We start from the raw sequence: 72,089 nt of genomic DNA on the forward strand, positions 1-72,089 counted from the left end.
GATCCTAGTGCGAGCTTTTCGGAGATCTTGAAGGGACCTTCCCATTTGGGCCCAAGTGCCCTTAAGTTTGGGTTTTAAACACTCTAGATGACCTTTCAAAGAACCAAGTCACCCACTTCAAAGTCTCTGTTTTTGACTTTGGTGTTGAAGTATCGTTTGGCTCGCTGTTGATATGAGGCAAGCCTTAATTGAGACTTGGCCCGATGTTCTTTAATTAAATCTAGCCTCAGGCGGAGAAGGTCTTCATTTACTTCCTCGTTGAAGACTTCCCTTCAGAATAAGCTGATTCCCACCTCAACCGAGGCCATTGCTTCACACCCGTATGATGGAGAGAACGAGGTTTCACTTGTCAAACTCCTGGCTGTTGTCCTGTAGGACCACAAGGGTTCGGGCAATTCTTCAACCCATCTTCCCTTCAGGGCATCGAGCTTCTTTTTAATAGTATGTTTGATGACCTTGTTCACAGCCTCTACTTGACCATTGGCTTAAGGCCTGTAAACAACAACAAAGCTTTTCTTGATGTCGAGCTATTCATAGAAAGATCTGAAGTCTTCACTGTCAAATTATTTTTCGTTGTCGGTTATTATAGTGCGGGGGATTCCAAACCGATAAATAATGTTTTTGTAGACAAAATCCTTCAGTTTGTTCGATGTGACGGTAGCTAAGGGTTCAGCCTCTACCCACTTGATGAAGTAGTCAACGGCGACCACTGCAAACTTAATGCCCCTTTTTTCTTGAGGCAAGGGACAGATTAGGTCGATGGCCAAAATCGCAAATGGCCAGGGGCTTGTCAGAGTAGTCAATTCTTGAGGTGGGGCTCGCAAAGTATCTACAAACCTCCGACACCTATAGATTCTACGAACATAGTTTGTTGTATCGTCAAAAACTGTTGGCCAATAATACCTCTAGTAAAACACTTTGTAGGCTAGAGATCTACTTCCTGCATGGTTTCCACAAATTCCCTTATGGATCTCCCTTAGAACACAATCTACATCCTCATGGTCGATGCATCGGAGTAGCGGTACATTGAATTTGCATTTGTACAATCTATCATTAATAAGGGTGTATCGAGCTGCTTTTGTGCGGAGTGTTCTAGCTTCAGTTTTCTCCTCTGGTAGTGTACCATCCCTTAGGTAGATAGTGATTGCATCCATCCAACTGTATCTTTGACTCGTTGCTAAATTTGGTTCTTATGGAGCGGAGATGCTTGGCCTTGGGAGGAACTTAAATGGGATAGAATCAACTTTCTCTTGATTCATTGCAGAGGCTAAGCGGGCTAATGCATCCGCTTGCAAGTTCTTCTCCCTTGGGATTTGGAAAATTGTGAAGGATCTGAACCACTTAAGCTTAGTTTCCACTAGTTGGAGGTAGGACGCAATCCTATCTTCCTTCGCCTAGTACTCCCCAGTAATTTGGTGGACTACGAGCTACGAATCATTGTAGATCTTAACAAACTCTGCCTTCATTTCCTTGGTAAGGCGGATCCCTATGAGCAACACCTAGTACTCAGCCTCATTATTGGAGGGGGCGAACCCGAATCTTACTACGGCTTTGATCGGGTTTTCCTTCGGACTTTTGAGCAAAAGCCCCACTCCTGCCCCTTTCTCGTTTGAGGAGCCATCTACATACAGAGTCCACTACATAGGTCGTCAAGCTTTGATTTCTGTTGCTCGACTTCTCCCGAGTTATCTGCCCTTAGCAAGCCTGGTTCATCCTCTAGCTGATAGGAGAATTTTGATGTAAAATTTGCCAAGGCTTGACCTTTGATTGCTGTTCTCAGAATATACTTGATATCGTGCTGGCTTATTTCCACTATCCACTGGATCAATCTACCTGATGTCTCGGGCCTTTGCATTATTTTCTTCAAGGGAAATTTGGTTAGCACATGAATGGTATTTTCCGGGAAATAGGGCTGCAACTGCCTGGCAGTGATGACAAAGGCAAAGGCGAACTTCTCCATCTAAGGGTATCTTGTTTCCGCGTCAAGCAACCTCTTGCTCACATAATATACCAGCCATTGCACTCCCTCTTCTTTGTGTACCAATGATGTGTTGACAGCAGGCTTTGATATTGATAAGTATAATAGTAATGGTTCACCCTGGACGGGCTTTGACAACAAAGGAGGCCGCCCTAAATGTTTCTTCAGCTCCTGAAAGGCTTTTTCACACTCCTCTATCCACTTGAAACCTTTCTTCCCCTTCAAGGTCTCAAAGAATAATAAGCATCTATCTATGGCTTGGGAAACAAACTTGTTGAGTACGGCCACGCATCCCATTAAACTCTATACTTGCCTTATGTTGGTTAGGCTTTTCATATCGAGCAGAGCCTAAACCTTCTATGGGTTGGCTTCTACATGCCGTTGGTTTACAAGGAAGCCTAAAAATTTTCCCGAGCTCACTCTGAAAGTACATTTTAAAGGATTGAGCTTCATTTGATATCTTCTGAGGATGTCAAACAACTCCCCTAGATGCTCAATGTGGCTTTTGACAACCTTTGACTTGACGAGCGTGTCGTCGATGTATACTTCCATGGTCTTGCCAATTTGATTGGTGAACATCTTGTTCACCAAGCACTGGTGGGTCACCCTAGCATTCTTAAGGCCAAATGGCATAACCCTGTAATAATAAATCTCACGTTTAGTAATAAAAGAAGTATGTTCTTCATCAGGCTAGTACATCGGGATTTGGTTATATCTCGATTACGCGTCCATGAAGCTGAGTAGTGCGTTTCCAACTGTCGCATCTACTAGCTCATCGATCTGCGGTAGCGAAAAGTTGTCTTTTGGACAAGCTTTATTCATATCTATGAAGTTGACGTAAGTTTGCCACTTGTCATTCGGCTTCTTGACTAGGACAAGGTCGGTAAGCCAATCTAGGTACTTCAGTTCCTTGATAAAGTTGTTGTTCAAGAACTTGTCAACTTCATCCTTGAGTGCTCTAAAGTGCTCTGCATCCATCAACCTTCTTTTCTGTCTTATCAACCGAGCTTTCAGGTTGATATTTGTGACACATTACCTCGGGGCTAATCCCCACCATATCCGTATGGACTGGTAGCGTGTTGAATGCTCCAAATTAATAACCTTACTAACCTAACTACTAAATTGCATATAGGGTGAGCAAGGGTAAATCCAAAAAAGAAAAATTCAATTAAATCCTATATTCTAACCAATAACCACAACGAAAACAACAGAAAAATAAAATAAAATAAAATCCTAAACAGTAAACATGACAACAAAATAATGAAAGGGGTTGTAGACAATGCAATCTAAAGTGAAACGAATAAATCTTCAATGGTAGAAAATATCAGATTAAAAAAACCTAGTTCTCAGTTCAAGATCTACTTAAACATGCATTGGACATGAACTAACCATAACATTATTCTATCTCGTTATTATGGAATTATTGACCTTAGGAAACAACAAGCTCTGTTACCCGAATTTTCCCTTAATTGTCACTACTAAAATAAGCTCTTCAATTAGATCCTAACCCTTGAACAACCTAGAATAAGCTCTCTAAGTTTAATTCAATGGCAGCCTTAAGAATTAGGAAAATAGATTAATCCAAGCAACAATCACTCAAGATCAGATTATTTAACTTAGGTTATGTTATTCAAGGTGACAGATTGAGAACTTGTCCGTAATCATCTATCATCATGTGTTACTCATTGAATAGAAAGAGGACAATTACGTATCACAATTCCTACTTCTAACAGATAAAATTCCGATTAAACAATTTAGTTGGCCATTACTAAATCACCCAAACAAAAATCATAAACAATTAAAACATAATAACATAAACAATTCCAATAAGAATGAGATTAAGAACAATGTTACTGAAGTTAAGTTACACCAATGACATGAATTCAGGCTTCAAAATCCCCTTGAACTGAAGAAGAAAGATCAACCGTACATATTGACGTAGAAAGTAAAAAACTCAAAAAAAAGCTATCCACTGTTGTTCTCTCCCCCAACCCCCCAACCCCCCCCCCCCCCCCCCCCCCCCCCCCCCCCCCCCCCCCCCCGTTTACCTAACAACTCATAAATAAATAACGTATTTTTCCTCAATTCTGCCCCGGAAAAACGGATTACTTTCCTAGACCTTTCCAAATGATAGACTTCCAAAACTGCATTCCTTATCGATATGGAAAACAAGTTCGTATCCAGTTTGCACTAGGATTCTCACAATGTAAAAGAACTTTCTTGGGCTTGGTCACTTCATAAAAGTTGTAGTCTTGATGTGTAGATGAATTTGGGCTTTTGAATCATCTGCTTTCGATATCTGAAGCTCCCGGGGTCTAGGCTAGTCGAAACAATCAATACTCAGCCAAGAAATCCTTCCATGAATAGGATTCTAGGTCCGGTTTTGCAACAATTAATGAGGGCCTAAGCAAACTCAAATTCTCGCCCATAATACCTTCCTGGAAGGCTTGATTCGTCCACTTTACTTTTTCTAAAGAACACTTTTGCAATCGAGAAATCTGACTCCATGAAAAACCTGAACAACGCAGCACTTGTCAGAATAACAAAAAATCTGGAATTTCCTAATCTTTTCTCAATTATTTCATAAAGTCTATCCAAATATGCCAAACTTACAAAATAAACTCTACTCAACTCAACTAGGCATAAAACATAACAAAAAAAAATAATATGGAAGGAATAAAAAAATATATAAATTACACTCTTATCAAATTCCCCCACACTTAGCTTTTGCACATCCTCGGGCAAACTAATTCAAACACAAAAAAAACTACACTCAAGTCATATCAAGAACACCATCATGATGCATAAGCAACAATATTTAATCCATGCATATTCATACCTAACTTAAGAAGCAACAAAATAAAATAAAGTAGAGTTAAGGACATTCATCTCTCTTCATCATTTTCCACAATTACTCTCAATCAGTCAATGCAAACAAGGAAACTAATCACAACCAATTCATATACAACTCACCTCTCAACTTTTTCCTCAACTGTTTCTCTTTACTACTACAAACTTGGTAGCAAACTAGGGATACTTTTTTATATTTTTCTATTTTGAAAAAAAATGAGTGCATTTTATGCTATATCTCATTTCATGGTTGTGTTTATGAGTGAGTGCGTTTTACGCTCCATTTCGACCCATCACATAATTTTTTTTTTTTTTTAAACATAACATACACCTAAAGCCTAACTTCTCCCCCACACTTAAAACTTACATTGTCCCCAATGTAAGACCCAAATGTAGAGACAGGCAAATAAAACAAATAAAAAAAAAGAGAAAGAAAACTAAATTCAAAGGAAAAGAAAATCAAATCTGAATTCTTGGGTTGCCTCCTAAGCAGCGCCTTTGGTTAAAGTCGTTAGGCCGACTCTCTGCATGGTCATCACTACTCATGTATCGACTCCTCCAATCCTACCTCCTCAATATTGCAAACTTGGAACCCTTCATAGTAAGGCTTAAGCCTATGTCCATTGACCTAAAACACCTTGTTTGTTTTCAAACTTTGGATTTCTACTACACCATGACGAAAAACATTAGTCATAATAACAAGAACATAACTTACCCGAAAATAACTTCAGCCTTGAATGAACAAGAAGGACTCTCTGTCCAACAGAAAAATTCTTCCTGGAGATCATCTTGTCATGAAAGGCTTTAGTCTTTGCTTTGTAGATGTGTGAACTCTCGTAGGCATCATTCCTCAACTCCTCAAGTTCTTGCAATTGCAACTTCCTGTTAAGGCCAGCTTCCTTCATTTCCATAGTGCAGTGCTTGATTGCCCAATAGGCCTTGTACTCTAATTCTACTGGAAGATGACATGGCTTACCAAACACTAATCTATATGGGGATATGCCAATAAGTGTCTTATATGTTGTTCTGTATGCCCATAATGCATCATCTAATCTCAAAGACCAATCCTTCCTATTTGGGTTCACTGTCTTTTCTAAAATTGACTTGATCTCTCTATTTGACACCTCACCCTGGCCATTGGTTTGTGGGTGGTACGATGTGGAAACCTTGTGTGTGACATGGTACTTCTTAAGCAATGCCTCCATTGTCCTATTGCCAAAATGAGTGCCCTTATCACTGATTATGGCCCTTGGTATCCCAAACCTGACAAAAATGTTAGTATTAACAAAATCTGCAACAACCTTTGAAGTGTCAGTTCTGGTGGCTTTCGCCTCCACCATTTGAAAATATAATCAACAGCTAAAATAATATAAACATTACCAAAGGAAACAGGAAATGGACCTATAAAATCAATGCCCCAGACATTAAAAATTTCAATAATTAATATAGGAGATTGTGGCATTTGATCTCTACGAGAAATGTTTCCTATTCTTTGGCAATTATCACATGACTTACAGAACATGTAGGCATCCTTGAACAATGATGGCCAATAAAAACCGCATTCCAACACCTTACGAGCTATCCTCTGTGGTCCAAAATGTCCTCCACATGCATAGGTATGACAAAAGGGTTAAAATAGGAATACATTCATGTTCAGGTACGCACCTTCTTATCACTTGGTCAGCACAATGCTTCCATAGATATGGATCGTCCCAGGCATAATACTTAGCATCACTCTTGATCTTGTCCTTTTAAGCTCTAGCAAATCCTTTGGCAACACGTTAGTAACTAAAAAATTTACAATATCTGCATACCATGGTGATGCCATTTCAATGGAAAACAATTGCTCATCCGGAAATGTTTCTCGCAAAGGAAGCTCATCTTTGTCGCGAACCAAATGGCTAAGGTAGTCTGCTACAACATTCTCTACTCCCTTTTTATCTTTAATCTCCAAATCAAATTCCTGGAGTAGAAGAATCCATCTAATTAGCCTTGGTTTTGCCTCTTTCTTTGTGAGCAAGTACCTAAGAGTTGCATGATCAGAAAAAAGAATGACTTTAGCACATAACAAATATGACCGAATTTTTTCTAAAGAAAAAACAACAGATAAAAGTTCTTTTTCAGTCGTAGAATAATTGAGCTAGCCGCCATTCAAGGTCTTAGATGCATAATAAATGGCGTGACAAGCTCTGCCAACTCTTTGGCCCAAGACATCACCTAATGCTTAGTTGCTCGCATCACACATAATTTCTAAAGGTAGATCCCAATTAGGTGGTTGTATCACCGGTGCTGTCGTCAACAATGTTTTCAACTTGTCAAATGCCTCCTTGCACTGCTCATCAAACTGAAAAGCCACATCTTTTTGTAACAATCTGCATAGGGGCAATGCGATTTTTGAAAAGTCCTTGATAAATCTCCGATAGAAACCTACATGGCCAAGAAAAGATCGAACTTCCTGCACACTGGCGGGGTAAGGTAAAGCTGTAACCAAATCTATCTTAGACTTATCAACCTCTATTCCCTTGGATGAAACAATATGCCCCAAAACTATACCTTGCTCTACCATAAAATGACATTTTTCCTAGTTAAGTACAAGGTTAGTTTCCATGCATCTGTCTAGAATTAGTGTAAGGTTATGTAAGCACTAATCAAATGAATCACCATGGACACTAAAATCATCCATAAAAACCTCTATAATTGACTCGACATATTTTGAGAATATACCTACCATGCATCGCTGAAATGTAGCTGGAGCATTGCAGAGACCAAATGGCATTCGACAATAGGTGAAAGTACTAAATGGACATGTGAATGTCATCTTCTCTTGATCCTTCGGTGCTATGACAATCTGCTTATACCCTGAAAATCCATCAAGAAAATAGTAATAAATATGACCAGCTAACCTCTCAAGCATTTGATCAATAAAGGGAGGTGGAAAATGATCTTTTTGAGTTGTTGAGTTCAACTTCCTATAATCAATGCACACACGCCAGCCCGTTTGAACACGTGCAGGGACCAACACATTGTCTTATTTTTCACAACTGTAACACCAAATTTCTTGGGGACCACTTGCACTAGACTTACCCACTTATTGTCTGAAATCGGATAAATTACCCTAGCATCTAAAAGCTTTAGGTTTTCTTTTTTCACCACATCCATCATTGGGGTATTTAATCTGCGTTGCGCTTCCCGTGTCGGTTTGGCACCTTTTTCAAGCAAAATCCGATGCATGCATATGGAAGGACTAATCCCCTTAATGTTAGCTATGGTCCAGCCAATCGCTTCTTTATGTTCCCGCAGCATTCAAAACAGTTTCTCTTCTTGATTGGGTGTTAACTTCTTTGACATTATTACTAGCAATGTCTCATTTTCTCCCAAGTACACATACTTCAAATGGTCGGTAATGGCTTCAACTCCAGTGTAGGGGCCTGCAAAACAAAAGGCAATAATTTATGGTGAGAATCAAGCAGCTTTATAAAAGAAACTCCATACCTTTTTGGAATCAGTTTTAAAGAACGTAAAACTGCCACTGTCTCCTTCAATTCTTCATTGAACTCTATCTCTTCTTTCTCTTCTTATTCCACATGTTTGGTAAGGGCAACCTCTAACTCATCTGCATTATTTAGCTCAAAGATCTCTTGTGCAATGGAATCAACATAATCAACAATAGCAAAAATAGACTGAACATCAGTTGGGTATTTCATGGCATCAAAAATATTAAAACGAATTACTTCACCATCAAATTCCATCGTGAGGGTACCATCATGAACATCTATTTTTGTCCGAGCTGTATTTAGGAATGGTTTTCCCATTAAGATAGGTGCAGGGTCAGGAGAAGAAGAATCATCCATATCCAGAATGTAGAAATCAGTAGGAAACACTAACTCATTGACCTGCACAAGAACATCTTCAACTACCTTTTCAGGGTATGCATTAGTGCGATCAGCCAATTGGATAATAACACCAGTATCTTTCACAGGACCTAGATTTAATGAAGCATAAATAGATCGTGGCATAACATTAATTAAAGCTCCTAAATCTAACATAGCTCTCTTAATTCGGGTGTTACCTATCTTACAAGGAATTGTAAACATACTTGGATCCTTGCACTTGGGAGGAAGTTTTCTTTGGAAAACTGCTGACACATTTTCTCTCATTATTATCTTCTCATCACCGTTCAACTTCCGCTTATTGGTGCATAGCTCCTTAAGAAATTTTGCATACCTTGGCACTTGCTTAATTGCATCCAACAGAGGTATATTCACTTCCACCTTGCAAAACATCTCCAAAATTTCTTTATCCTTCTCTTCTTCCTTTGACTTCGCGAATCTACTAGGAAAAGGGAAAGTATTAGACTGAAGTCGAATTAAAGGGTTAGGAATTACCTTTGATTCAGTTGTAGCCTCTTCTTTCTTAATTTCATCTTTAATTTCTGATTCCTTTGCTACACTCGGAATGTTCATCTTTGGTTCTTCCACTTTCTTGCTACTTCTTAGCATCACTGCATTCACATTTTCCTTTGGATTCACCACTGTTTGAGAAGGCAACTTCCCTTCAACTTGAGCCTCTAAATGACTTATAGTAGTTGCCATTTGACCCATATGATTCTCCAGACTTAGAATACTAGATCTTGTATCTTGTTGAAACTATTTGGTATTCAAAGCAAGGGACTTAACTATATCTTCCAAGGATGAATTTGAACTCTGTGAGGCAAGTTGCTTCGGTTGAAAACCCTGTTGTTGTCTATTCTGGAAGAAATTCTATCCAACTCCTACTTGTCTATTTCCTCCATAACTGAAATTCAGATAATCCTTCCAACCTGGATTGTATGTGTTGGAGTAAGGATCATACTGCCTCGGTGGTCCAGGAAAGTTTCCTGCTATATTAACCTGCTCAGCCCCTTCCTTTTGAATTGTTGGGCACATGTCTGTTTGGTGTCCCATTGTCGAACATATCTTACAAGCTTTTACCTGTTGTGTATTCCCTACAGCCAATTGTCTAACAAGAGAGGTAAGATCAGATGGTTGTTGTTCAATGGAAGATGTACTTACCTTATTCACCCTTTTGGGTGGTGCATCATGTCTTGTACCAAACTGTTGGGAATTGGCAGCCATGTTTGAGATTAAATGTTTGGCAGCTTCAGGAGTTTTATCCACCAACGCACCTCCACTTGTTGCATCTATCATGTTTCTTTCCATAGGCAGTAATCCTTTATAGAGATACTGAATTAACAATTGATCACTTATCTGGTGGTGAGGACAGCTTGCACATAGCTTCTTGAATCGCTCCCAATATTCATACAATGTCTCTCCATTATATTGCTTTATACCACATATCTCTTTCCTGATGGTGGCAGCTCTGGATGCTAGGAAATATCTTTATAAAAACAGCCTTTTCATCTCGTTCCATGTTGTGACTGTCCCCAATGGTAGATAATAGAGCCAATCCTTTGCATCATCCCCCAATGAAAAAGGGAAACTCTCAACTTAATCTGCTTCTCTATCACCCCTATCAGTTTCATGCTTGAACAGACTACATGGAACTCTTTTAGATGTTTATTTGGATCTTCACCTACACGACCACGAAATGTAGGCAACAAGTGAATTAGACTAGACTTAAGTTCAAAAGCAACATCTAAAGTAGGATACTGAATACACAAAAGCTGCTGATTAAAATCAGGGGCAGCCAATTCCTTTAATGTTCTGCCAGCGGTTATCTCTTCTTCTATTTCTAAATCTAGATCACTGGATGAACTGTGGGATGCTGAATCAAGGGCTATATTGAGACTTGGAGATGAAGAACTTGCTTGACGTGCCTCTTTTCGCAACTTTTGTAAACTGCGTTTGATTTCTAGATCAAATTCCAACTCTCCTGTAGGATTGGATCGAGTCATAAACCAACTAAAATCACCAAATTAAGCCTAAATAAATAAAAACTAAAAAAAGGAAAAAAAATTATAAATTTTTTTTTTTTTTTTTACAAACACTAAAATTGGTCAAAAACACTATTAAATGATCGAATTTGACGATGAGAGGGTGGGACTATTTCCAGTCTTGCTCAGAATTTCGCTTCCTTCGAAACAAGTACTCTCAGCACTCTAATTCAACCAAAATCTCTCCCAGGAATAGTACTACTGTTCAAATTTTTTTTTTTTTTCAAGAATCTAAAAATCACAATTGAACAAAATGAAAAACACAACTAAACGCTGATTAAATGAAATAACAAAAGAACATAGAACATAAAAAATCGACAAAGAACATTCCCCAGCAACGGCGCCAAAATTTGGTAGCGTGCCGAATGCTCTAAATTAATAACCTTACTAACCTAACTACTAAATTGCACATAGGGTGAGCAAGGGTCGATCCCACAGGGAATGATTTGATTAAATCCTATATTCTAACCAATAATCACAACGAAAATAATAGAAAAATGAAATAAAATAAAATCCTAAATAATAAACATGACAAAAAAATAATGAAAGGGGTTGTAGACAATGCAATCTAAAGTGAAACGAATAAATCTCTAATGGTAGAAAATATCAGAAAAAAAACAACCAGTTCTCGGTTCAAGATCCACCTAAACATGCATTGGACATGAACTAACCGTAACATTACTCTATCTCGTAATTATTGAATTATTGACCCTAGGAAACAACAAGCTTTGTTACCCAAATTTTCCCTTAATTGCCACTACTGAAATAAGCTCTTCAATTAGATCATAACCCTTGAACAACCTAGAATAAGCTCTCTAAGTTTAATTCAATGGCAGCCTTAAGAATTAGGAAAATAGATCAATCCAAGCAACAATCACGCAAGATCAGATTATTTAACTTAGGTTATGTTATTCAAGGTGACAGATTGAGAACTTGTCCATAATCATCTATCATCATGTGTTACTCATTGAATAGAAAGAGAACAATTACGTATCACAATTCCTACTTCTAACAGATAAAATTCCGATTAAACAATTTAGTAGGCCATTACTAAATCACCCAAACAAAAATCATAAACAATTAAAACATAATAACATAAACAATTCCAATAAGAATGAGATTAAGAACAATGTTACTGAAGTTAAGTTACACCAATGACATGAATTCAGGCTTCAAAATCCCCTTGAACTGAAGAAGAAAGATCAACCGCACATATTGACGTAGAAAGTAAAAAACTAAACAAAAACATCCACTGCCGTTCTCCCCCCCCTGTTTAACCTAACAACTCATAAATAAATAACGTGTTTTTCCTCAATTCTGCCCCAAGAAAAATGAAAATTACTTTCCTAGACCTTTCCTAAACGATAGACTTCCAAAACTGTCAATTCCTTATCAGATATGGAAAACAGAATTCGTAATCCAGCTTGCACCAGGATTCTCACAATGTAAAAGAACTTTCCTGGGCTTGGTCACTTCATAAAAGTTGTAGTCTTGGATGTGTAGATGAATTTGGGCTTTTGAATCATCTGCTTTTGATATCTGAAGCTCTAGTTAGGTCCATTCGAAGACTCAATACTCAGTTAGGAAATCCTTCCGCGAATAAGATTCCAGGTCCGGTTTTACAACAACTAATGAGGGCCCAAGCAAACTCGGATTCTCACCCATAATACCTTCCTGGAAGGCGTGATTCATCTACTTTACTTTTTCTAAAGAACACTTTTGCAATCGAGAAATCTGACTCCATGAAAAACTTGAAAAAAGCAGCACTTGTTAGAATAACAAAAAATCTGGAATTTCCTAATCTTTTCTCAATTATTTCATAAAGTCTGTCCAAATATGCCAAACTTACAAAATAAACTCTACTCAACTCAACTAGGCATAAAACATAACAAAAAACATAATATGGAAGGAATAAAAAAATATATAAACTACACTCTTATCATGCACCAATGCGAAAACATCGATGTTTTTCTTCAAAAACCCCACCAGATTGTCAGCCATGTCTTTGCTCAGGCTACTACCGACCTTTAGCACATGAGTTGGATCTTCCTCGCTGACACATATCTCTCGCAGCTCTTCCGTTGGCCCTACTGTGGGCTCCTCCCTATGGATGCGAGGATCAATGGTATTCTCAAGAGGTCTGAGGTTTGGCTCAGATTCTGTGATAACCATTGTTCTCGGGAGCGACCATCTCTGTACAGCATTTATAGCCTAGTTGTAGCATTCCTAAGATTCCTTTCTACAGCTTTTGATCATCGCGACTCCCCCGTGAGTGCTTCAAGTCATCCAAGATCGGCCTTCTGAGGATGACATTGTATGTGGTTAGGCAGTCTACCACTATAAATTTGGCCATCACCCTGATCATGGGTTCCATCCCCAAAGTCATGGGGAGGTCGATTGTCCCTTTGGCAACCAGGTTGTCCTTGGTAAATTCGTAGAGCGGTGAAAGGCACACTCTTAGGTCTTTCTCTATGAACCTCATTCCTTAGAAAGCTCCTAAGAAAATGATGTTCGCTGCTCTCCCATTATCGATCATTACCCTATATACTGAGGCATTGTCGATTCTAGCCCTAATTACGATTGCGTCATGATTGTGGCGAGGGGATTCTTTGCATTCCTTGATTGTGAACCCTACTACCTCGCTCTTTTGTCTGAGCTTCTTGGGCGGCTTCTGTTCACAGCTCATTATCTAGGGGACCGAGTCTATTCTTGCCTCCCGAGCATACTGCTCATAAGCATGCCTTGAGCTCCTTGTTATGTCAAGCCCCCCACAGATCATGCCCACCTAGACTTCGCTGTTGGCGTTTGGCGGAGCTTGCTGGGCCTAGTTTTGGTCCTGGTTATTTTGTTTGCTAGGATTTTCATGAGCTGGTACCATCTTAAAGAATTTCTTTAGGTGGCCCCGTTTTATTAGGTCTTTGATGGCATCCTTCAAGGCCCGACATTCATTGGTGTTGTGCCTAATGTCCCAGTGGTATCGGCAATATTTTTGTCTATCTCTTCTGCTTAAAGCCCCCTTCATCCTTTCTGGGGCGGGCAATCTCTTTGCCTCATGGGAGACTTCATAGATGTGAGTTATATCTCGCGTGAGAGGGGTATATTCTGCATATTGTGAAAAGGGTTGCCTATGCCTGTGGTTATTTGTTCTCTGCCTTTTTTGGAACCTATTGCGATCCCTGTCATTATGGTCTTGACCCCCACGCTTGTTTGATGGGCGATCCTATCGCCTGTTTGGTGCCCTTCGTGTCAAGCTTCTGGCCAATGTTGCTAGCGAGCTTTCCACTCACTGGTGTTTTGTAGCCATTTGGTAAAACTTGGCCAGGCTCATGTGATCTTCACTCTGGAGCTCTTTCCACAATTTCATGTTCAGCCTAATACCTATAATCAGCAAAGTTCATATGGACTCCTCGGGTGCATCCGCAACCTTTGCTTGTTCATTCTATGACCTCGTTAAATACAAAGTCAGTGTTTCGTCCCTCTCCTAGAAAATGTTGCTCAAGTAGTTAAGGGGCATTGCGAACTATCTCCTTGCTTGAAATTACTGTAGGTGTAGCAAGGAGAATTGTAGCCAGGAACTAATGGAGTTCGCTTTGAGTCTCTTGTACCACCTCTTGGCATCCCCTACTAATGTGATTGCGAAGCAGCGACATTTCGCCAAGTCACAGACCTGGTGCAGCTCCATCAGGTCATTGAAATTGTTGAGGTGGTCTCTAGGGTCCCCTCTCACATCGAATTTACTCTCTGGCACCCTAAATCCCTATGGAAGTGGGGTCTGGCAAACTTCCTCCATGAATGGGGACTTACTATTTCTTTCACTGCAGCGTTCTAGCAAGCCCTTAGATTGTCAAGCATTTTCTGCACGCAATCTAAATCTTCATTATGGTTGCCCTGACTGGCTCAGTTCAGACTTACTTCGAGCAAGTGAATTTGCAAGTCTGTGGCTTACGAAGCCCCTCCATTGTGCACGTTGATGCACAAAGTCAAGTCAAGATGGCTAGGCTGATAGGTGCTATCATCCTCGTCGGTGCATTGCTCACGACGTCAGTTATAACTGGAACGTTAGTCATTGCTGGACTGGCGCACATGACTCATCTCGTGAGCTTGCGAGGATTGAGCATGTCTTGGGTGTGGGTTAAGACTGGCACGCTGACACTGGTGATATCGTCGGGCATCTCAGGGGTGACTGTTGCCTTTGCTTTCACCCAGTGGTTGCTTCTCTAGCCATCTACCAAGGTTTGTTTGCCCACGGGACTCAAGCTCGGCAGCGGAATGGAGTTTATGATGGCAGGGGTATCGGTTGCCTCTTGGCGTCGATGAGTCAGACTAGCCACCTATTGAATTCACATCTGTTGGGGAGACATTGATGAAGCATGGCTGGTCAAGGTTCTGGGTAGGTGACTGTTGGTTTCTTAGCTCAGCCACGTTTTATTGCATCACCTGTGCAACCATTGTTCTGATCATCTCCATCAGCTGGCCGTTTTCAGGGTTTGATGTCCCTGCCCCTGGTTATTTGTGACATGCAGAGTTGGTGGTATAGGTGGTTGATGTCCAGTGGTGTCCTATTGCACCTCTTGATGGGTGGTTTCCACAATTTTGTGGTTTTCGGTGGTAGTCTCCGATTGGGTACGCACTATCGCGAGCCTGAATTAAGTAGGTTGCTACAGCTGTTCACTAGAATTTCCAAGATGTTGGTGATGTGTGTTTCCTACAACATGCAATATGTAGCAAATATACTAATCGCACAAGTAATATAATGATGAGTGAGTATCGTTCCCACGAGGATTGTTAGCTAAGCACTAAGTTTCCTACTATTCTCAAGTTGGAGCAATCGACTTCTTTGGATTAATGGGAGCTATTTCTAATTCAAACTGAACAATAAATTTTAAACTAAAATTAACGATGAAATGCGAGATGAAAAACACAGATAGAAATTTGTTCAAGTAAAACGGGTAGGGTTTTGACTTCATTCAGATTTTATGGGTAAAACCTATAAATTAAACTAAATTCATACTCATATGCATTGATTGTAAATCGAACTCTCCTAAGTGTTAAACATACCTTCTCAGGCTATGTTTCCCTACTCTTCCTTATCAACTTTCCGCACCCAACAAATTAAAAGTTAACAAATCCAAGCTCATTAAGCATAAGAATCCTACAATGATTTCATTGATTTTTGAATCTATCTCTAGCATCCAATACTACAATAGTGATTACCCAAGAAGCCTAACATGATTCATTTCTCAATCTCACCATGTTCATCACATATGAGCATTAAAAATTCAGAGTAAACACACAATCCAAGCATAATCAAATGAAAATAAAACAATAAATCACTTAACCCATTAAAATCTGAATTACAATCAAAACCCTAACCCAAAATGGGTTAGTTCATGGCTAAATCAACAACACAAATGAAAGAAACGAAAATATTAAAGTTCAACATAATGAAAATAACAGAAAAGATAAGAAATCTCCCCAAATGATGAATCCTCTGGTTTGAAATCGAATCCTCACCCTTGTTCAACCTCACAATCTCTCAAAATGAACTCTAAGAAAAAGTAAAATGCTGCTCTAACCCTATTCGACTTTTTTCTAGAAAAAGGCTAAGTGTTTCCTTTTATACCTTGCCCAAATTTCCCAGAAAAACACGCACAAAGTAAAACTGTGCGTTTTTACAAAACTGGAATTTACGACCGTCGCCACGGTGAAGAGAGAAGCAGACATGTTCGTGTCTGGCGTACTTCGCCGCGGCGAAGAAGCTTCTTGAAAAGTTCTGAAATTACAGAACTGCCACTCTGCTTGCATCTTCGCTTGATTCTTCAATCTTCGGTGCTCTCCCTTGGAAGCGAGCTTCATAATGCTTTATTTTGCTTTAGAACTCTCCCAACTTCTGAGATCCGCTTACTTCTGAGTTTAGAATTTCCAATTTTGTCCTTATTTGCTCAAAATGTCTGTTTTAACCTGAAACACGAAATGTAAAGATTTAAGCAACAATTCAGGGTAAAATGAACTAGAAAGTACCTAAAATCCGACTAAAAAGTCTAATGAAAACAGTATGATCCACGGATTATCAAATACCCCCAAACTAAACATATGCTCGTCCCCGAGCATACGGTACAAAACTAAAGGGAACAAAACAACAACTACGAACAAAAACACAAAACACACATACATCAAAACTGAAAAATGAAGAAAAACCAACAAGACTCACATTCAACAAACGAATTGCCTAGAATTTACACAAGTCTCAAAAGTTGTTGAAAAATTATTATTAGGAAATGTTCAACACTCCAAGAAGATATAAGCTATATCGACTATCTTCCTCAATCCGTCCACCAAGTAGGTGATCCCCACTTCAATCCACATTCCAACTTCCCGGATTATTTTATGCAGAAATGTGAAGTTTATCAAATGGTGGCAGACTCTATAAGCCTAAATATCGAACTACTCTCCACTAATAAGGACTAGACAAAGATGAGAATCATAAGGTCTTTAAAAGCTTGTAACGTTAGGCTCGGGTCGTGGGTTCCAAGAAAAAGGATAGGAATAATAAAGTAAGAAAACTCGGTTTTCCTAATGCATAAACTGACATCAAATCGACTCCACTTCTTCTTAACCACCAATTGAAATGTCCACTAATTCGCAACCCTCAAACTTGTATTTTTCTTATTCCGGAAACCATAAATGCGGGGGAATTTCGTTTAAGGTGTACGTGGCGTTGTTATACCAGAGGTTGCCAAATACTGCCAGGCAGTTTTTAAGGCGGGTTCTGGTTTCCAGCCGGTATACCCTTAAACTAGGCAGAATTCGTTTTTTTTTTTTTTTTTTGAAAAGAAAATACAACAATTCAATTGAATTGAGGTGACTACCTCTTTTATTATTATTTCTCTTCTCCCAACCCCCAAACTATTCGTTTGGCTCATTCGTACAACTCTTTCTTTTGCATTAGGACCGAATTCTCCTAAGAGTACGATAAAGTGTTTAGAGTATAAGGATTGGACAATTTTGTTGTTTTCCAAGAAAAATAAAGCAATAAAATTTAAACAGCTCAAATGGGTGACTAGGGACAATTTCATTTATGGGTCGGCTAGAAAGGCTCAAACGTTTCCAAAAAAATGCCTAAATCATCTTCTCAACCTTGTCTAATCCTAGAATTTCGCCTCAAGCACTTCTCTACTAGGTTCTAGAGTCCACCAACATTATCAAATTTCACCTAACCACATAAAATGAATCTAAGTATGCCGAAATAAATGAAAATTGTGGCTGAACCACTCAACAAACCTCAATCGAAATCCAGTTAATAACAAAAACTTGAAGCAATGCCTAACATTTCTTAATAATAAAATTTCAACAAGCCTATTCTCATCATTGATTTATACAATTCATCATCGGCAAAGACAATCAAACTCAAGAATTTTTTTTTTCGTTTAAGGTGTACATGGCGTTGTTATACCAAAGGTTGCCAAGTATTGCTAGGCAATTTTTAAGGCGGGTTCTAGTTTCCAGCCAATATACCCTTAAACTAGGTTTTATTTCTATTTCCTACCCCCAAACTAAACATGACATTGTCCCCAATGTTCCATTACGCATAAATCAGGAATAGAAAATAAAAAAGAACAAAGGTAAGAGAAAACTCCCTGGTCAATCCGTGAAGTGTCGCTCCAAAATGCACACCCGGTCTCGGACTTTTCATCACCCATAATCTATCAAAACAATTGAAACTGTGGTGTCCCTTGTGTTAGCAAAAATTCACAAACTAACTTGAAAATATTACAACCTAATCTCGTCTTTGCAACAACTACAAATTAAAAGAAACAACTAAAACAACTAAACAAAATCCAAAACAGAAATAAAACTGAGTTTAATGTTTAAAACGAACAACAAAATAAAAAAAAAAACAAATAAACATAAAGACAAACAAAAACAGGTGCTCCGGCTCATTCTTCTTCTTCCTCATCTTCTTCATCTTCCTCTTCTTCCTCGGAGCCTATCCACGCATCTGAGTCCTAGTCGGCCCATTGGTATGCTGAAGTGTCAACGTTGAGCTCTTTAAAGCTATTCTTCTGCATCTCATACATCATGTGGGTCTGCTCAACCAACCAATCATGACGATTTACCATCTGTTGCATCATACCCATCATCTGCTGCATCATCTCTTTCTGAGTAGCTGTGGAGCTGGAGGATGTGGCAGGGCCTTGTGTGGTTCTCTGCCTTTTTGCCCCTACTCTTGGTTACGCAGTTTCCGAACGGTCAAGGTGCTTCCTATAATACTCTGAGTCCAGAACTGGGGCAGCATGAATACAATGCTCGTCATCCTGAACCTCGACTCCAGCTCTAAGGCATAAGGCTGTGATGAGATATGGGAAACCGTAACTTGTTCGCCCTGGTTTGGAGGCTAGCTTAATGCTGTTCCAGATCATGTCTCCCACATCGATACGCTTCCCTGTGGCAATAGAGTAAAGCAATACTGCCTTCTCGTGAGTAGCTGTGTTGTAATGCGATTCTGGCATCAATTTCGCACTGACAAAATATTGCCACAATCAAGCCATTGATGTCAACTGAGTTCCCTTGAGAGTCTTCTTCTGTTTCTTCTATACTGCCCAATCTGCATCTGGTTTTGCAATGACCGGAAGGATGATACTGTCCTCAAACTGTGATCTCTTAAACTGTACGTACTCATCCTGGAAAATTTCATTTAGGTTATAGAACTGGTTGATCTCCTTTACCGTAAATGGCACGTCAACCCCTCTTACTAAAACTGTACCTTCCTGACAATCCGGGAGATTGGCATAGAACTCCTTTACTAGCAACTCTACAGCCGATTGTGCAGGAGCACTCATAAACATCTCCCAACGTCTCCCTTTACTCTAGTCCAAGGACTGACTCGTGGTCAATCCGCGTTCAAGAATAATACCCTTATCTTTTTGGATTGCCTCCTCATACCTTTTACGGGCTTCATCATTAAGAAAAACGGTTGTCAACATTCTTTCCTTTGGCCTTACCCTTACCTTTGTATGGATGCTTAATTTTGGCAGGCATTGTTCACAGTTTAAGTTCACTCAAAAATTCTATCCCAACAATTCAAACCTAGTTGTTCTACACAACCAATTCAATCTTGCAAAAACAAACAACACTTCCAAAAATTTGCGCCTTTACCCCCAAACTACAAATTTTTCAAATCCACACAAACACTTCAATTTTTCAAAAACTCACACTCCTTACAATCACCCAACGCACGAACTACTGTTCCTCTAACAAAATCAATGCTCAAAATCACCCAAATTCCACAACTCAATCTCAACAAAAATTTTTAGATCTACAATTAAAAACTTGAAATTGTTCAATAAAAAGCTTTGGGTATTCGAGATCTTACCAATATGAAAAAGTATTCGCCACCAATTGAACTAGAAACAGCCCAGATTGAAAAGCCCTAAATTTTTTATCCAAAAATTTTCGTGAAATTTTCGCGAAAATTGTTGTTGAAATGGGTTGTTTTGGTGTTTAGGGAGGTTAGGGAGTAAGAGTTTTGGTTGGAAAAGCACTAGGAAAGCAAAAGATTGAATTTTGAAAATTTTTCTCTTCAGTGAAAATGAAAAGTTGCATGTAGAATGAAAAAGAAGAGTGAGTATTTATAGAAAAGTACCGTCGCCGCGGCAAAGCTTGTTCTTCGTGCATGAACCCTAAAAAAAATACCCAGGTTTCTCTGCGACGAAGAAACATTCTTCGCCGGGGCGAAAACATACAGAGGCAACTTGCCTCGATGAAGAATTTTCTTCACCGCGGCGACAATGCCTTAGAAAATTTTCCAAAAATTTATCCTACTTTCTTCGCCGCGGCGAAGACAATTCCTTCGCCGGGGCGAAAACTTCCAGGAGCTGACCTTTTTCTTTTCGATTGCTTCGCCGCGGCGAAGAAAACTTCTTCGCCCCGATGAAGTCTAGAGCATTTTGTGTCATTTCCTTCTCTGAACATTTCACCTGAAACACCCAAAAACACACGAATCAAAGAAAAAATCATTCAAAATCATAACGAATTCAAACAAATTCAAACACAACGAAATGAAAAACAAATAATTAAAAACACTTGGGTTGCCTCCCAAGAAGCGCTTGTTTATAGTCAATAGCTCGACTCTCTCAATCCTTCAGGTTGGGATGTCAAGCCGGATTAGGATGGATTTGCAACTCAGCATCCCAACTATGTAGGGCTTCAATCTCTGTCCATTTACTGTAAAGGTGCCCTTTTCTTCATGTGACACTTCCACCGCTCCGTATGGGTGAACTCTTGACACTGTGAACGATCCAGACCATCTAGACTTCAGTTTTCTAGGAAAAAGCCTAAATCTAGAATTGAACAACAACACCTTCTGCCCTACTTCAAAGTCCTTCTTCCGGATATGCTTGTCATGCCACCTTTTTGTCTTCTCCTTGTAAATCTGGGCATTCTCGTATGCATCAAGACGAAACTCATCGAGTTCGTTCAAAGTAAATATCCTTTCTTCTTCGGCAGCTTTCAAGTCCATGTTTAGCTGCTTGACTACCCAATATGCTTTATGCTCGAGTTCTACCGGCAAGTGGCATGCTTTCCCATAAACTATCCTAAATGGAGACATACCAATCGGAGTCTTAAAAGTGGTTCGGTATGCCCAAAGCGCATCACAGCTTCCGTGACCAATCTTTCCTAGATGCATTAACTGTCTTTTCTAAAATCCCCTTGAGTTCTCTATTCGACAGTTCCACTTGCCCGCTCGTTTGCGGATGGTAAGGTGTTGCAACTCTATGTGTCACTCCATACTTACTCAACAGTGCATCCATTTGCCTATTGCAAAAGTGAGATCCTCCATCACTAATGATCGCCCGTGGTACCCCAAACCTTGAGAAAATATTCTTTCTCACAAACTTAATCACTACCCTAGCATCATTAGTCGACAATGCAACTACCTCAACCCACTTCGACACGTAATCCACCGCTACCAAGATATATGTGTTCCCAAAAGAACTTAGGAAGGGACCAATGAAATCAATCCCCCACACATCAAAAAGTTCAACCACCAGGATGTTGTTCAACAGCATCTCATCTCTTTTTAAAATGTTACCCATCCGTTGACATTGGTCACACTCTTGAATCATCCGAAAGGAATCCTTAAAGAGGGTTGGCCAATAAAACCCCGATTGTAAAACCTTGGCTGTTGTTCTAGCTCCCCCAAAATGGCCACCTACTTCCTTCTCGTGACAATGCCGCAGAATGCTTTCCATCTCCTCTTCCGGGACACATCTCCGTATCATTTGATCAGCACAATGTCTGTAAAGAAATGGCTCTTTCCAAAAATAATACTTCAAATCTGAGAAGAATTTTCTCTTTTGTTGGTATGTCATACCACTTGGGAGTACCCTTGATGAAAGATAATTTGCAAAATCAGCATACCATGGTGCTTCTTCCACTCTCATCAACTTCTCATTCGAAAATATTTCTGTAATTGGCATTTCCTCCTCAATTCCCTTGATTGGTCTCTCAATCCTCAACAAGTGATCAGCCACCATATTTTCCGACCCCTTCTTGTCTCGAATCTCTAACTCGAATTCCTAAAGTAGTAAAATCCATCTTATCAGCCGAGGTTTTGCTTTTTGCTTTGCCAATAGGTGTCTGAGTGCTGAATGGTCTGTGTAGATGATCACCTTGGCACCTAACAAGTAAGAACGAAACTTGTCAAAAGCAAAAACTAGAGCCAACAATTCTTTCTCAGTGGTAGTGTAATTCAATTGTGCATCAACGAGTGTTTTGCTAGCATACTGAATCACATGCAACACTTTATTTTTCCTCTGTCCTAAAACTACCCTTAAAGCAAAATCACTAGCATCACACATCAATTCAAAGGGTAGTCCCCAATCGGGAACTGCAATAATAGGTGCAGATACTAGTAATTTTTTTAGAGTTAGAAAGGCATGCATGCAATCATCGTTAAAGTAAAAAACAACATCTTTATTTAACAAATTGCAAAGGGGTTTAGAAATCTTAGAAAAATCCTTTATGAAGCGTCTGTAAAACCCCGCATGCCCCAAGAAACTTCGGACTACTTTGACATTTGATGGTAGTGGTAGCTTCTCAATCACTTCCGTCTTTGCTCGATCAACTTCTATTCCATCCTTGGAGATCCTATTCCCAAGCACTATTCCCTCTTGGACCATGAAGTGACACTTCTCCCAATTGAGCACCAAGTTTGTCTCCTTACATCGCTACAAAACAAAAGAAAGATTTGTTAGACAGCTATCAAATGATGAACCAAAAACTAAGAAGTCATCCTTGAAGACTTCTATAAACCGTTCCACCATGTCTCCAAAGATTGACATCATGCATCTTTGAAATGTTGTCGGTGCATTGCATAACCCAAAAGGCATTCTTCGATAAGCAAAGGTGCCGTAGGGGCCAGTGAAGGTAGTCTTCTCTTGATCCTCAAGAGCAATGGCAATTTGGTTATATCCTGAATACCCATCCAGAAAATAGTAATAGGCATGTCCTGCCAACCTCTCCAATATCTAATCAATGAAAGGTAATGGAAAATGATCCTTCCTTGTCGCCTCATTCAATTTACGGTAATCAATGCATACTCTCCAGCCCGTTACCGTCCTCGTTGGTATCAACTTGTTACTCTCATTCTTTACCACCGTGATACCTCCCTTCTTCGGAACCACTTGTACTAGGCTCACCCATGGGCTATCAGAAATAGGATAAATAATCCCCGCATCTAAGAGTTTCACCACCTCCTTTCTCACCACTTCCTTCATCGAAGGATTCAATCTCCGTTGCGGTTGCACCCTAGGCTTAAAATCATCCTCCATGAGTATCTTATGCATGCAAAATAATGGCGAGATTCCTCTAATGTCCGAGACGGTCCATCCAATTACTAGTTTATGTTCCCTCAACACCCTAATCAACCGCTCTTCCTCCAATGTACTCAACTCTGAACTAATAATCACCGGGAAAGTTTCTGAGTCTCCAAGATAAACATATTTGAGGTGGGAAGGTAAAGGTTTCAATTCAAGCTTTGGAGGTTCTTCATTTTTTTCCTTCTCCTTCTCTTTGTCAAAATCAAACTCCTCAAATTCTACATCTTGACTCTCATCAATCAGTTGAAGTGCTTCTAACATCCTAGCACAATCATTACTCGCCAACTCTTCTACCTCTACTGTTTTTGATTTGGCTATACACGCTTCTAGAGGTAATTGTGGGGTGTTTTCTTCCATAGATTCCTCAACCAATTTGTCCACCACATCGACACTAAAACATGAATCCGTTTCAGTCGAAAACTTCATCGCCTCAAAGACATTGAAAGTTACTGTTTCATCTTGAACTCTCAATAGTAACTTTCCTTCCTACACTCAATAAGTGCTCTCCCCGTGGAGAATGGTCAGCCCAAAATCAGAGGAATTTCCTTATCCTCTTCCATGTCCAACACTACAAAATCTGCTGGGAAAATTATCTTTCCCACCTTCACCAATACATCCTCTACTATCCCCCTCGGGTGTTTTATTGACCTATCTGCTAGTTGCAACGACATGGTCGTTGGCTTCACTTCACCAATACCCAATCTCCTGAAAACAGAAAAGGGCATCAAATTAATACTAGCTCCTAGATCACACAAAACAAAATCAAATTTAATATCTCCTATAATACAAGGAATAGTAAAACTCCCTGGATCTTTGAGCTTTGGAGGTAACTTCTTTTGGAGGATGGCACTACACTCCTCTGTGAGCATCACCGTTTCCTCATCGTCTAACTTCCTTTTGTTCAATAAGATTTCCTTAAGGAACTTTGCATAGCTCGGCATCTGCTGCAATGCATCTGCAGGAATGTTAATGTGCAATTTTTTAAAAATTTCAATAAACTTTGAAAATTGCTTATCCTAATTCTTTTTCTTCAATCTCTAAGGAAAAGGCACGGGTGGGGTGTGATGTGCCAACTCTGGTGGTATCTCGGGGAATGGCAATTTCTCCTTCTTCTTTTGCCTTTCATCCTTTTTCTTTTTCTCTTCCTCCAAACCACTTGGTTTCTCTTCAACACATCTCTTCATCAACTTCCTCTCATCGAATCTCCTTTCCGATTTGCTCAACCTTCTTGTAGCTTGCTCTACCTCTTCCAAAACTGTCCCACTTCTCAAAATTATGGCATTTGCTTGCTCACGTGGTTAGTCACCGTGTTGCTTGGTAAAGAACCTTGAGGCCTCTCATTTAGTTTCTCGGCCAATTGGCCCATTTGTACCTCAAGATTCCAAATGGATGCCCCTTGATCTAAAATTTGTCCTCTCTCATTATGAATCCCGTGGTCTCCTGCATAAATTTCCCAATATCTTCCAACTTTGTCACTCTTGAATCTCCCGGTTGATTATTCACCCCTGGTTGGTTATTTGGAACTGTCCTCTGGTTCATTGATTATTTTGCTGGTTCTGATTTCCCCACGCCAGATTTGGATGATTTCTCCACCCCGATTGTATGTGTTGGAGTACGGGTTGTTTGGTTGTCTCTAATTTCCTATCAATAATCCCTTGCTCCGTTGATGAAGATGATGAAGCAAATGTGTTCCCAACTTGACACTCGCTGCTCACATGGTTTCCTACACAAAAATCACAAGTTAGTTGAGGCTGATAGAGTTTACCTGCATAGTTCCCAACTGTTTCGGAAGTGCCGTGAGTTGGGCTGGGGGGCTGTAAGGCATCAACTTTGTGAAGACCCGAAGATTTCCTTGGTGTTGCTCTCTTATTTGGTCTTTGATAGTTGTTGCTTACCAAAACCTCAAGCAACTCATAGGCCTCTTCTGGTGTCTTATTTTGTAAGGCCCCTCCTGAAGTTGCATCCACCATGGTTTGCACATTACCCATCAATCCATTGTAGAATGTTTGGACTTGAAGCCGACTGGCAAGCCATGGTGTGGGCATTTCCTCATTAACTCCTTGTATCTCTCCCAAGCCTCATACAATGACTCACTCATCTTGTAGAAATGATGTGATATCATTTCTTAATTTTTCCGTTTTGCTGGAGAGAAGAACTTAGTAGAATTTTTGTGCTAGATCATTCCAAGTTGTGATAGTTCCCGGTGGTAGTGCCATTAACCACCCCTTAGCTTTATCCCCCAATGAGAATGGGAATAACCTCACAACCTAATAGCGTCGTCCAACACTCCGTTCGACTTGAAGGTGTCACAAATTTCCAAGAAATTTGCAATATGCTGATTCGGATCTTCCTTCATCACCATTAAATCTAACCGACTGCTGGATCTCTGGATGATTGCCACTTGATCTCGATTTGTTGGCTTGCACCGTAGTGAATACTCGACCCACTACCATTCACTGTGGGAACTGAAAATTCCTCAGTGTTCTGTTTTCTGGTTTGCCATTTCAACAACTATTTCTTCTGCTCACCAATGGTATCCTCTCTTTCTCTTCTCTCTCTGTTACGTCGTCTGACGTTTCTTCAATCTCAGATCAACAGGAACCACTGGTTGACATCTCGCTCTTCGCATAAACTACAAAAACAGAATGAAGGAAATGAGACCACAAACCAACTGAAAATTAAAAACAAAATAAAACTCCAATCTAGCTAATTATAGAAAGATCAATGTTAACTTAAACTGTTCCCCAGCATCGGCGCCAAAAATTTGATGCGTGTTTCCTACAACATGCATATGTAGCAAGTATACTAATCGCACAAGTAATATAATGATGAGTGAGTATCGTTCCCACGAGGATTGTTAGCTTAGCACTAGTTTCCTACTATTTTCAAGTTGGAGCAATCGATTTCTTTGGATTGTGGGAGCTATTTCTAATTCAAACTGAACAATAAATTTTAAACTAAAATAACGATGAAATGCGAGATGAAAGCACGGCTAGAAATTTGTTCAAGTAAAATGGGTAGGTTTTGACTTCATTCAGATTTTATGGGTAAAACCTATAAATTAAACTAATTCATACTCGTTGCATTGTTGTAATCGACTCTCCTAAGTGTTAACATACCTTCTTAGGCTATGTTTCCCTACTCTTCCTTATCACTTTCGCACCCACAAATTGAAGTTACAAATCCAAGCTCATTAAGCATAAGAATCCTACAATGATTTCATTGATTTTCGAATCTATCTCTAGCACCAATACTACAATATGATTACCCAAGAAGCCTAACATATTCTTTCTCATCTCACCATGTTCTCACAATAGAGCATTAAATCAGAGTAACACACATCCAAGCATAATCAAATGAAAATAAACAATAAATCACTTAACCCATTAAAATCTGAATTACAATCAAAACCCTAACCCAAAATGGGTTAGTTCATGGCTAATCAACAACACAAATGAAAGAAACGAAATATTAAAGTTCACTATGAAATAAACAAAAGATAAGAAATCTCCCCAAATGATGAATCCTCTGATTTGAAATCGACTCCTCAACTTGTTCACCTCACAATCTCTCAAAATGAACTCTAAGAAAAAGTAAAATGCTGCTCTAACCCTATTCGACTTTTTTCTAGAAAAAGGCTAAGTGTTTCCTTTTATACCTCGCCCAAATTTCCCAGAAAAACACGCACAAAGTAAAATTGTGCATTTTTACAAAACTGGAATTTACGACCATCACCGCGGCGAAGAGAGAAGCAGACATGTTCGTGTCTGGCGTGCTTCGCCGCGGCGAAGCTTCTTGAAAAGTTCTAAAATTACAGAATTGCCACTCTGCTTGCATCTTCGATTGATTTCTTCGATCTTTAGTGCTCGCCCTTGGAAGCGAGCTTCATAGTGCTTTATTCTGCTTCAGAACTCTTCCAACTTCTGAGATCCGCTTACTTCTAAGTTTAGAATTTCCAATTTTGTCCTTATTTGTTCAAAATGTCCGTTTTAACCTGAAACACGAAATGTAAAGATTTAAGCAACAATTCAGGTTAAAATGAACTAGAAAGTACCTGAAATCCGACTAAAAAGTCTAATGAAAACAGTATAATCCACGGATTATCAGTTGGCGAGTGCCTTCCTTCTAGCGCCAAAATGTTGATACGAAAATTCGCACCAACCAGAGAGATCCAATTGACCTTGGTGGAATCAGAACGGATGTGGGTGTGATTACGGATAATCAGCGATGGGTGAATGATAAGTGCAATAAAGTAAAAGACAATAAATTTTTTAAAGTGGTTCGACGAGGTAACCTTTTATGCCTACGTCCATTATTCTTATATTCACTGTGAGAGCTTATAATGAGAGTTCTATGGAAAATTTCTAACCTCTTTTTCATCATTTGAGGGTGTTTATATACAGGGTTTGTGTAAAAGAAATAGCAAAAATAAAGGGATTACAATTTATCTAAATTGCAATTCTGATATTCTCGCGATTGGGCATTGTGATTGCACAGAGATTGTTGTTAATCTAGTTATTCCTATAATATTTGGGATCTGAAATTATATGCGAATTGATTGAATGATCATTCGGGTTGTTCGTCACTAGTTTGCGTTGGGTCAAGCTATATGTCGACGAGTTTATGCTGGGTCGGACAAACGGTAGAGTCGGACTGATTCTGGGTCAATCTAATACCTCGCAACTCACCGAGCTTGATGGAAAAATCACACACAACAAGGTAGAATAATAAATAAAAAATAATAAAGAAAAAAAATGAAAACTAAATAATAATTACATATAGATGGATTTATTTAAACTCTTTTAACCAGATTTTATACCAAATTAAAATATTGTTTAAAAAAAAAAAAAAAGAGAGAGATTGATAATAGTTTATTGAAATAAAAAAAAAAAAAAAAAGCAATATAAAAGATAAACTTATATATATACCAGACTTAAGAATACATAAAAATTTTAAAGTTGAAAAAAAAGAAAAAGGAATCAATAGTTTAAGGGGCACAATATAATTATTATAAATATTAAATGTTTTGGTATAATTACGTAGATCTCATTTTTATAAAGAGTAAGTGACTTTTTCCCACCCAAATAATGGTCTAATGACACTTTTCCACCCAAAAAGTTTCAAAATACAACTTTAGTACCAAACATTATGTTTTGTTAAATACAATGATATTCATTATGAAGACAAAAATACCATTCTCTTTTCTTCTTAGCCTCCATCATGGCCCACCACCAACTCCACCACCTCTTCCTCTCCTCTACCACGACCAGCAATACCACCTCTATCTAGTCTAATTTTTTTTAATCAATCAAACCACCACTCAATCAATTCTAATCAATGGTCAAAACAAATACAACAACTCTCCAAAATCCAACAATCTCTCAACCAAACACACACAATCATGACAGCAGGTGATACACGATAGTTCTGACCAAATTTATATCAAGATGTCCTAACTAGAGAATGACTCTCTCTCTCTCTCTCTCTCACTCTCTCTCTCTCCCTATATATATATATATGTGTGTGTGTGTGTGTGTGTGTGTGTAATAACCACTTTCTACTCAAATACTCATATGAAATACATATAAAGTAATATAAAGAAATTGGGCCCAAATTTCCTTTTTTATTAAATATACATATACATTCTTTACAAACATATACATTTTTACCCAAAATTATACTATGTACAAAAGTCATTAAAAACATGGTAGACAGTGTAACCGCTTCCCCTCGAGCGCCGACGTCCATCCGACCGTGTCCTCACCTAGATCCTGCAAAACATAGGAAAAACAACGGGGTGAGCACTAAAATAATGCTCAGTAAGTAAATCCTCTACTCATCTATCCCCGTAGCTCTCTTTCTCTAATTCTTTCCTTACAACTCCTCATTCAATTTCTCTCTTTGGGTACTTCTCTCTCTATCTCTTTCTTGGAACCTTTTCTATTAACTCTCTTTAGTAAGTCCCGACCCCATCTTACCGGGGGTACGGCCGGGACTCGCTCCCACTCTACGTGACCTCTACTTATTCTAGCCGATCGGACTCGGTTATCCATGGATTCGGAACCCTTGGCCATGGTGAGTTATAATCTCTCTCTCTCTCGGGTACTCGGGTATAGCCCTCATCCGCATGTACTCTCACGGCTACACCACTTCTCTTTCTCATACTCATGCCGCTCTCTCTCAATGCGGCATACATGCGGGAAACTCTACCCATTACTCACGGTTCCCCATCGCACAACCTACTATATTCTCTCTTTCTCTTAGCTCTTAAGTAGCTTATACTCAATTTCTCTACTAGTCTCAACTACTTCTAAGTGCATAAACAATGTGTATGGATAGCTCATGCTCACTAATGCACTAATGAAATGCCAAATACAAGATTGCCTCAAAACGGCCATTTTGCACAGGTCACACTAAAAAGGCCATAACTGCGTATACACCTCGGTTGCTACGGTTTTGGTCTCGTTTTAAAGCTTAGAGACGGCGACAATTTTATGTTTTGTCTCACTCAGTTCAATCCGTAAGATGCCCAAAACTCACTTAGAAGTCACGGCAATGACAGGGCAGATTTCACCTAAGCATTTCCTCAAACAACTCATGTGCATACCAAAGCTCTACTTATCTATAAGTCTACTCTTCTCTTTAATCATCCAAAATGGGAGGAAAACTCTCTCATACAATCATAATTCCTGCCAAAGAAAACACTCCCAAAAATATCATACACAACTCCTCCAACTTTAACTCAATTTCACTCTCTCATCACACATTAAAAACACTTCTCATAATTTAATCATACCCAACAATTAGGACTAGCACACATCTCATCTCAATTTTAGTAGGTATAACATATACATGCATAGTTAAAATAAATCTCTACTCAAAGCTTATTCAAAACTCAACTTGGTTGGATTTACTTACCTTGTAAAAAGTGGCTTCTCTAGCACTTTTCCTTTCCTTTGTTGTCTGTCTTCTCTCTACAACTCAAAACAACAACAAGAACAATAACAACCAAATAAGACTTCACTATAACTATAAGAAAACTCACATCTAAAGCATGAATCCTTACCTTAGGATGCTTTAGATGAAATCTCTACCAAAATACTCAAAAGCTCTCTTAACCCCTTAGAAATCTTGGAATTGAATGGAGAAATTGGGAGAAAAAATAGGCAATGGAAGAGCGGTGGAATGGATGGACTAAAGGGTTTCTCTACACTTAACCCTTTTTAGCTCATATTAAGCATCATTTCCCATTTTGCCCTTGTCCTTCCTTGGAAATTCCATCTATATCCTTTGATTCTTTACAAATACACCCCCATCTAAACACATCTCTACTAAATTTCCTTACATTTTACTCCCCACTTTTCCTACTAATTAGGGGTAAAATGGTCATTGTGCCCCAAGAAGAATTCTCTAGAAAACTCAAGAAACTTTTTATTAGGCTCGTCGCCACGGCGAAGAACTTTCCATCACCCCGCGAAAAAAGGCAGAAGCTACGTGTGAGTGCAGCTCCCTCGCCGCGGCGATGTTTCTTCTTCGCCCCGACGAAGATTGGATTTCTAAACTTCAACAAAACTCAACCAAAACCAAGGCAAACATACCAATTCAATTACAGGCTAATCCAACAACATACAAACTCAATTGAACTGAACAGTGAATCCTTTAAGTAATACAGACAATCTTAAGTACGTACCTCAATGGGGTATTACAGTATGTGGTGTGTGTTTGTGTGTGAGTTGTGTTTATCCATGCACATGAAAAGCTATTTTCATAACCAGGGTCTTACAAGAAACCTTGATTAAGAACATTCGTGCTCTAGGTTTAATTGATTATGCATGACAAAACAATTGTCTTCAATGAAATATGGTTGATTTACTCAAATAATTAAGTTTACAATAATTAACCTTGCTTCTATTATTATATTTGCTCATCATCATCATCATATCACGTATGGTTTTACAATGACACATGCAATATTTTTTATACTTCTTGTTTGAATATAATATTATAAATGAAATTCATTGATATGTGTTTTTTACTTTCAAGATTGTAAGAATAATAATTAAGAATTGAAGGATCAAACTAACTTATAAATTGTAAAGCAGTGCATAAGAAAAAAAATAAAGAAAAATAGAAAGGAATAATTTAGTACTTATATAACTTGATCAAACTCTTTCAATTACATAAATTTCGTCTCCTTATTTGAAATAGAATTAGGGTTTATTGAATTAGGGATTATGATCAAAAGAAAAAGAAAATTTTTAGATAGGTATAACTCTTTTATGTCTTGATTAGTATCTTAATAAAGGATAAACTTGTAATTAAAAAAATAATGATAATTAGGGTCTAAAGAGATAGAATATGGAGGGTCAATGCATCACTCAAAAGGATTTTGATAAAAAAAAAAAAATGAATTTAATAAATTATGTAATGACAAATTTCGAAATTAATGGATATGAAACTTTTAAATGTTTAATTAGAATAATAAACTAAATTATTTAATCTTGATAATAAAAGAAAATATATGATAATTAAGTTTGTAAGGGATAAAGGAGCTATAATTTTGATAGCTATAAGAACAAGATAATGTAATAAAATAATTTTAAAATGATTAGATAAATAAGAGATGTTGACATTTTTATTTTAACTTTAAAAAATGATTTCATTAAGACAAAAATTAAAATAATGGTATTTGTCAAACCAACGTCTTTTCCTAAAAAAAAAAAAAAAAAAAAAAAAAAAAAAAAAAAAAAAAAAAAAAGTTTAAATAAAACTAATAAATGAACAATAAGTTAAGTGAAAGATAATTCTAGCAGTTTAATAATTTTTGAATGATTTATAAAAAATAAAAAGACAAAAAAAATGTTATTTTTGAAATTCAAATTATTAGCCAGTTCTAGACCAAGGCTTTTGGACTAGGCCCAAAGTTGTAATTTTGAAATATTTGATTTTAAATTAATGTTCTGAAACCTGGACTAGGGGTTGAGTTTGAGCTGTCCAACCGGTCTGATCGACGGGTCAAACTGATGATGTCAGCAACTCTCTCTCTCTCTTGTTGACCAAATGTTGAAAAGGGTAGCGTTTGTAATTAGGCACAATTATCATGCAATGTCGTTTTACTCTTCTTTATATAAGAGAAGAAACTGTAGCTCTCTTCAAGTAATGAAAAGCTCATCTAAATCAACTTACTCACTGATTCTTCTCTTTCAATTTCTTTCGTTGCTTGACTTGGTATCAGAGCTACTGACTAACCGTCAATGGCGACTGATTCTGGTTCTGCACACTCGCTTAAAAGCGTAGAAGAACTCTTAAAAGAGTTAATCGATCACTCCACCTCACATTTGCTCAAGGAATCTGCAAATCGTGCAACCTCAGCTTTACCTTCAAGTTTGCAAACTATCAGTCCAAAGCTCACAAGAAACAACTATCGATTCTGGAGCTCACAGGTTCTCTTCGCTGTAGGATCGCATTAATTGGAGGATCATCTTATTGGTAAAGTTCCTTGTCCTTCTCCTTTACTTATATCAAATTCAGACATTGAAAATGAGTTAGGACAAATTAGAGGTGAACTCAAGTTAGGTGGTGAATTGGTTAGTAATAAGGTGAATCCTGCCTATATCTTATGGAAGCGCACAAATAAATTTCTCGTAAGTTGGCTATTAGCTTCCATTTCCGAGAGTGTGTTTGGATTAATATCGAAATGTAGGTTCTCTATTGAAATTTGGAATACTTTACATCTTGAATTCCTAAATGATTTTAAGGCTAGAGCTTTACACCTTAAGAATCTATTACAGACCACTCAAAAAGGGAATATGAGTATCTCTGATTATGTTAAAAGGATGAAGGAAATAACAGAAAGTTTGTCTGCTAGTGGATTGATTGTGGCTGATAAGGACCTGTTGCAATATGTATTAGATGGTCTAGGACCAGAATATGATGCAGTTATTGTCAATTTAACCTCCAAACTTGAGTCCAAAGTTGATACCGTATCCCTACAGGAAGCTCAGTTCTTGTCAATACAACAGATTTGTATAACAATTCTGCAAATGTGGCATCACTTCATCACACTAGAATTCTTACTGATGTCACCAATACCAACTCTTCTTCCACTCAACACTTCAATACTAAAAGCTCACCTAACACACTACAAACACTTGCACACAAATCCATTCCAATCCCTTCATTAGTGTCACTGGGAAATCCACATTATCAACAAAATTATGTCATACCTGTTACTACTGCTTACAATGCTGGATTAGAAAACCAACCCCAACTGACCTACAATACTTCCATGTTCACTCAAAGACCTTCGTTTCAACAGTATGGTAGAGGCAGAGACAGAAACTTTGGGAGAAATAGGCTAATATGTCAGCTTTGTAACAAGGCAGGACACTCCGCTGTGCAGTGTTATCACAGATTCAATGCAACCTACAGTGGTACTTTTAACAAGCCTACACCAACTCACAGCCACCACATTCCAACTCACAACCACCACAGTAGTCTGCCTCTCAGTCATATGTGGCCAATGGATACTCTCTTGGTTTACTACCTCAACAGCACTCTATGAACTCTCAATCCCAATAGTTTGGGTAGCCATAATCTGTTGGAAAATCTACTGTTCCTATAGGTTCTTTCTCGCAAAATACACAGCAATCATAGTTTTCTCATCAGATTGTTGATAACTCTGGAAGTTCACTATTAAGTGTTCCCAGGTAGCAGTTGGCAAGGGATAGTCAAGCTTTTGTTGCTAGCTCAAACATTTCATTTTCTGGTTTTAAACCTGGTTGTTCAGGGTACAATCAACAAGCTCATCCTCAGCCAGTCTTACATTCTGCTCTTGCTACATCTTCCACTCCTACTGATCCTGTGTGGTACATGGACTCAGGCACAACAGATCATGTCACTGCTGATTTGAATCACATGAGTCTTAGCAAGAGTTATGACGGTGCAAATCAACTTCAAGTGGGGAATGGTGAGTTTCTTAACATATCTCATATTGGTTTTACTTCTTTATCTAGTGATCTTCATTCCAAATGTTTACTGCTCAAAAATATCTATGTGTGCCTAAAATCACAAAAAATTTGCTAAGTATCTCTAAATTTAACAAGGACAATGATGTTGTGGTAGAGTTTAATGTTGATTGTTGCATTGTTAAGGACAAGTTAACCAGGGCCACTTTGCTGCAAGGGGAACTTAAAGGAGGCTTGTATCAGTTGAACATCTCACCTAGGTCTGCTATGCCCTGTTTATCCAATTCTGATACACCTTACTCTAGTGGTTTCTGTTCAAATCTGTCTTGTTCAAACAAGTCTAGTTTCGAAAGTTCTCAGTCTGATGAATCATGTTTTAAGTTATGTAGTCAAGCAAGTTGTAAACCTGGTGTATCCTGTTCTACATACAGTCCTAATTGTCTTCATAATGCAGAGTCAAAGAGTCTTGTTACTAATACTAGTGATGCTAGTAATTCTAGTACTCATGGTCTTATAAAATGTAATAACTCTTTCAACAATAAAGACTTTACTGTGTTTCACAGTTCTCCTTAGTTTCTTAGTTCTGAATGTAAATCTGATTGTTCTAATTTTGAAATTCATTGTTTACTTGCTAATACTACTACAAATGCACATATGACATGGCACAAGAGACTAGGACACCCACTTTCTCTTGTTTTACATAAAATTCTTGCCACTTTACCTAAGAACATTATTAAACAGCCTCAATCTAAATTAATTTCTTCTCCTGAATTCTGTGATGCCTGTCAAATGGGAAAATTGCATCTTACCAGCTTTCCACCTTCAGCTGCCCTTTTAGAGTTAGTACACAATGATGTGTGGGGCCCTGCACCCCTACCTTCAGCTGAGTGTTTTTGTTATTATGTACAGTTCTTAGACGACTTTAGTAGATACACTTGATTGTTTCCTCTTCGCACAAAGGCAGAAGTAAAATATGTTTTTATCAAGTTTCATCATCTTGCCGAAAGGCAATTTGGTCACAAACTCAAATGTTTGCAATCTGACCAATGAGGAGAGTACATTTGATGCATGTTTCCTACAACATGCAATATGTAGCAAGTATACTAATCGCACAAGTAATAAAATGATGAGTAAAGTATCGTTCTCACGAGGATTGTTAGCTAAGCACTAAGTCTACTAATGTTATCAAGTTGAAGCAAACGACTTCTTTGGATTGATGGGAGCAATTTGTAATTAAACTTAACAATAAATTTTAAACTAAAATTTAACTAAGACTACAATATTAAAAAACGGATAATCACTTCAAGTAAAATAGGTAGGGTTTTGACTTCATTTGGATTTTATGGGTTAAACCTAAAAATTACACTACAATGACATTCCTACGCAATGGTTGTAAATCGAATTCACTAAGATGTTAACATACCCTCTCGGGCTATGTTTTCCTATTCATCCTTATTAACCTTCCGCACCCAACAATTTGAAGATTAACAACTCCGAACTCATTAAGCAAAAGAATCCTAAAATGATTTCATTAGTTCTTGAATCTATCTCTAGCATCCAATATTGTAATGGTGATTACCCAAGAAGCATAACATGACTCATTTCTCAATCTCATCATGTTCATCACAATATCCATTAAAACTCAGAGTAAACACACAACCAAAGCATTCTCATATGAAAGTAAAACAATCAAACACTTAACCCATTAAAATCCAAACTACAATCAAAACCCTAACCCAAAAATGGTTAGTTCATAGCTAGATTAACAATACAAAAACGAAAAACAGAAATAATCAAGTTCAACATAATGAAACTGAGATAAAAGATAAGAAATCTCCCCAAAAGATGAATCCCTTAGTTAGAATCGAATCTTCACCCTTGTTACAATCCAAAATCGCCTCAAAAACTCATCCAAAGAATATGTAAAAGCTGTTTAACCTAAAAAACGAAGACTCTGGACAAAAGGCTTAGTTTTCCTTTTATACCTTGCCCAAAAACATGCACAAAATGAAACTGTGCGTTTAACAAAACTGCAAATAATGACCGTCGCCGCGGCGAAGAAAGAAACAGATCTGGAGCGTCTGGCGTACTTCGCCACGGCGAAGGAAAAATCTTCGCCGGGGCAAAGCTAATTGACGAGTTCTGAAATTACAGAACTACCACTCTGCTTGCTTCTTTGATTCCTTCTTCAATTTTCGATGCTCTTCCTTTGGAACAAGCGTCATTGTGCTTTATCCTGCTTCAGAACTCTCTTAACTTTTGAGATCCGCTAACTTTTGAGTCAAAAACTTCCAATTTTGTCCTTATTTGCATAAATTGTCCATTTTAACCTGAAACACAAAATGTAAAGAATTAAACAACAATTCAGGTCAAAATGCACCACAAAGTACTTGAAATCCGAATAAAAAGACAAAAGAAAACTGTATAATCCACGGATTATCAACATTGCATTACAACCCTATCTTACTGAATTAGGTATTCGGTTTAGACATTCACGTGAATATATTCATCAACAAAATGGACGATGTGAAAGAAAACATAGACATATAGTAGAAACCAGATTAACTCTTCTTGCCCATGCTTCTATGCCCTTGTGTTTTTTGTGGTTAGCTTTTGAAACTGCTATTTTCCTCATAAATAGAATGACTACTGCCACTATTAATTTCATGTCACCTTATCAAAAATTATTCAATCATATGCCTGTTTATGACTCCTTAAAAGTGTTTGGTTGCGCTTGTTTTCCTTTCCTTCGAATGTACAATAATAATAAGTTTGGTTTTTATTCCGTTAAGTGTGTTTTTGTTGGGTATAGCCTTTTTCACAAGGGTTATAGATGCTTAAAACCTAATGGTAAAATCATAATAACTCCAAGTGTCAAGTTTAATGAGTTTGAGTTTCCTTTTGCCCAAGGCCCATTTTGTTCTACATTCACATCAAATAATCCCCAAGAGACTCACATTGAAACTCCTTCTTCCTTTCCCTTTGTTGCTATTTACCCAACTTCTTCTGGTCAAGCTCCTGGTTTCCCTACAGCATCTAGCCCTGCAAACAAGTCTAACTATGGTGCAACAGGAGGTAATCACTCTAACTCTATTACTGCATTACAATCTAATCCTCTGTTTTCAGAACACATCAAGAGTCAATCTAATTCTGCTATTCCACCAAACACTAAGAGTCAACCAAATTCTGCTGTTCAACCATCTGTTGCACCTGCACATTTTTCTTCAAATTCTAATATTCAACCACCTGTTGCCCCTGCACATTTTTCTTCAACTTTGAGTTAACTTGGAAACATAGTCTTACAACCTTTCCATTGAGCTTCCTCTTTGAGTCAAACTCTAAACACAACCTCAAATACTAATACGAATTCACCCATCCATTGTTCTTCTCTGCCTACTTCTTCACCCATCAGTTGCTCCTCTCTGCCCACTATACCATCCAACATTAGATGTTCTTCTCTGCCCACTATACCATCCAACATTATACCTCTATCTTGCTCACTTGAAGTTGATCTCACATTGTCAAAATTCTCCAAAGATTCAAAGCATTCTCAGTCAGCAGCAACAAATACTCATCCTATGTTGACAAGAGCAAAAGTTGCTGCCATAACCTCTACTCAAACCAGTACTGATGTTGATCATCCTACTGCTTGTATTACTACAAAAAATGTGGATTCTGTACCTATGTTTGCCACTACCTTGCACCAAGATTCATCAGATTTAAAATTGGCATTTCCTACTGAATCTTCAGCTCCTCTGTCTGTCCTTTAACAACACTAGGTTAAAATAGAACCAACATTAGTATTTGTTGCCTTAGCTAGTCCTAATTGGAAAGCAGCCATGAAATCTGAGTTTGGTGCCCTTGTTCACAACAACACTTGGATACTTGTACCTTTATCTCCCAATATGAATGTAGTAGGAAACAAATAGGTGTTTCGCACCAAATTTAATGATGATGGTACACTCCAAAAGTACAAGGCAAGGTTGGTTGCCAAGGGATCTCAACAAACCCCTGGTTTTGACTATTGAAACATTTAGTCCCGTGGTTAAACCTTCTATAATCAGAATAATTCTGACTTTGGCAACAACAAATGGTTGGCATATTTAGCAAGTTGATGTGAACAATGCGTTTTTAAATGGGACCCTAAATGAAGAAGTGTATATGCAGCAGCAGATTGGGTTTGAAGATTCTTCTCAGCCCACTTTTGTATGCAAGTTACAAAAGGCTTTGTATGGTCTTAAACAAGCTCTAAGGGCTTGGTTTGATAAGTTGAAAACAGCCCTACTTAGCAAAGGATTTTTGAATTCCATTTCTGATTCTAGTCTTTTTATATGTAAGCAAGATTCTTATCTAACTTATGTGTTAGTATATGTTGATGATATCCTCCTAACAGGGTCCAATCCAGCCTACATTTCACAACTGATGCAAGAGCTTAATGAAGAGTTTGCTCTCAAAACTCTTGGCTCCCTACGTTATTTCCTTGGATTAGAGGCTACAAGAACTTGCAAAGGCATTCATTTGAAGCAAGCTAAGTATGTCTCTGACTTGTTAACAAAGACCAGCATGCTTGATGCAAATCCTTGTTGTACACCTATGGCTCTGGGCACAAAATTAGCTTCAAATGATAGTGAACTATTTGAGAACCCTAGCCTTTACCGTAGCACAATTGGGGCTCTTCAATACCTCACTCTTACCAGGCCTGATCTCAGTTTTCCCGTTAACAAATTAAGTCAGTTTTTATCAGCTCCCACTAATCTACAATGGCAAGCTTGCAAGAGAATTCTGAGGTATGTGAAAGGGACATTAGATCATGGCTTACATTTCAAGCCTGCAGACAGTTTGCACATTGAATGCTATGTTGATGCTGATTGGGGAAGCAATTTGGAAGATAGGAGATACACAAGTGGTTATTGTGTGTACATGGGTCCAAATTTAATACAATGGAGCTCAAGAAAGCAAAAAGTAGTTGCTTTATCTTCTACTGAAGCTGAGTATAGGGCTTTAGCTCAAACTAGAACAGAGGTTGCATGGTTACAAAGTTTATTTGTTGAGTTGGGCATTCCTATAACTTCTAAACCTATCATTTGGTGCGATAATGTCAGTGCCGTTGCCTTAGCGTCTAATCCTGTGTTTCATGCACGGACCAAACACATAGAAATAGATGCTCATTACATTAGAGAACAGGTGCTAGCCAACAAGGTGGCTATACAATATGTGCCATCTAAGTTACAAATTGCAGATCTGCTGACAAAAGCTCTGTCTACTGCCCATTTTGCAGAATTACGTGAAAAGCTCAATGTAATAAGCAAAGATGACATGCATCAGTAATTTTAGTGTTATGTTGCAGTTCCAGTTTGTGATATGTTACAATTTGCAGTTGCAGTGTGTGATCTGTTACAGCCAGTTGCAGTGTGTGATCTGTTACAGTCAGTTGCAATGTGTGATCTATTGCAGTCAGTTGTTTTTGTTGCTGTGATGCTATGTTGCAGAATGTTGGTTGTAGGGTGATTGATTGCAAGATGTTGTAGAGTTGTAGAAATGTGATTGTTTCTACTGAAAGTGCTTTCTGCTGTATGCTGTGTGGTGTGCAGATTTACTGTGTGGTGTTGCAGTCAGTTGTTTTGTTGCTGTGATGTTATGTTGCATAATGTTGGTTGCAGGGTGATTGATTGCAAGATGTTGTAGAGTTGTAGAAATTCGATTGTTTCTACTGAAAGTGCTTTTTGCTGTATGTTGTGTGGTGTTGCATCATCAGATTTACTGTGAGTATTCTGCTGTGGTGTTAAAATGTTGTGTCAAAAATATTGTGTGGTGTTAAAATGCAAGTTGGTTGATTGAAGGAGATATGCCTTTGGTGTTGAAATATAAGACTGCTGAATAAGACTGCTGTTGCAAAGGAGATATGTTTGTGATGTTGTATTTGAAATGCAGAAGCTAAGATGTTGTATTTGAAGTGCAGAAGCTACGAATTGTAAGAAGTATTTTTTATGTTGGTGTTTGAAATACAGAGTTAAGAAATGTCTCTACTGATTGACTATTGCAGTATGATGTTGGAGTATAAGTGAAGTGCAGAGTTATTTTTCAGTATTGTAGTATGATGTTGGAGTATTAGTGAAGTGCAGAATTATTGTTGGAGTATTAGTGAAGTGCAGAATTATTTTTCAAATGAAGTGGAGGATTATTTTTCAAATGTTGGAGTATCAGTGAAGTGCAGAATTATTTTTCATTCGTTGGTGTTTGCAATACAGAGTTAAGAAGTGTCTCTACTGATTGACTATTGCAGTATGATGTTGGAGTATCAATGAAGTGCAGAGTTTTTTTTTTTTTTTTTTTTTTTTTTTTCTTTTCAAGTTCAGTTCAGAACTGCTCTTTAATAAGCTTAGTTTTTCAGGAGATTTGACGGATATATGTGGCTTGGTTTGAGGGGGCATGCTGACCAAATGTTGAAAAGGGTAGCGTTTGTAATTAGGTTGTAATTAGGCACAATTATCATGCGGTGTCGTTTTACTCTTCTTTATATAAGAGAAGAAACTGTAGCTCTCTTCAATTAATGGAAAGCTCAACTGAATCAGCTTACTCACTGATTCTTCTCTTTCAATTTCTTTCGTTTCTTGACTTCTCTCTCTTTCTCTCTCTCTCTCTCTCTATATATATATATATATACGTTTCTCACCTTCTTTTCTCTTTCTTCTTCTGTTCCTTTAGACCTTCTCCTTCGTCTACTTTTTTCTTTCTCTTTCTCCCCGTCCTCTTTTCTTGCTTCTTTACTTCTTCCATATTTATTCTCTTTTCTTCTCACTGAACTATAAACTTGTTCACCCTAGGTTGAAGAATCTGGCAATTATCCACCGTAGATTCACCGCTTAAAATGCAAACCCAAATCACAATCAAAGCTAAAAACCAAATTTCAGAATAAAACAATCATATCCCTTCGCTATCATTACTGAGAAAACCAACCAAAATGAATCAAAAATTAGAAGGAAGAAGAAATGAAGAACGCAGTCGTAAAGAATAAAACAGCTGGTGGCGGACGGAGTGTAGTGGTGATGATTGATCGACGATGAATGGAGATCAAAGAGGAACGGTGAATTGGTGATGATTGACGAAAGATGAAGGCAAAATGAGTGAAGGAAATGATCATAGTAAATGGAAGAGAAGACAAAGAACAAACCTGGAAGTCGAGGAATGAAGCTCGAATCAAACTGAAGATGAATTATGGTGGAAGAGAAGACGAATGAAGTTTGATTGAAAGCCAAAGATAAACGAAGAAAGACGAAGAAGCAAATGAAGATCGATGAAACGAAGGCTGAAGCAAAAAGCACGGGATTTTGCGTTTTAAAATACTCACATTCGTTGGATCGGATGGGCTGGACCGGTGATCTAACACTATTACACCAGTCCAAAAGCGGTCAAGAGCAATTTAAGAAAAAATATCAGGTTTTACACCTTAGTGAACCGCAGTTATTGGCGAAACCCAGTTGGACCGATCCGACCGGCCGATCTAGTCCAGGTTTAGAATACTGTTTTAAATTACAAGGGACCCCTCTTGGTTCAGTATTGTTATCCTATTCTATTCTACTATCCTATCCTAAAAATCTAAAAATTCATGTGTTTCAATATTTTTAAAATTTAATTCTACTTTAGTCAACTTCAAAACATTAATAATTATCTTCTTTTTTTTTTTTTTTAAAATAACCCAATTTTTTTTTAAATACTATTCTAAAAAAATCTGGGGAACCAAACATAGCCATAATAAAATAGGCTTTTCACTTATTTATTAATTCTAAAATACCTGTGAGTCTTGTTGAATGCATAATGACTTACCAAAGTTGCCCCATGAAGCGGCTTGGGTCCACCCAGCTTTGGAAAAAAAAAATTTATGAGCTTTGAGAAAAGAGTGAGTCTATTGCTACCCCATTAAATATTAATGGACATGGACAAAAGAAACCCGCTTTTCATTAAATTTTATAATAATAAATTTATTTTTATATTAAATTATTATAATTAACTTTAATTTCATACTATTTACAAGTAATTTTGGCACCCAACTATTATCTCGTAAAACTTAATTTTTTTATAAGAATAAATAATAGGGATACGATTTGAAATATGAGATTGTTTGTAGTCACATAAAAATTTAATATTATGTTTTAACAAAGTATTGATAGTTATTTTAATATATATTTTTTTTATGTTGTTTAACTCTATTATCTTCTTAGAATTATTTGTAAGGATTTTTTTTATTTATAATTTTTTTTTTAACTTTGAATTTGGTTATCTAGAATTTTTTATAGGAATAATGATGGTGGGAGATATATAGCATAAGTGAAGGGAATGAAATGTTAAGTCATTTAAAATATATATATAATTAAAAAGCATTTATGGGATCCTACAAGAATAAATAATAATACTATACTTACAAATAAATCTTACAAAAATTTCCATACAAAATGAGGTGGCAAAAAATAGATGGAAAAGTGAAATAAAAAGTCAAATTCATTATATTCACTTTTCCATTCATTTTTTAATACATCATTTTGTATGTAAATCTTTGTAAGTGTAGTATTACTCAAAAACAAAATTTAATTTTAAAACTTTGATTTTGAATTGAGCTGTCTTAAGAAATGGAGCTTTTTTTCCATTAGTGGAGTGTCAATAGCTCCACTCTTTGGAAAAACTAATCTCCAATTATGTAGGTTCATTGAGCCCTATACTATTTGTTGAAGTTTTCAATAGATTTGAAATCCCTTAATTTGAAGATGAGTAGTGTTATCTAAGCCCCATCAAAACTCTTTTTAATGTAATTTATTAAATAGAAATTTATTCCAAAAGCATCATTATCTTCTTCCGCTTTTATTCATCTTATCTTGAATGGAATTCCATAAAATTCTCCAATGCTATGAAAGTGTATATCAATTTATTATATTAGAAATTATTGGCTTCAAACTTTTTTCATTTAAAACTTAAAACTAGAATACAAATATTTTATTTAGGCATGAAATAAAATGTATGATATATATATATATATATATATATAGCTATATATAATATATATATATATAGCGAGAGAGAGAGAAGAGAGAGTGAGCGAGATGGATGGGACGGAGAGCGGTTGTGGGGGAGGGTGATGGGTTTCGGTCGAGGAGCTGGGGGAGCGCTGAGCGGGAGGGGGGGGCAGTGCGGGGATTGCGGGTTGTGTCGCTAATGGGCGAGAAAGTGGGAGGTTTGGGGAGTGATCTGCGAGAGAGAGAGAGAGGAGAGAGAGAGAGAGATAAAAAAAATACACTCAGATTCAAGAGAACACCAATTCTCAAGTATTTGCAAAAATAACAAACCCCCCCCATTTTAAAATTCACAAAAACTCGATCTTCGACCGATTCTTCCCGAAAAACCTAAAACGACAACTCTCAGTCTCTCACCCAAGTTTTCGCCACCTCCGTTATCACGTCTCGTCGTCGTATACCCATGCCTTTGCCATGTGTTTTCGTGTAACCACCTCCAGAATCTCGCCGACGTGTTGCCACAGAAGACGTTTCCTTCAGGCTGCCCATCGTTCTTCTCATCGTAGAGTGGTGGGGGAGGACAAAGAGAGGGAAGAGATGGGCCCTCTAAAGCCTGCAACAGATGTGGTGCCACTGCACCAAAGAGTAAGTGTGTCCTTCAATTTCTCTTTCTCTTTGTTTTACTCTGTGTGGTTTCTTTCTCTCTCTATCTAATGATGGGTCCATTTCATTTATCTCCACTTCCCTGCAGAAGCTTTATTTTGCCTTCTTATATCTCTTTTCTTTAATGAGTTTCCTGGGAATGGTGTCTTATTTTCAGACCCTTTTTTTTTTTTTTTTGGCTTTAGATCTTGAGAAAGAGAGAGGAGTGAGTAAGAGTAAGATTATGAATAATCTTGTTAAATCTCAGTTTCTTGGGTTTTGGGTTCTTAGAAAAAATCCCACTTCTCTGTTCATACAAAGAAATTAAACCACTTTTTTGTATTGGCTTTTTTATTTTTGTGGTCTGAAAAAGGTAAAAATACAAAACGCATATTTGAACTTTATCGCCTTATTTTTTTGGTTAAAGAAGAAACAAAAGTCCTGTGCCACTGTTTTGCTATTGGCTACGGAGCCAGCTCAAACTCGGCTTGTTAAGTCGGCTCATGAGCCAAGCTCGAATCCCCTCTTCCCTTTAAAGAGTTTGTGCTGAGCCAGGAAATCAGCGGCTCATTCCGCTAGACTCGAACTCAAACTCATCTTCTCTTTTTTCAAGCCGAGCTCTTTTAGCCGAAAACACGGTTGACTCGACTCAAAAACAGCCCTATTTGTAGGAAAATTGCTCACAGGAAATTGAACTTTATCTTTATTGGTTGAAGAGATAATTCCTTTTTCATCCCTTGGTTTCAACTTAATAAAGGACAGTTTTTCAAAATTTTGGTCCTTCTTGTTTTAACATACTACTCTTTTAATCCTTTACTTGATAAAAGGTTGTTTGACTGTTAGTTACCTTTTAAATTTCAATTGAAATGGCAAAAAATGCTCATCTTTTGAAATTATTAGAACTTTATTATACATTGGTACAAGAATGCATTTATAAAAAATGTCCAATAAAATTTTATACACACACACATATATATATAATAATAATAACAAAATTACACATTTATACATTACAAAATTAAATAAATAAACGCGTTACGCATTAGAAAATAAAAATTAATTAAATATGTTGAATTTGTAGAGTACAATGTGTTTTTTTTTTGAGTTTTAATTTGTAGAGGATAATTACAAATTACAATTAGAAAAAGGCATTATATATTACAAATTAAAATAAATAAACGCATTATACATTAGAAATTCAAAATTAATGTGCTTTTTCCTTTTCTAATTTTAATTTTAGTTTGTAGTGCGCAATGTGTTTGTTTAGTCTAGTGCTATATGTGTAAGTTATTTTTCATCATTTTCTAAAAAGGGCATTTTTATCATTTTAGTACAAATTTAAAAGGTAACTAACAGTCAACAAAACTTTTATTAGTTTAACAAATAAAAGGAATAGTATTTGGAAACGATAAAAACAAAAAATAATATATAAAACAATTGTCCTTAAACAAATAAACTAAAACCACAAGAATAGAAAAGGAGTTCTCTCTTAGTTTGAAGGAGACACGAAGTAATAATATTAGAAAAATTTACCTTTTTTACAATATAATATAAGGAATAAAGGAATGTAGTGTTTTATTTAAAGAATTTGATAGACTATAAGATTTATAATTTATTTTTTTACATATAATTTTATGTTTTATTAAAAAAACAAACAAATAAACAACTCCAACAATATAAGACGATGCATGATCAGATTCAAATCCAGAAACATCAGAAAACATACGACATAGCTACTAGGCACATAATAAATATGTGGCTTATTGATGAACTTAATTAATTAAAAAAAAAAAAAAGAATAAAGAAACTACTGGGGAATTTTATTAAGTTTGCAATAAATATAGTCCTTAAATATCTTGGCCTTGTATTTAGGTGGATTGTCTTCTCCAACAAGTTGAGGAAGTGGACCAACCACAAACTCCCCTGGTGGCTCTAAAAATACTGGCCATGACATCCTTGTCTTCTCCTTGTTCACTGTTGTTCTGTGTAGCACTGCCTTGTATACTCCATTGCTGAGAATCTGCACCCACCATTTCCAATTCTCTTATTCATTAAATCAATAATTGCCTCAACTTTTCAATCACTCTAATTACTATTTTCTGAGGGGTTTATTTCACTGTTCTTTATGAGGTCACTTTTTAAATTATAAGATAATCAAAAAACCCTAATTAGGGTATTTTTTATTTGCGAATACGTTTCATAACAAGCAATATCATATGAGAAAATGAAACACACCTGTTTTCTGAGAGTCAAAAAGTTGCTATCTCTGTAGCCTTATTGTTTGGATTGAGATTGACCAATAACATCCTTTAGTTATTAAATTTAATTTACCATTAGTTTTCTTATAATTAGGAGTTTATAACAATAATCCCTTTTAGATATAATTAAATAACAAATATCTCTCCATAAAAATCTTCATGTTGTTAAGTTTTGGGGTTAAAATAAACGGAAGAGTTGTAATTAAGTAAATATTCATTAATTCATAATGTTATAAATTTTGATGGAACACTAACAACAGGGTGATTTATGTTATTTATGATTAGGGGAAATATTGTTATTTGATTAAACTTTAGGGGTCCAGAAATCCCTTTTAATTAGTTGCAAACTATGCTACAGTTGAATTAATTAATCTCCAACGTAATCCTTAAGATACATTAATTGAGTTCATTAAATTACATAAAATTAATTTTTTTTTTTTTTTTTTTTGGTTCCAATTAGTATCAAACTTAGGAAGAGTTTAATGAATGAATTACCTCAATCTGATCACCGATATGAACAATAAGAGCATTGGGGATATATTTGGCGTCGATCCAACGGTCATCCTTGAAGACTTGGAGTCCAGGGACATCATTAGGAACAAGAATGGTGATGGTGGAAAGATCAGTGTGAGGGACAACACCAAGAGCGAGATCAGGACGAGGACATGGTGGGTAATAATTTATTTTAAGCATATATTCAATATCTTCACCACCAGATGCTTCTTTTAACACATGCCCTTCAACACCCAACCCTAATGAAAGAGTTTTGAACAACTTATCTACCACCTCTTTCATGTATTTTGCGTACTCCTCGTTAGCATCCCTGCATCATCACCAATTTTAATATTAGACTTATATATTTAACATTAAAATTGGCGGAAACATTTTTTGTCTACCTAAAGATGTGGACAAAGGACAGCAGTTTTTTATGAGACATGTCACTTACGCAAATGTAAATCCAATATAAATTAAAAAAAAAAAAAGTAAGTAGATCTACGTTTAATCCACATTAAGTTGATAATTAACTTATATTTGTTTACCAAATTACCTGTAAGAAGGAGGATTTTTAGGCCAATATTGGTAGTTGATAGAAGAAGGAGGCCAAATCTTATGGAACAAATGATCCACCCAAGCCTTCTTTCCTTCAACTTCTTTTTGAAGTTTGCTTCCATAGCCTTCAACAGTTTGAGCTCCCGGTGGCTTTGCATAAACTTCTTTTTCTTCCTGTGGGAGCTCAAAGAACTCTTTCCCTGCAGCCTGTAATTTTCTTATAACATCACTAGGAATTCCATGGTTCACCACCTGAAAAATCCCCCATTCCCGGCTAGCTTTGGCTATTAAACGAACGAGATTCTCTTCGCAGGGATCGTTGAGATCAATGGTGGGAATTTCAGGCACTGGCCCATGATATGTAGTGATTGCAGGCTGCTCTTTCTCAGGTCTAATGAACTCAGCAGGAATAGTTTCCTTTGAGAAAGATAATGAGGCAATTGCTTGGACTCTTTGTAACTCCATTTTCTAAGTGACTAATTTTCTTCTATTTGGTGGGATACAAATATGAGGTATGGTTTGGGTTATATAATAAAGAGTTAAACATAAACCCCCAAGGGTTTATGAAATAACAAAAATCCCCTTTTTGTTAATGAATTGGTAAAATTTATATTATTAGGAGTTAATAAATATTACTAAATTGCATTTTTACTGTTTATTTTAATATTTAAAACTTAATAATAATAAAAAATTGTTATTTTCAAAACTTTAGGGGGATATTTGTTATTTTATCAAATCGAGGAGATTAATATTACTAATAAAACTCCAGTAGAATTGAGAAAGAGGAAATCACGTGAGCAATTTTATAAATGAAACCGAAGAGAGAAGAAATAAAACCTTAAATTAAATTAAAAAAAAAAGACTTTCTTCCCTCATAATGAAATTTGATGATCCCACTTGAAGTAACGTGGAGTTGTGTAGTTCACTTGATAGAGTTACCAACCACAGAAAGGACATGACATATATAAACTAGAAGTAGCTGGCTAGTTTATATTGTGTTTAAGTTATTTGGGTATGATTTTGCCAAGTAGCCCTTGTTCCTTCATTATTATTATTATGATTTATTATCTTGTTTTATTATAGGAGTAGTGTTCCTTTTTAGGTATTTAATTATTGATTTTTTTTTCAATTTTAATAATTTATTTATGCCCAAAATTCTTATGAAAAATAATGCGAATATAATAGAACTACATATTCTCTAAATTAACATGTTTAGCACTGCCTTATTCCTAATAAATTATTTAAAATCTTGAATTTGTCTAGAACACTGCCAAAAATCCAAAAGTCTATACTACTAGTGTTGCAAAAATATTTAATGGTAAATTGAATTATATTATCTAACTTAAATTAGTATGAACTTTGTAATAAGTGTTATAAAGTTTTAAGGCTAACATTAATAAATAGACCTAACGGCTATTACATAGTAAAGTGAAAGGGAAGCTCTAGAAGGGCAATTAAATTGAGGTAGGTAGTAAGTATGGTTGTAGTCAAGCCAATAAAATTTCCATTTATTGGGAAGCTGATATTTAATTTATGAGATACGCAATTTAAGAGAGAATGCGTTGTTTCAAATCCGAATAGTAGGTTGAAAGTTTATCAAGTAATAAATTTCCTCACATTCTCATACCTCCAACCTTCTACAAATACTCAAACTAAGGATGCCAAAAGCTTGGATCTCTACCAACCCAACTAATACTCTTTCTACTTCGTTATAGAAAGAAGGCTAAAGGAATTGGATGATTACACTAATTCATATTTGAAAAAGTCTCTCATTTGAGCATTCCAAATTGATGCTGACCACATCCTATTTTGGTAGGGTTTGGGATAAGATCTGTTTATATGAGGAACAAAAACCTCCAAGAACAAGAGATAGAAAGATTAGTTGACAAAATTCTTTATTGATTCCCACAATCTAGATTTAGGCTATTATATAGCCTTACACTTGACTCTATTGACTCGCAAAATGACTCTAATTATAAAGGGATAATAAGTCTCAAAAGGACTTTAATTATAAATGGATAATAAGATAATTCTAATTCTACCCTAATAAGATAATAATATAATTATAAAAGACTTAACATAATTATAAAAGATAATAATAAAATACTTAACACACTTATCCTAATTCTAAAATAATCCTAACCTTGCCTTCCCCTTCGCCTCAACCTTGTCCTCAAGGTTGCAAGGTACGACACCATCAACAGCAGTTATCCCGGTTCATCCTCGTGCTCATCATCATCCTCCTCCATCAGCAAGAGAAAGAACTTAGTCGTGCAGCGATGCCCAGGGTGAAGCGCTCATCGCAATTGTAGCACAAACCTTTGTTGCATCGTTCTTGTATCTGTGTTGTTGTGAGTTGTTTAACAGGCAAGGAATCGAATTTGTTTGGAGTAGGCAAAAGGGTCTGATGCACTGAAGGAACATTAGGAGTTGATTTACTAGGATCGCAAGATACGGGGTAGACAGAATGCAAGTATAGGTGTAGATCCTGAAGCTTGTCCTCCTGTAAGCGAGCAAGACTCATGGCATGGTTGAGGGTGTGAGGTCGAAAGGACTGCACCTCCCTTCGGATTTCTAGTTTGAGCCCTGATACAAAGCAATTTAGAAGGAACGTACCTGGAAGGCCAGAAACTTGATTAGAGAGTTCCTTAAATTTTGTTTGATAAGCGACTACAGAACCTGTTTGAGTAAGTTTTGCCAACTACCCTTGGTAATCCACAAATTCCGAAGGCCCAAAACGAACATCTAAATCCTGTAGAAAAGAATGCCAAGAATGGATCTGCCCATTGGAATGCATCCAGCGATACCAGGAGAGAGCTGGCCCATCCATGTGGAAGGAAGAGATCGTCAATCATTGCTCAGTAGAGATATTATGGTAATCGAAGAATGGCTCATCTTTAAACCTCCATCCACGTGACTCGATGCCATCAAAACGAGGGACTTCTAAACGGAAAGACTTGGGAAAAAAACTCCCAGAAGTCGATCGTCCTTGCCCAGTCAAATCTGAAGATGATTCACCGGAATGTTGGTTTTGTTGTTGGTTTTGCTGGCAGGTTTGATCAAACTTGTTGTTTAGAGTTGAAATCTGCAAAGTAACATCTTGAAAACCAACTGTCAAAACTTCCAATTTCTTTGTTAAAGAAGTGAGAGTCTTTGCCTGTGCAGATTGTAGAGCCATAATTTTAGCAAGCTGCTCATCCAAAAAACGCAAGCGAGTGCCTTCAGCCATAACTAGGGAACGAGAGCACCAATAATAGGGTTTGGGATAGGATCTGTTTATATGAGGAACAAAGACCTCCAAGAATAAGAGATAGAAAGATTAGTTGACAAAATTCTTTATTGATTCCCCCAATCTAGATTTAGGCTACTATATAGCCTTACACTTGATTCTATTGACTCCCAAAAGGACTCTAATTATAAATGGATAATAACATAATCCCAATTCTATCCTAATAAGATAATAATATAATTATAAAAGATAATAATAAAAGACTTAACATACTTATCCTAATTCTAAAATAATCCTAACATATTTGGCCTCCCATATTGTTTCTAATCTTGCTTAGTCATAGGAATCCTTTTATTTTGCTATTGTGATAGCTGAGCATTTCATTCTCAAGCAAAGTAGGAGGTCAACGTGGTCTTAGAACAAGATTGTAAATTTTGTGTGGTGCGAATTTTGGCATCAACAACACATTACATATTTTTTTTTTTTTTTATTATTAATGCTATAAAATATCATATTCGTAATTTTCTTTAGTATAAAATGCATGAATTCTTCAAATTTGTTTTATTCTAGTAACCATTTCCATATCAATATTTAGTTTGAGGTAGAATAACAAATAAAAAATAATAAAGAAAGAAAATGAAAACTAAATTATAAATACATATAGATGGATTTATTTAAACTCCCTTAACCGGATTTTATACCAAATTAAAATATTATTTTTTAAAAGAGAGAGAGAGAGATTGATAATAGTTTAATGAAATAAAAAAAGCAATATAAAAGATAAACTTATATAATTAGACTTAAGAATACATAAAAAAAAATTAAAGCTGAAAAACATTTTTTTCAATTTTAATAATTTATTTATGCCCAAAATTCTTATAAAAAATAATGCGAATATAATAGAACTACATATTCTCTAAATTAACATGTTTAGCACTGCCTTATTCCTAATAAATTATTTAAAATCTTGAATGTGTCTAGAACACTGCCAAAAATTCAAAAGTCTATACTACTAGTGTTGCAAAAATATTTAATGGTAAATTGAATTATATTATCTAACTTAAATTAGTATGAATTATGTAATAAGTGTTATAAAGTTTTAAGGCTAACATTAATAAATAGACCTAACGGCTACTACATAGTAAAGTGAAAGGGAAGCTCTAGAAGGGCAATTAAATTGAGGTAGGTAGTAGGTATGGTTGTAGTCAAGCCAATAAAATTTCCATTTATGGGAAGCTGATATTTAATTTATGAGATACGCAATTTGAGGGAGAGTGCGTTGTTTCAAATCCGAATAGTCGGTTGAAAGTTTATCAAGTAATAAATTTCCTCACATTCTTATACCTCCAACCTTCTACAAATACCCAAACTAAGGATGCCAAAAGCTTGGATCTCTACCAACCCCCCTAATACTCTTTCTACTTCGTTATATAAAGAAGGCTAAAGGAATTGGATGATTACACTAATTCATATTTGAAAAAGTCTCTCATTTGAGCATTCCAAATTGATGCTGACCACATCCTATTTGGCCTCCGATATTGTTTCTAATCTTGCTTAGCCATAGGAATCCTTTTATTTTGCTATTGTGATAGCCGAGCATTTCATTCTCAAGCAAAGGAGGAGGTCAACGTGGTCTCAGAACAAGATTGTAAATTTTGTGTGGTGCGAATTTTGGCATCAACAACACATTACATAATTTTTTTTTTCTATTAATGCTATAAAATATCATATTCGTAATTTTCTTCATTATAAATTGCATTCTTCAAATTTGTTATATTCTAGTAACTATTGCCATATTAATATTTAGTTTGAGGTATGTTGATACGAAAATTCGCACAGACCAAAGAGATCTGATTGACCTTGGTGGAATCAGAACAGATGTGGGTGTGATTATGGATAATCAGCGATGGGTGAATGATAACTACAATAAAGTAAAAGACAATAAAATTTTTAAAGTGGTTCGGCGAGGTAACCTCTTATGCCTCCATCCACTATTCTTATATTCGCTGTGAGAGCTTATAATGAGAGTTCTATGGAAAATTTCTAACCCATTTTTCATCATTTGAGGGGGTTTATATACAGGGTTTGTGCAAAGGAAAGAGCGAAAATAAAGAGATTACAATTGATCTGAACTGTAATTTTGATATTCTCGCGATTGGGTGTTGTGATTGCGCAGAGATTGTTGTTAATCTGGTCATTCCCATAATATCTGGGATCTAAAATTATCTGGGAATTGATTGAATGGTCATTCTGGTTGTTCGCAACTAGCTTGCGTTGAGTCGAGCTATATGTCGACGAGCTTATGCTAGGTCGGACAACCGGTAGAGTCGAACTAATTATGGGTCGATCTAATACCTTGCAACTCACCAAGCTTGATGGAAAAATCTCACACAACATCTACCCCCTAGTGTTCGATGCTCGTTTTGGGCTTTAAAGACTATTGCTCGTTCCGATGTCAAGCTTAACATCGCTAGCAGGTCACCGGATGCAGGTTTGGTCGAGCTTCAAGGGTCGACCTCACGTCCGACCGACGTACTTCACACTTGGACTTTCATTTCCTGCGATACCTAACAAAACTCATAAAATGAAAAGGTTAGGGAAAATATGTAATTTTCATGCGATCATGTCGCATTAAATACGACAGCCTTTGTCAGTCGCGTTTCATCGTGTGTGGGCGACTACAGCTGTCTACGAGCGAAGTCAAGGCGACGCGCATCGATGGTTATCACTGTAACAGTCTGATGGTTTGTCGCCCCTCGCGGATGGATGACACGTGACCACGTCTAAGGGCTGAGATTACTCAACGAATGAAGGGTCGAGATTCATTGTAGATTGACGGCTACGATTAAACCCCACCCCTTCGTCTTTGATGCAAACCACTATAAAAGGTGGCGAAATCTCCAGAACATTCATTCAATCCCTGAAAGTTTTCTGACGCCTTTGTCAACTTTGTTGTTGTTTCATCAACATCACGAAACTTTCCGGCAAGTTCTTGCACTTCTTTTGTTCCGTTAAGGTTCTTTTCCCTTTCTTTATCCCTTTTTCCAATTTTCGCATCAAAGGATGGCCATTATTGTGGCCACATTAACTGTTCTAAGGCTTTAGTAGGGGTTTTTGGGTGATCTTCAATGGTCTTAGGTTTATGGAGGGTTTAACACGGTGGTCGTCGGAACCCTGGGTAGGTCGCGTGCATTCGTCGTGTGGTGTGAGCTATCTTGGGTGCTTAAAATGAAAGCAAGTGTGAAATGGTCGCTGAGTTTTTCAAGCTCTGACATATGTTCACTTTTGTTTCAAGTACCCAGAAGCGAGCTATAATCATGTCTTCCTCTAACAGTCATACAATCGATCACATGTTTGACTTGCTCACAGGCTTGGTAGTCCTTGGGGATGTAGCTCTTGAGGTCTCCGAGGAAATCATCGTGCGAAGCTCGGACCCCAACATAGTAGGCTCTTCTGATCATGCCTCAATATAGTTGGCTCAATCCAAGCGGTCTTCAGTCAATAGGCTACGAAGAGAACCACAGTCCTCGATTACCATCGGGGATTTGGAGTGCATAAGAGTGGTCTATGTGTCGCAGCTAGAGGTGGAACATTTGGGCCGGGTTAGGTGGGTCAACCCTAACCCGACCCGTAAAGAAGCGGGTTGAACCCGGACCACCAAGATGGCTGTTCAGGTTGACCCTAACCCGGCAGCAACCCCCGGGTAGGCCGGGTTGTACAATGGCAACCCGCAACCCGGCGGGTTGCTGTTTTGTCTCTTTTGCAAGAGACTCGCCAACCCGCTGGGTTGCAACAGCCAACCCGCCGGGTTGGCTGAAAAAAATAAATAGAAAATTTTATTTTATTTTTCAAATTACCCCTTTACCCTTGAAATATAGCCGTTTTATAGCCATTGGAGGGGTCTTTTTTGTCATTTTTCTTTCCCATTTTTTCCTATAAATTGGCCCTAAACTCTCACATTTTTCTCACAACTCAAATTCTCTCATTCTCTCATATTCTCTAATCTCTAATCTCTCAATTATTCATTTATTCTCTTAATCTCTTTGTTATCAATTTGCTCGTATTTTAATTTTTATTAGTTTTTGCAATTTTTAATTCATATTTCCAATTTTCCAAATTTCCAAGGTCCATATTCCAATTATCTTTCTTAATTTTTATTTCTTCTACATCAATTTTTTTTCAACTAAAATGGATAGATATTTCTCTCCCTCAATTACATGATGAAGGAAACTACTATCCTAGTCCTAGTCCCGCTGATTTTACTAACAAATGCAGGAGGAGATTCAAATAGTCCCACTTTCCCATTCTCAGAATCCGATACACCTCAAATATTGCCTCAATTCCAACAGCTCCCGGTGGTTCTAGAAGTCGTCCTCGTAATCGTCGTGCTCGTCCAACTTCATCTCAAGCTGAGGCGGGATCATCAAATGCGTCGAAATCGAAGACCGACACACATCAGACTTTGGGGGCATTTCGACAAGTTTTACGAGACAGAAAATGGCGTTCAAGTCAAGAAAGCGAGATGCAAATACTGTGGAAATATTAAAGCTGATTCAGGTTTGGTACGTACTTTAAAAAGGCATGCTAATAAACATATAATCAACATGGAAATAGAGAACGAATCAAACTCAAATAACTAATATGGGTACTAATTGGCGTTAAATTCTGATGATATAGGGAACAGTTAGCTTATATATTGCTGCAACTGATCAACCTATTAATATGGCTGAAGATAAATATTTTGAAAGATTTGTTCAAAATTCATTTTTCCAGGATTTAAAAGTTATTCTAAAACTGCAACTAGAAATGATTTATAAATTGTTTAAAAAAATGAAATTAGAATTAAAAAAAAAATACATACTGTCATTTTAGTGTGGCTCTAACTGCCGAATTTGGAGTGGTAGAGCTAAACAAGATTATATGTGTGGACTAGTCATTATTTTGATAAGAATGTAAATTAAATAAATCTTTATTAGGATTTAGATAAAGGATGTTGATCATAGTGGTGAAAAAATTATAGTAAAATTGTTGAAGTTTTAGAAGATTATGATGTTGTTAGTAAAGTGATAAGTTTAACTTAGAGTAATGCAAGTTTAATAGTAAAGCTATGATTATTTTCAAAGTAATATCCTTTATATAACAATTTGAAGTTTTTTCCACAACGTTGTGCGTGCCATGTTATTATTTAATTGCGAAAAGTGGTATGAAAACAATTAAAGAAATATTAATAGAATTAGAGATTGTTATGCTTGGATTACTAGTAGTAATAAAGAAATGCTGAATTTCAAGACGCTTGTATAAAATCAATATGTCTCCTAGAATTTTGCATTAGACATGCCTGTTAGATGGAATAGTACTATTTAATACTTGATCATAATTACCTTATGCTAATATAATTAGTATTTTGTAGCAAATAATAGAGGTCCTATATTTTGGTAGAAAATGATTGGCAAATAGCTAAAGTATTTCATTCTTTTCTTAACAATTTTACCAATCCACTTTACAAACTTTCTGGTGTGTATTATCCTATAGTCCATGGTAATACATACAATTTAAAAATTTCCGAGTTATTTATAAAAAAAAAAAGACAATGTAATTTTAAATGCACCAATAAAGGCAATGGAAATTTTTTTTAAAAAATATTGGGAACCCATTCTTTTTCTTTATTGTTTAGGTGCTATATTGATCCTAGAATAAATTAGCAGGTTTAGAAAATGGTTTTGACAATTATGTGAAAATTACCAAACCGAAGTATATGCCAATCAAATAGGAGAGGTAAAAAATAGACTTTCGAAGTATATTCCAGTATGAAAACGGTATGGGAACCGCAAAGAGGCGAAACCTCCAGGGAAGCTGCATCAGAAGAAACAAATGAAGACTTTTACTCTTGGGGTGCACTGAATAGGCCGAAGGGACCCGAATCCGAAGCACAATCTCTTCTTCAGAAGCTCCACCAACAACAACTACTAATGTACTATCTTCCATGCAGTCGCCGAGTAATGAGCTTCAACAATATTTGGCAACCCCTGAAATGTTACTAGTAGATCCACAACAGAGAGCAACATTGATCTCTTAGACTATTGGAGAGCCAGAAAATGTATTTTCCGGTATTATCAAGACTTGCCTAGGAGTTTTCACTGTTCCTGTCTCAACAATCTCATCGAACAAACATTAGTGCAAGTGGAAGAATTTTAAATGAAAGGAGGACTAAAATTTCAACAAATGATTGAAGTCCTCACATGTCTTCGAGATTGGGAACGGTCGCGCCATCAAGGTCAATACGAGGTTGTCGACGATACTTCAATAGAATCATTTCAATTTTGTAAATAGATGATACAGATGGAGGGAGGTCCTAGTGAACCCCAAAATTAGTTGTTTTGTAAATTGTAACTTGTAAATTAATTGTCAATTATTGCACTCTTTTTTCCTTACCAAGTTTTTGTCCTATTGGGTTTTTCTTAGTGAGGTTTTTAACGAAGCAATAATTATTGTAATTTCTTATTTTATTTTTTAATAAATGAATAAATTTAATTATTCTTATATTACAATTTTAATGAATTAATATTTGAAATGTTAACAAAAAAAATTAATTTAATTTAATTATTGATATTTGAAAAGAAATTAACAATTACATTTATTCATTTATAAATTGTTAATTATTCATTTGAAAAGTTAATTAAACATTTAAACTTAAACAAAATAAAAACAAAACAAAACAAAATTAACAAAAAAAAAAAAGGGGGGTTAACCCGGCCCAACCCGCGGCCTAACCAGGCGGGTTAGGGTTGGTGGCCCGGGTTGGGCCAGCCAATTCTCTAACATTGGCGGGCCTAACCCGACCCGCCAATGTTACCAGGCGGGTCAGGACTGACCCGCCATTAACAGCAACCCACCACGGGCCAGGTCGGGTCGGGCCGGGCCAGGCGGGTTGCTTTTCCACCTCTAGCCGTAGCTTAATTTGATGGTTCCGAGGGATTCTTCTCAAAATAATCCCCCACCCAGATGGGCGGCGATCTCTAAGAGCATCTTGAGATACAGGGTATCCATTCCTCCTCATCGTTTTATTAACAGCATGAGGAGGTAGTTCGACACCATTCTTCTCCAGTTGTCTGCAAATTTGCATGTAATTATCATCGCTTTGTACATAGAGCATATGATTGTTGAATTGGGCGAGCCATCCGTCGAGGAGCTCGTCCATCTGTATAGGCTCAAGAAAGGGCAAGATCAGACGTACTACCTTTCCAAGGTAAGGAAGATACATTTTAACGGGTTAGTCGATGTCCCATTGGGACTCATAATTTTTCTTCTACGAAGCCTGAGAGACTTGCGCCTTCGCTTCGAAAGCAAATAAGACTTTGACTTTCCATGCGTGCAAGGATTGCTTTCGAGCTTTATATTCTAGCTAACTGAGTTGCTTTGTTTTGCAGTCAATGTCAAGCAGAACTATCTCCCTACCGCGAGCTTGTAGAGGCTTCAATGTTTCAGCAACCTTCCTAACGGACAACGTAACATTAACGAGGTCGTCACGCTTCCTCACTTGAAGGCATACGGCTTTTGTCAAGACGACGCCAAGTTTCCTACCATTTTGGAAAAACGTGTAAGTTATCGTTTACTTTCACTTTTTTTCCTACACGGATAGGTCATTCACTATTTGCTTCTTTTTTGCAGAAATGTGGGCCGAAAAACCAAAAGGCCTTAAAAATAAGGTGACGGCGACAACGTCAGTGGCCGCCAAGAAGACATCGGCTGCTTTGGCGATGAAGTAGCCCGCTGATGTTGCCAGCGTTAAACGCGATGATGGTAAGCTTGGGGAAGACCCAAGCACAAAGAAGCATGCGACTGCCTCAAAGGCAGTTGGCAGGAAGAGTGTCTCTGAGCCCCAAAAGGGGCTAGCATAGAAAATGTCCGAGCTGGCTAGGGGCTCGAGAAAACAGAAGGGGCCCGAGAAACATGATGGCTCGGGCAAGAAGAAATTGTCCAAGCCTCAGGCGGGTTCAGGAAAGCAGAAAGTGGTCGAGTAGCAGGTTAGCTCAAGTAAAAAGGTTGTTGTGCAAACTGGCAGCCTTCAGAAAACAACGGCCAAGGATTTGCGCAAGATGTGCTCCTATGGGCGAGGCTGGCATTGCTGGGGGGAGTAAGTCTAGCTCATCCCAGCTGAAAAGCAAGAAGACGGATGAAGTAGCCCAAGCTACAGTTGATGCGCAGATCAACCAACTCCTCGACCATATTAGCGTCCGGGTCGCAGCGGCCATGGACGGTGTCACCTCGTGAACATTCATGACTGTTAGGGAAGCTGCTCCTATCGATATATTGGCCTTGGTGTGTAGTTATGCGGCAAAGGTATTGGTAGTTTGCTTCTTTTTTTTTATTTGCATGCTATCCTTGCTTCTTGTTGACTTTCCATCTTATCTTTTTTTTTTTTTTTTTTGGGTTGCCATGACATGCAGGCTTCTCTACGATGAGTGTTATGTCACCTTAGAGGGAACTCACAAAGGGTGGCAATAAGCGGAGATGGTGAAAGATGACGCTCTAGCCAGGGCTGAGGTTACAGAGAAAGAGAAAGAAGCCAAGTAAGCTGAGCTCGACCAGCTTAAGGGGGAAATGGCGACCTTTGGGGTCAAGGAAAGGGAGTTCCTTGACAAGCTCAACAGAAGCGAGGTTGCTCGATCGAAGGGTGAAGCTAAGGTGACAATAACAAATTTAATTCGAGCTTTCCTCGGCTCGAAAGGCTACCTTGGATTGGGAGGCTAAATTCAAGCAATCCTTGTTTGACCTTGCCTAGGAGGCAGAAGGTCGACGGAAGGCCGAAGCTAAGGCCGGGCAACTCAAACTTCAAATTGAGGAGTTGAACAAGGCCATCACTACTCGGGCCTGGCAGACGTCAATGTTCCTCGTATAGAAGCTATGGGAAGCCCATCCCTCAATCAACTTATCTTTCCTTCCTCGAGCTTATTAGAAAGAAGTCAAGATGATGAAGGTCGAAGGCCAGGGAATGGCCTACATCTACTCAGACAACTCTAAGGATGATGGTGAGGGCCAGGAAGAGGTCGAGGAAGGTGAAGAGGAGATCGGGCTGAAGTAAGAAGTCGAGGATCTGACTCCCATAACTACACTTCCCCCGGGTGAGGCTCCCAACCTTGAAGAAACTGTTGCCATTCCTTCCGTCGAGGAACCATCCCTTCCTGTTGGCAACGAGCTCCCTAGACCGATCGAGGATGATCTCCTTGCTCCCCCAACTGCCTAAAACGTCATTCTTTTTTTTTTTTTCTTTTATAGAAAGTAATAGAATTCTATTAATGAAAAGAAATTTTTTTAGTATATCCTTGTCGAGCAAAGATTTTATGTTTCTGTAGAGTCATTTCTGTTATCCTAATCGGGCTTGTAATAAAAGATCCGAATTTGCTCCAAGTTATGCATAGCTCGCTTCTTGAGGATCTTTTTTGGATGTGCACAAGGAAATCTTTTATGACAAGCAACTCCAATTCTGGTTCAATCGTCCGTTTTGAATTTTGGTTGTCTGATGCGTTGTTACTACAACATGCAAATATAGCAAGTGCACTAGTCGCACAAAGTAATAAAGTGATGGGTGAGTATCGTTCCCACAAGGATTAGTTGCTAAGCACTGAATTTCCTATTTGTTTTCAAGTTGGAGAAATCGAAAATTGTTTGGATTTATGGGAGAATATAAAACTTAACTGAAAGCAAAATTTACTAAATGTAAAAACAACTAATTATGAAAGCAAGAATTAACACAAGAGTAATATCTATTAAAACAAACGGTTAGGGTTTGACTTCATTCAGACTCTATGGATTAATTATGTGGATTATGCTACTTTTACATTCACATGCACGGATTGTAAACCGAATTCCCTAAGTTGTAAAACATACCTTCTCAGGCTATGAATTCCTACTTTTCCCTATTAATCTTCCGCGCCCAACAAATAGAAGATTAACAAATCCAAGTTCATTAAGCTAATGGAATCCTAGATTGATTTCATTGTTTCTCAAATCTATCTCTAGCATTCAAAATAACAATGGTGATTATCCAAGAAGCTCAACTGATTCATTTCTCAATCTCATCATGTTCAACAAGTAAAATCAATAAAAATCGATATAATCACACAATCTATGCAATAGAATATAAAGCAACAATCATCAATTGATTAATCCATAGAAATCCGAATTACATCAAAACCCTAACCCAAAATGGGTTAGTTCACAACTAAATTAACACAAACAGCAAGAAAAATAGTAAACACAGTATTCAACATATTGAAATACAGAGAAAAGAGTAGAGATCTCCCTTAGTTGAAGAATCCACAAGATTAAAGCTCAAATCTTCTCTCCAAATGTAAAAGCTATTAAAAACCCAACGAAAACCAGACGAACCCCACCAAAATGGCAAGGTTTTTCTTATATAGTTCCCCCAAAAACCTAAAACCTTTCCTAAAATAAAATTGTGCGTTTTGGAGAAAACAAAATTTTGCAGACTTCACCGAGGCGACGAACTAAAATGAATCTCATGCCTAGCTTTTTTCGCCGTGGTGAACCTTCCTGGAAAATTATGAATTTACAGAATTTCCCTCTGCTTGCTTCCTTGCTTGAATCTTTGATCTTCGATGCTTTCCCATGGGAACAAACTTCATAGTGCTTCAACTCTACTTCATAACTTTCCCAAATTTTGAGATTCGCTTGCTTCTGGGTCCAAAAACTCCAATTCGCTCATTATTTGCTAAAAATGCACGTTTTGGCCTAAAACATAAAATATATAGAATTAATTAACAATTCAGGCATAAACGAACTAAGAAGTATCTAAAATCCAGCCAAAAAGCCTAAATAAAATAGTATAATCCTCGGATCATCATCGCCGGCTTAAGGCTGATTTCCTTTCAATGTGTTTTTTCTTGAAAGAAAATTTCAAGTTTAACTTCGTCAATTTGGGATATTTCACCCCTATATAGTTGGATTGTGACATGACTTATTAAGATAAGCTGCCTTTTCCTAAACTCTTTGACTCCGAGTTTTTTTTTTTTTTTTTTTTTTTTTTTTTTTTTTTATTGATGCTATCACGTAGGTTGCGACCTTTGAAGTGACAAATAAATGCTAGACAAATTAAACATTAATAATGAAAAAAGAAGAATTATGAATAATATCTCTTTTATTGATAAAGCACTTTGATCGTGAATGGCCATACATTGAATAATAAAAAGAAAGACATAAGCGGAACTCGAGCTACTTATTGGTAATACCTTTGCAAATACTCGGCGTTCTAGGCTCGCAGGATCGTTTCGCCATTGAGGCGTTTTAGGTGAAAAGATCCTAGTGCGAGCTTTTCGTAGATCTTGAAGGGACCTTCCCATTTGGGCCCAAGTGCCCCTAAGTTTGGGTTTTAAGGACCCTGGATAACCTTTCTGAAAACCAAGTCACCCACTTCAAAGTCTCTATTTTTGACTTTGGTGTTGAAGTATTGTTTGGCTCGCTGTTGATATGAGGCAAGCCTTAATTGAGACTTGGCACGATGTTCTTCAATTAGATCTAGCCTCAGGTGGAGAAGGTCTTCATTTACTTCCTCGTTGAAGACTTCCCTTTAGAATGAGCTGATTCCCACCTCAACTGAGGCCATTGCTTCACACCCGTATGATGGAGAGAACAAGGTTTCACTTGTCAAACTCCTGCCTGTTGTTCTGTAGGACCACAAGGCTTAGGGCAATTTTTCAGCCTATCTTCCCTTCAGGGCATTGAGCTTCTTTTTAATAGTGTGCTTGATGACCTTATTCACAGCCTCTACTTGGCCATTGGCTTAAGGCCGGTAAACAACGGCGAAACTCTTCTTGATGTCGAGCTATTCATAGAAAGATATGAAGTCTTCACTATCAAATTGTTTCCCGTTGTCGGTTATTATAGTGCAAGGGGTTCCAAACCGACAAATAATGTTTTTGTAGACAAAATCCTTTAGCTTGTTCGATGTGACGGTAGCTAAGAGTTCAGCCTCTGCGCACTTGATGAAATAGTCAATGACAACCACTGCAAACTTAATGCCCCTTTTTTCTTGAGGCAAGGGACTGATTAGGTCGATGCCCCAAATCACAAATGGCCAGGGGTTTGTCAGAGTAGTCAATTCTTGAGGTGGGAATCACAAAGTATCTGCAAACCTCTGACACCTATCGCATTTGCGCACATATTTTGTTGTATCGTCGAAAACTGTTGGCCAATAATACCCTAGTAAAGCACTTTGTAGGCTAGAGATCTACCTCCTACATGGTTTCCAAAAATTCCCTAATGGATCTCCTTTAGAACATAATCTGCATCCTTAGGGTCGATGCATCGAAACAGTTGTACATTGAATCTGCATTTGTACAATCTATCATTGATGAGGGTGTATCGAGCTGCTTTTGTGCGGAGTGTTCTAGCTTCAGTTTTCTCCTCTAGTAGTGTACCATCCCTTAGGTAGGTAGTGATTGCATCCATCCAACTATATCTTCGACTCGTTGCTAAACTTGGTTCTTGTGGAGCGGAGATGCTTGGCTTTGGGAGAACCTTAAATGGAATAGAATCAACTTTCTCTTGATTCATTACAGAGGCTAAGCAGGCTAATGCATCCACGTGCAAGTTCTTCTCCCTTGGGATTTGGAAAATTGTGAAGGATCTGAACCGCTTGAGCTCAATTTCCACTAGTTGGAGGTAGGACGTCATCCTATCTTCCTTTGCCTAGCACTCCCCGGTAATTTGGTGGACTACAAGCTGTGAATCACTGTAAATCTTAATAGACTCTGCCTTCATTTCCTTGGTAAGGCGGATCCCTATGAGCAACGCCTCGTACTCAACCTCATTATTGGAGGGGGCGAACCCGAATCTTACTGCGGCGCTGGTAGGATTTCCCTCTGGACTTTCGAGCGAAAGCCCTACTCCTGCCCCTTTCTCGTTTGAGGAGCCGTCTACATATAGAGTCCACTGCATAGCTCGTCAAGCTTTGGTTTCTGTTGCTCAACTTCTCTCAAGGTATCTGCCCCTAGCAAGCCTAGTTTATCCTCTAGCTGATAGGAGAATTTTGATATAAAATCTACCAAGGCTTGACCTTTGATTCCTGTTCTCGGAATATACTTGATATAGTGCTGGCTCATTTCCACTATCCACTGGATCAATCTACCCAATGTCTCGGGCCTTTGCATTATTTTCTTCAAGGGAAAGTTGGTTAGCACATGAATGGAGTTTGCCAGGAAATAGGGCTGTAACTTCTTAGCAGTGATGACAAGGGCAAAGGCGAACTTCTCCATCTCAGGGTATCTTGTCTCCGCGTCGAGCAACCTCTTGCTCACATAATATACCAACCATTGTACTCCCCCCTTTTTGTGTACCAATGATGTGTTGACAACAGACTTTGATACTGATAAGTATAATAGCAATGGCTCGCCCCAGACGGGCTTTAACAACAAAAGAGGTCGCCCTAGATGTTTCTTCAGCTCCTGAAAGGCTCTTTCACATTCCTCTATCCACTTGAAACCTTTCTTCCCCTTCAAGGTCTCAAAGAATAGTAAGCATCTATTTGTGGCTTGGGAAACAAACCTGCTGAGTGCGACCACACATCCCGTTAAACTCTGTACCTACCTTATGTTGGTTAGGCTTTTCATATCGAGCAGAGCCTAAATTTTCTCTAGGTTGGCTTCTACTCACCGTTGGTTTACAAGGAAGCCCGAAATTTCCCCGAGCTCACTCCGAAAGTACATTTTAAAGGATTGAGCTTCATTCGTATCTTCTGAGGATGTCAAACAGCTCCCCCAGATGCTCAATGTGGCTTTTGACGACCTTTGACTTGACGAGCGTGTTGTCGATGTATACTTCCATGTGTCACGGGCTAGGAGTTTCACACCCAAAAGGCTAACCTATTAGGTGGAGGGACCCCCCCCCCCCCCCCCCCCAAGACCTCCCCAATACGCTTTCAATGTGGGATTTGTTACACATGGTCTTGCTAATTTGATTGGTGAACATCTTGTTCACCAAGCATTGGTCCCCCCCCCCCCCATTTATAAGCCCAAGACCTCCCCAATACGCTTTCAATGTGGGATTTGTTACATTCTCCCCACCCAATCCTGTGACGCCCTCGTCACAGGTGGGCCCCCTTGTCTACCCATCCACCTCACTCTTGTATGGACCCACAATCACACGTGGACGCCCCTGCGTGGGTGCTTGGCGAGACATCGAAAGACGGATAGGGTCTGCTCTGATACCACTTGTCACGGGCTGGGAGTTTCACACCCAAAGGCTAACCTATTAGGTGGAGGGACCCCCCCCATTTATAAGCCCAAGACCTCCCCAATACGCTTTCAATGTGGGATTTGTTACACATGGTCTTGCTAATTTGATTGGTGAACATCTTGTTCACCAAGCATTGGTAGGTCACCCTAGCATTCTTGAGGCCAAATGGCATAACCATATAATAATAAATCTCACGTTCAGTAATAAAAGAAGTATGTTCTTCATCAGGCTAGTACATCAGGATTTGGTTGTATCTCGAGTACGAGTCCATGAAGCTAAGTAGTGCGTTTCCAACTGTCGCATCTACTAGCTAGTCGATCTACAGTAGCAAAAAGCTGTCTTTTGGACAAGCTTTATTCATATCTATGAAGTTGACGTAAGTTTGCCACTTGTCATTCGGCTTCTTGACTAGGACAAGTTTGGCAAGCCAATCTAGGTACTTCGCTTCCCTAATGAAGTTAATGTTCAAGAGCTTGTCAGCTTCATCCTTGAGTGCTCTAGAGTGCTCTACATCCATCAACCTTCTTTTATGTCTTATCAACTGAGCTTTTAGGTCGATGTTTGTGACACATTACCTCAGGGCTGATCCCTACCATATCTGCATGCACCCATGCAAAAACATTGAGGTTTTTCTTCAAAAACCCCACCAGATTATCAGCCATGTCTTTGCTCAACCTGCTACCAACCTTTAGCACACGAGTTGGATCTTCCTCGCTAACACATATCTCTCACAGCTCTTCCGTTGGCCCTACTGCGGGCTCCTCTCTATGGATGCGAAGATCAATGGTATCCTCAAGAGGTCTGAGGTTTGGCTCAGATTCTATAATAACCATTGTTCTCGGGAGCGGCCATTTATATGCAGCATTTATAGCCTAGTTGTAGCATTCTCGAGATTTGTTTCTACAGCTTTTGATCGTCGCGACTCCCCGTGAGTGCATCAAGTCATCCAAGATCGGCCTTCTGAGGATGACATTGTATGTGGTTAGGCAGTCTACCACTATAAATTTGGCCATCACCCTAATCGTGGGTTTCGTCCCCAAAGTCACGGGGAGGTCGATTATCCCCTTGGGAACCAGGTTGCCCCAGTAAATTCGTAGAGCGACAAAGGGCACACCCTTAGGTCTCTCTCTATGAACCTCATTCCTCATAAAGCTCCCAAGAAAATGATGTTCGTTGCACTCCTATTATCGACCATTACCCTATGTACTCAGGCATTGCCAATTCTAGCCTCAATTACGATCGCGTCATGATTGTGACGAGGGGATTCTTCACATTCCTTGATTGTGAACCCTACTACCTTGCTCTCTTGTTTGAGCTGCTTGGGCGACTTCTGTTCACAGCTCATTATCCAGAGGACTAAGTCTGTTCTTGCCTCCCGAGCATACTGCTCATGAGCATGCCTTGAGCTCCCTATTATGTTAGGGCCCCTATATATCATGCCCATCCAGACTTCGTTGTTCGCGTTTGATGGAGCTTGTTGGGCCTGGTTTTGGTCCTGATTCTGGACCTGGTTATTTTGTTTGCCATGATTTTCACGAGCTACTACTGTCTTAACGAATTCCTTTAGGTGGCCCCTTCTTATCAGGTTTTCAATGACATCCTTCAAGGCCCGACATTCATTGGTGTTGTGCCCAATGTCTTATTGGTATCGGCAATATTTTTGTTGATCTCTTCTGCCTAGAGCCCCCCTCATCGTTTCTGGGGCGGGCAACCTCTTTGCCTCATGGGAGACTTCATAGATGTGAGTTATATCTCACGTGAGAGGGGTATATTCTACATATCGTGAAAAGGGTTGCCTATCCCTACGGTTATTTGTTCTCTGCCTTTTTTGGAACCTATTGTGATCCCTATCATTACGGTCTTGACCCCCATGCTTGCTTGATGGGCGATCCTATTGCTTGTCGGGGGCCCTTCGTGTGGAGCTTCTAGCCAACGTTGCCAGCGAGCTTTCCACTCACTGGTGTTTTGCAGCCATTTGGTAAAACTTGGCCAAGCTCATGTGATCTTCACTCTGGAGCTCTTTCCACAGCTCCATGTTCATCCTAATACCTACAATCAGCAAAGTTCAGATGGACTCCTTGGGTGCATCCACAACCTTTGCTTGTTCATTCTATAACCTCGTTAAATACAAAGTTAGTGTTTCTTCCCTCTCCTAGAAAATGTTGCTCAAGTAGTTAAGGGGCATTGCGAACTGTCTCCTCGCTTGAAATTACCGTAGGTACAACAAGGAGAATTGTTGCCAAGAACTAATAGAGTTAGCTTTGAGTCTCTTGTACCACCTCTTGGCATCCCCTACTAATGTGATTGCGAAGCAGCGACACTTTGCCAAATCACAGACCTGGTGCAGCTCCATCAGATCATTGAAATTGTTGAGGTGGTCTCTAGGGTCCCCTCTCCCATTGAATTTACTCTCTGGCGCCCTAAATCCCTATGGAAATGGGGTCTGGTAAACCTCCTCCATGAATGGGGACTTACTATTTCTTCCACTGCACCGTTCTGGCAAGCCCTTAGATTGTCGAGCATTTTCTGCATGCAATCTAAATCTTCACTATGGTTGCCCTGGCTGGCTCAGTTCAGACTTACTTCGAGCAAGTGAGTTTGCAAGTTTGTGGCTTACGAAGCCCTTCCATTACGCGCGTTGATGCACGAAGTCGAGTCAAGATGGCTAGGCTGATAGGTGTTATCATCCTCGTTGCTGTGTTGCTCATGATGTCAGTTATAACTAGAACGTCAGTCATTGCTGGACTGGCGCACATGACTCATCTCGTGAGCTTGTGAGGATTGAGCCTGTCTTGGGCATGGGTTAAGACCGGCACGCTGACACTGGAGATATCATTGGGCATCTCAGGGGTGACCGTTGCCTTTACTCTTACCTAGTGGTTGCTTCCCTGACTATCTACCAAGGTTAGTTTGCCCGCGGGACTCACGCTCAGGAGCGGAGTAAAGTTTATGATAGCAGGGGTATCGGTCGCCTCTTGGTGCCGATGAGTCAGACTATCCACCTGTTCAATTCACGTCTGTTGGGGAGACATTGACGAACCATGGTTGGTCAAGGTTTTGGGTAGTTGACTGTTGGTTTCTCAGCTCAGCCACATTTTATTGCATCACCTGTGCAACCATTGTTCTGATCATCTCCATCAGCTGACCATTTTCAGGGTTTGACGTCCTTGCCCCTGGTTATTTGTGACGTGCAGAGTTGGCAGTATAGGTGGTTGATGTCCAGTGGTGTCCTGTTGCACCTCCTGATAAGTGGTTTCCACATTTTCGTGGTTTCCGATGATAGTCTTCGATCGGGTGCGCACCATCGTGAGCTTGAATTAAGTAGGTTGCTACGGCTGTTCACCGGAATTTCAAAGATGTTGGCGAGTGCTCTCCTTCTAGTGCCAAAATGTTGATACAAAAATTCGTACCAACCAAAGAGATCTGATTGACCTTGGTGGAATCAGAACAGATGTGGGTGTGATTACGGATAATCAGCGATGTGTGAATGATAAGTGCAATAAAGTAAAAGACAATAAATTTTTTAAAGTGGTTCGACGAGGTAACCTCTTATGCCTACGTCCACTGTTTTTATATTCGTTGTGAGAGCTTATAATGAGAGTTCTATGGAAAATTTCTAAGCCATTTTCCATCATTTGAGGGGGTTTATATATAGGGTTTGTGCAAAGGAAAGAGCGAAAATAAAGGGATTACAATTGATTTGAACTGCAATTCCGATATTCTCGTGATTGGGTGTTGTGATTGCACAGAGATTGTTGTTAATTTGGTTATTCCTGCAATATCTGGGATCTGAAATTATCTGGAAATTGATTGAATGATCATTCGGATTGTTCGCGACTAGCTTGCGTTGAGTCGAGCTATATGTTGGGTCGGACAACCGGTAGAGTCAAACTGATAATGGGTTGATCTAATACCTTGCAACTCACCGAGCTTGATGGAAAAATCACACACAACAAGGTAGAACAACAAATAAAAAATAATAAAGAAAAAAAATGAAAACTAAATAATAATTACATATAGATGGATTTATTTAAACTCTTTTAACCGGATTTTATACCAAATTAAAATATTGTTTTAAAAAAAAAAAAAAAGAGAGAGAGAGATTGATAATAGTTTATTGAAAAAAAAAAAAAGCAATATAAAAGATAAACTTATATATATACCAGACTTAAGAATACATAAAAAATTTAAAGTTGAAAAAAAAAAAAAAAAGGAATCGATAGTTTAAGGGGCACAATATAATTATTATAAATATTAAATGTTTCGGTATGATTGCATAGATCTCGAAAGTTTCGTTTTTAAAATGAGTAAGTGACTTTTTCCCACCCAAATAATGGTCTAATGACACTTTCCCACCCAAAAAGTTTCAAAATGCAATTTTGTTACCAAATATTATGTTCCGTTAAATACAATGATATTCGTTATGAAGACAAAAATATCATTCTCTTTTCTTCTTCTCTTCTCTTCTTAGCCTCCATCATGGCCCACCACCAACTCCACCACCTCTTCCTCTCCTCTACCACGACCAGCAATACCACCTCTATCTAGTCTAATTTTTTTTAATCAATCAAACCACCACTCAAATTAGTTCTAATCAACGGTCAAAACAAATACAGCAACTCTCTAAAATCCAACAATCTCTCAACCAAACACACACAATCATGACAGCAGGTGATACACGATAGTTCTGACCAAATTTATATCAAGATGTCCTAACTAGAGAATGACTCTCTCTCTCTCTCTCTCTCTCTCTCTCTCTCTCTCCCTATATATATATATATGTGTGTGTGTGTGTGTGTGTGTGTGTAATAACCACTTTCTACTCAAATACTCATATGAAATACATATAAAGTAATATAAAGAAATTGGGCCCAAATTTCCTTTTTTATTAAATATACATATACATTCTTTACAAACATATACATTTTTACCCAAAATTATACTATGTACAAAAGTCATTAAAAACATGGTAGACAGTGTAACCGCTTCCCCTCGAGCGCCGACGTCCATCCGCCGTGGCCCACCTCGATCCTCAAACATAGGCAAACAACGGGTGACCACTAAAATAATGCTCAGTAAGTAAATCCTCTACTCACATCTCTCCCCTAGCTCGCTTCTCTAATTTCTTTCCTTACACTCCTCATTCAATTGCCTCTTTGGTACTCTCTCTCCATTTCCTTCGTGGAACGCTTTTCTATTAACTCTCTTTAGTAAGTCCGACCCCATCTTACCGGGGGACGGCCGGACTCGCTCCCACTCTACGTGAACTCTATTATTCTAGCCGATCGACTCGGTTATCCATGGATTCGGAACCCTTGGCCATGTGAGTTATAATCTCTCCTCTCCGGGGACTCGGGTTAGCCCTCATCCGCATGTACTCTCACTGCTCACCACTTCTCTTTCTCATACTCATGGCGCTCTCTCCTCAATGCGGCATACATTGCGGAATACTCTACCCTTCTTCACGGTTTCCCCATCGCACAACCGACTATTTCCCTCTTTCCTCTTAGCTCTTAAAGTATCTTTACCAATTTCTCTACTATGTCTCAAGCTACTTCTTAGTGCATAAAACAATGTGATGATAGCTCATGGCTCACTAATGCACTAATGCAATGCCAATACAATATTGCCTCAAAACGGCCATTTGCACAGGTCCACTAACAAGGCCTAACTGCTTATACACCTCGTATTGCTACGGTTTTGGCTCGTTTTAAAAAAGCTTAGAGACAGGGCACCACTTTTTTATGTTTTTGTTCTCAGCTCGTTCAATCCGTAAGAGCCCACAACTCACTTAGGAAAGTCCGGCCAATGACAGGGCAGATTTCCCTAAGCATTTCCTCAAAACTCATGTGCATACCGACAGCTCTACTTATCTATAATCTACTCTTCCTTTAATCATCCCAAATGGTGGAAACTCTCCAACAATCATACTTCCGCCAAGAAACACTCCCAAAAATATTCATACACACGCCTCCAACTTTAACATCAATTCACTCCTCTCATCACACCTTAAAAAACACTTCTCATAATTTTAATCATACCCCAACAATTAGGACTAAGCACACATCTCATCTCAATTTTTAGTAGGTATCACATATACATTCATAGTTAAAATAAATCTCTCACTCAAAAGCGGTATGCAAAACTCAACTTGGTGGATTTACCTTACCTGGGAGAAAGTGCTTCTCTAGCACTTTCCTTTCTTTGTTGTCTTTTCTTCTCTCTATCAACTCAAAACAACACCGAAACAATAACAACCAAATAGAACTTGTCACTTACCTATAAGAAAACTCACATCTAAAGCATGAATCCTTACCTTAGGATGCGTTAGATGATCTCTACAAAATTTACTCAAAGCTCTCTTAACCCTTAAATCTTGGAAGATTGAATGGATAATTGGAGAAAAAATATGCAATGAAAGTCGGTGGAATGGATGACTAAAGTGTTTCTCTAACACTTAAACCCTTTTTAGCTCATATTATAAGCAGCATTTCCCATTTTGCCCTGGTCCTTCCTTGTGAAATCCATCTATATCCTTGGATTCTTTACAAATACACCACCCCCTAAAACCAATCTTACTAATGTCCTACATTTTCCTCCCCACTTTTCCTACTAATTAGGGGTAAAATGGTCATTGTGCCCCAAAAGAAGAATTCTCTAGAAAACTCAGACACTTTTATTAGGTCGTCGCCACGGCAAGAACTTTCCTCACCCACCCCGGCGAAAAAAGGCAGACGCTTACGTGTGATTGCAGCTCCTCCTCGCCGCGGGATGTTCTTCTTCGCCCCGACGAAGATTGGATTTCTAAACTCCAACAAACTCAACAAACCAAGGCAAAACATACCACTCCATTACAGGCTAATCACACAACATACACTCACTTGAAGCTGAAACAGTGATCCTTTAGATACAGACAATCTTAATACGTCCTCAATTGGGGTATTACAGTATGTTGTGTGTGTGTGTGTGTAGTTTGTGTTATCTAATGCACATGGAAAAACTTTTTCATCCAGTTCTTACAAGAAAACCTTGATTAAGAACATTCGT

General features: G+C 38.1%; 1 protein-coding gene, 2 non-coding genes and 1 pseudogene across 3 annotated transcripts; 2 read left to right on the top strand and 2 right to left on the bottom strand.

The window, feature by feature from the left end:
• Nucleotides 1–10,072: 10,072 nt before the first annotated feature.
• LOC116145698 lies at nucleotides 10,073–10,179 on the top strand. The gene has a single exon (XR_004130411.1). It is a non-coding gene; the product is annotated as a small nucleolar RNA R71 (small nucleolar RNA).
• Nucleotides 10,180–20,901: 10,722 nt separating this feature from the next.
• Nucleotides 20,902–22,297, bottom strand: LOC116145645 (annotated as a pseudogene).
• A 3,371-nt stretch (nucleotides 22,298–25,668) lies between these two features.
• LOC116145701 lies at nucleotides 25,669–25,773 on the top strand. The gene has a single exon (XR_004130414.1). It is a non-coding gene; the product is annotated as a small nucleolar RNA R71 (small nucleolar RNA).
• A 20,156-nt stretch (nucleotides 25,774–45,929) lies between these two features.
• On the bottom strand, nucleotides 45,930–48,027 carry LOC116145683 (flavonol synthase/flavanone 3-hydroxylase-like). Its single transcript, XM_031431135.1, has 3 exons — nucleotides 47,559–48,027; nucleotides 47,006–47,333; nucleotides 45,930–46,272 (listed from the first exon to the last, which is right to left on the bottom strand). The coding sequence occupies exons 1-3, from the start codon at nucleotides 48,023–48,025 to the stop codon at nucleotides 46,060–46,062; spliced, it is 1,008 nt and encodes a 335-aa protein (XP_031286995.1). The 5' UTR covers nucleotides 48,026–48,027; the 3' UTR covers nucleotides 45,930–46,059.
• Nucleotides 48,028–72,089: the final 24,062 nt, after the last annotated feature.

The sequence above is a fragment of the Pistacia vera genome, unplaced genomic scaffold (assembly GCF_008641045.1).
Source record: "Pistacia vera cultivar Batoury unplaced genomic scaffold, PisVer_v2 Contig464, whole genome shotgun sequence".
NCBI lineage: Eukaryota > Viridiplantae > Streptophyta > Magnoliopsida > Sapindales > Anacardiaceae > Pistacia > Pistacia vera.

What these genes read in the sequence shown, in the direction of transcription:
- LOC116145683 (XM_031431135.1), bottom strand. Translation starts at nt 48,025, where the DNA reads ATGGAGTTACAAAGAGTCCAAGCAATTGCCTCATTATCTTTCTCAAAG. An exon ending in AAAAATCCTCCTTCTTACAG is followed by an intron (nt 47,334 to 47,558) that starts GTAATTTGGTAA and finishes GTGATGATGCAG; the next exon opens with GGATGCTAACGAGGAGTACG. An exon ending in ATATCGGTGATCAGATTGAG is followed by an intron (nt 46,273 to 47,005) that starts GTAATTCATTCA and finishes TGGTGGGTGCAG; the next exon opens with ATTCTCAGCAATGGAGTATA.